This window comes from Zea mays, chromosome 3, assembly GCF_902167145.1.
Source record: "Zea mays cultivar B73 chromosome 3, Zm-B73-REFERENCE-NAM-5.0, whole genome shotgun sequence".
Taxonomy (NCBI): Eukaryota; Viridiplantae; Streptophyta; class Magnoliopsida; order Poales; family Poaceae; genus Zea; species Zea mays.
In genome coordinates this window covers 232,421,811-232,493,899 of record NC_050098.1, presented here as the reverse complement: position 1 = coordinate 232,493,899, position 72,089 = coordinate 232,421,811, and the positions used below count along the sequence as shown (strand labels likewise).

Here is a 72,089-nt window from a genome sequence, read left to right as displayed (position 1 = left end):
TCGGCTAAGCATGTCTAGATGGCCTTTTGGTAAGTCGCTCCAGCGTTCTTGAGGCCGAATGGCATGGAGGTATAGCAGAAGGCTCCAAATGGTGTGATGAATGCAGTGTTCTCCTCGTCCTCCTTTGCCAGACTGATATAATGATACCCGGAGTAGCAGTCTTGGAAGGAGAGCATAGAGCAGCCACCGGTTGAGTCAACTACCTGATCTATCCTAGGGAGTCCGAAGGGATCCTTCGGGCAGTGCTTATTGAGATCGATATAGTCGACGCACATGCGCCAATCAACTTTATTCTTTTTTAGTACAAGAATGGGGTTTGCCAGCCACTCTGGGTGCAGTACTTCTCTAATGATTCCTGCTGACACTAGGTGAGCTAACTCTGCACGAATGGCTTTTCTCATATCAGGCGTGAAACAACGCAGCTTCTGCCAGATCGGTCTAGCATGAGGATATACTTTAAGATTATGCTCGGTCAGTTCTCTCAGGACTCCCGGCATGTCCGCAGGTTGCCATGCGAATACATCCCGGTTGTCTTGCAGGAACTGGACGAGCGTGCTTTCCTATTTGTCGCCGAGGCTGGAGCTGATGATTGCAGTCTTGCGTTCATCATAGAATCCCAGATTGATCCTTTTAGTTTCTTCTGTCGGCCACATAGAGGTCATAGCCTGAGCTTTGTTTGAGGGGATCGTGAGATTTTCATCCTCCAGTCTGCCGTTCGCTTGTGTGGGAAGGGCTACCGGGGGCCTGGTGGTGAGAGCTGTTTAGATGGCACCCGAAAGCATTCTACGGTGCCTTGGAAGTCGACACGCATGGTGATAATCCCCTGTGGTCCTGGCATCTTGAGTACCATGTACGGGTAGTGCGGAATAGCTATGAATTTCGCCAGTCCTGGCCTTCCAATGATGGCGTTGTACCCGTAGTCAAAGCACGCCATCTCAAACCTTAAGAACTCGGTTTTGTAGTTCTCTGGGGTTCCAAAGGTGACGGACAGGTGGATGTGTCCGAGCGGGTACTCCCCTTCGGTCGGCACGATGCCGAAGAAGGGAGTATCCGACTTGGTAAGGTCCTCGATGGCGACCCCCAGGGCCTGAAGCGTCTGGGGGAAGGTGACGTTGATGCTGCTTTGAAAGTCGCCTAGAGGGGGGTGAATAGGGCGAAACTAAAATTCTCAAAAATAACCACAACTACAAGCCGGGTTAGCGTTAGAAATATAATAGAGTCCGCAAGAGAGGGTGCAAAACAAATCGCAAGCGAATAATGAAGTGAGACACGCGGATTTGTTTTACCGACGTTCGGTTCTCTCGAACCTACTCCCCGTTGAGGAGGCCACAAAGGCCGGGTCTCTTTCAACCTTTACCCTCTCTCAAACGGTCCCTCGGACCGAGTGAGCTTTCTCTTCTCAATCACTTGGAACACAAAGTTCCCACAAGGACCACCACAAGTTTGGTGTCTCTTGCCTCAATTACAAGTGAGTTTGATCTCAATGAAAGAATCAAGAAGGAAGAAAGCAATCCAAGCGCAAGAGCTCGAAAGAACACAAGCAAATCTCTCTCTCTAATCACTAGGGCGTTGTGTGGAATTTGGAGAGGATTTGATCTCTTTGGTGTGTCTAGAATTGAATGCTAGAGCTCTTGTAAGTAGTTGGGAAGTGGAAAACTTGGATGCAATGAATGGTGGGTGGTTGGGGGTATTTATAGCCCCAACCACCAAACTAGCCGTTTGGTGAGGCTGTCTGTTCGATGGCGCACCGGACAGTCCGGTGCACACCGGACATGTCTGGTGCGACAGCCACGTCACCAAAAGCCGTTGGGTTCGACCGTTGGAGCTTTGTCTTCTGGGCCCGCCTAAATGTCCGGTGGCGCACCGGACATGTACTGTAGAGTGTCCGGTGCGCCAGCATGGGCGTGCCTGACCTCTGCGCGCGCAGCGCGCGCATTTAATGCGTCGCAGGTAGCCGTTGGCGCTGAAGTAGCCGTTGCCCCGTGGTTACACCGGACAGTCCGGTGTACACCGGACAGTCCGGTGAATTATAGCGGAGCGGCTGAAGTGAAATCCCGAGGCTGGCGAGTTCCGGAGGCTATCCTTCCTTGGAGCACCGGACATGTCCGGTGAACACCGGACAATCCGGTGAATTATAGTGGAGTCGCCTCTGGAATTTCCCGAAGGTTGCGGGTTTGAAGTCGGAGTCCTCTGGTGCACCGGACATGTCCGGTGGCACACCGGACAGTCCGGTGCGCCAGACCAGAGGTGCCTTCGGTTGTCCCTTTGCTCTTTGGTTGAACCCAATACTTTGTCTTTTTATTGGCTAAGTGTGAACCTTTAGCACCTATATAACTTATGCACTAGAGCAAACTAGTTAGTCCAAATATTTGTGTTGGGCAATTCAACCACCAAAATTAATTAGGGACTAGGTGTAAGCCTAATTCCCTTTCAATCTCCCCCTTTTTGGTGATTGATGCCAACACAAACCAAAGCAAATATAAAAGTGCATAATTGAACTAGTTTGCATAATGTAAATGCAAAGGTTGCTTGGAATTGAGCCAATAAATGTTACTTACTAGATGTGCATGGATTGTTTCTTTATTTTTAACATTTTGGACCACGCTTGCACCACATGTTTTGTTTTTGCAAATTATTTTTGTAAATCCTTTTCAAAGTTCTTTTGCAAACAGTCAAAGGTAAATGAATAAGATTTTGTGAAGCATTTTCAAGATTTGAATTTTTCTCCCCTTGTTTCAAATGCTTTTCCTTTGACTAAACAAAACTCCCCCTCAAATAAATTCTCCTCTTAGTGTTCAAGAGGGTTTTGAGGTATCAAGTTTTGAAAATACTACTTGCTCCCCCTTTAGAATAAAAAGAGATACCAATTTGAAATTTACCAATTGAAAATCATTATTTTTTTAAAAAAAATTAGGGTGGTGGTGCGGTCCTTTTGCTTTGGGCCAATACTTTCTCCCCCTTTGGCATGAATCGCCAAAAACGGATACTTGGAATGAAATATAGGCCCTTATTAGCTACTTTCTCCCCTTTGGCAAATAAAACATATAAGTGAAGATTATACCAAAGATGGAGAGTGAAGCGGAGCGACAGCGAAGGATGAGTAGTAGAGTGGAGTGGAAGCCTTTGTCTTCGCCGAAGATTCCAATTCCCTTTCAATATACCTATGACTTGGTTTGAAATATACTTGAAAACACATTAGTCATAGCATATATAAAAAAAATATGATCAAAGGTATACTTATGAGCTATGTGTGCAAATTAGCAAAAGAAATTTCTAGAATCAAGAATATTGAGCTCATGCCTAAGTTTGGTAAAAGATTGTTCATCAAGTGGCTTGGTAAAGTTATCGGCTAATTGATCTTTAGTATTAATGTATGAAATCTCGATATCCCCCTTTTGTTGGTGATGCCTTAGAAAATGATACCGAATGGCTATGTGTTTAGTGCGGCTATGCCAACGGGATTATCCGCCATGTGGATTGCACTCTCATTATCACATAGAAGGGGAACTTTGGTTAGTTTGTAACCGTAGTCCCGCAGGGTTTGCCTCATCCAAAGCAATTGCGCGCAATAGTGGCCTGCGGCAATATACTCGGCTTCGGCGGTAGAAAGAGCGACTGAATTTTGCTTCTTTGAAGCCCAAGACACCAAGGATCTTCCCAAGAACTGGCAAGTCCTCGATGTGCTCTTTCTATTAATCTTACACCCCGCCCAATCGGCATCCGAATAACCAATCAAATCAAATGTGGATCCCCGAGGGTACCAAAGCCCAAACTTAGGTGTATAAGCCAAATATCTCAAGATTCGTTTTACGGCCGTAAGGTGTGATTCCTTAGGGTCGGCTTGGAATCTTGCACACATGCAAACGGAAAGCATGATGTCCGGTCGAGATGCACATAAATAAAGCAATGAACCAATCATCGACCGATATACCTTTTGATCCACGGACTTACCTCCCGTGTCGAGGTCGAGATGCCCATTGGTTCCCATGGGTGTCTTGATGGGCTTGGCATCCTTCATTCCAAACTTGGTTAGAATGTCTTGAGTGTACTTCGTTTGGCTAATGAAGGTGCCCTCTTGGAGTTGCTTGACTTGGAATCCTAGAAAATACTTTAACTCCCCCATCATAGACATCTCGAATTTCTGTGTCATGATCCTACTAAATTCTTCACATGTAGATTCGTTAGTAGACCCAAATATGATATCATCAACATAAATTTGGCATACAAACAAATCATTGTCAAGAGTTTTAGTGAAAAAAGTAGGATCAGCCTTGTCAACTTTGAAGCCATTAGCAATAAGGAAATCTCTAAGGCATTCATACCATGCTCTTGGGGCTTGCTTGAGCCCATAAAGCGCCTTAGAGAGCCTATAGACATGGTTAGGGTACTCACTGTCTTCAAAGCCGGGAGGTTGCTCAACATAGACCTCTTCCTTGATTGGTCCATTGAGGAAGGCACTCTTCACGTCCATTTGGTAAAGCTTGAAGCCATGGTAAGTAGCATAGGCTAATAATATACGAATTGACTCAAGCCTAGCTACGGGTGCATAGGTTTCACCAAAATCCAAACCTTCGACTTGTGAATACCCCTTGGCCACGAGTCGAGCTTTGTTTCTTGTCACCACACCATGCTCGTCTTGCTTGTTGCGGAAGACCCACTTGGTTCCTACAACATTTTGATTAGGACGTGGAACTAAATGCCATACCTCGTTCCTAGTGAAGTTGTTGAGCTCCTCTTGCATTGCCATCACCCAATCCAAATATTGAAGTGCTTCCTCTACCCTGTGTGGCTCAGTAGAGGAAACAAACGAGTAATGTTCACAAAAATGTGCAACACGAGATCTAGTGGTTACCCCCTTATGAATGTCGCCGAGGATGGTGTCGACGGGGTGATCTCGTTGGATTGCTTGGTGGACTCTTGGGTGTGGCGGCCTTGGTTGTTCATCCTCCTTGTCTTGATCATTTGCATCTCCCCCTTGATCATTGTCGTCATCTTGAGGTGGCTCATCATTGTGTTCTTCCTCTTTATCATCTTGAGCCACGTCCTCATTTTGGGTTGGTGGAGATGCTTGCGTGGAGGAGGATGGTTGATCTTGTGCATGTGGAGGCTCTTCGGATTCCTTAGGACACACATCCCCAATGGACATGTTCCTTAGCACGATGCACGGAGCCTGTTCTTCACCTATCTCATCAAGATCAACTTGCTCTACTTGAGAGCCGTTAGTCTCATCAAACACAACGTCACAAGAAACTTCAACTAGTCCTGAGGACTTGTTAAAGACTCTATATTCCCTTGTGTTTGAATCATATCCTAGTAAAAAGCCTTCTACAGTTTTAGGAGCAAATTTAGATTTTCTACCTCTTTTAACAAGAATAAAGCATTTGCTACCAAAAACTCTAAAATATGAAATATTGGGCTTTTTACCGGTGAGGAGTTCGTATGATGTCTTCTTGAGGATTCGGTGTAGATATAACCGGATGATGGCGTAGCAGGCGGTGTTGACTGCTTCGGCCCAAAACCGATCCGGTGTCTTGTACTCATCAAGCATGGTTCTTGCCATGTCCAATAGAGTTCGATTCTTCCTCTCCACTACACCATTTTGTTGTGGGGTGTAGGGAGAAGAGAATTCATGCTTGATGCCCTCCTCCTCAAGAAAGCCTTCTATTTGTGAGTTCTTGAACTCCGTCCCGTTGTCGCTTCTAATTTTCTTGATCCTTAAGCCGAACTCATTTTGAGCCCGTCTTAAGAATCCCTTTAAGGTCTCTTGGGTATGGGATTTTTCCTGCAAAAGAACACCCAAGTGAAGCGAGAATAATCATCCACAATAACTAGACAGTACTTACTCCCGCCGATGCTTATGTAAACGATCGGGCCGAATAGGTCCATGTGTAGGAGCTCCAGTGGCCTGTCACTAGTCATGATGTTCTTGTGTGGATGATGAGACCCAACTTGCTTTCCTGCTTGGCATGCACTACAAATCCTGTCTTTCTCAAAATGAACATTTGTTAGTCCCAAAATGTGCTCTCCCTTTAGAAGCTTATGAAGATTCTTCATCCCAACGTGGGCTAGTCGGCGATGCCAGAGCCAACCCATGTTAGTCTTAGCAATTAAGCATGTGTCGAGTTCAGCTCTATCAAAATCTACCAAGTATAGCTGACCCTCTAACACACCCTTAAATGCTATTGAATCATCAGTTCTTCTAAAGACAGTGACACCTACATCAGTAAAGAGATAGTTGTAGCCCATTTGACATAGTTGAGATACAGAAAGCAAATTGTAATCTAAAGAATCTACAAGAAAAACATTGGAAATAGTATGGTCAGGTGATATAGCAATTTTACCCAATCCTTTGACCAAACCTTGATTTCCATCCCCGAATGTGATAGCTCGTTGGGGATCTTGGTTTTTCTCATATGAGGAGAACATCTTCTTCTCCCCTGTCATGTGGTTTGTGCACCCGCTGTCGAGTATCCAACTTGAGCCCCCGGATGCATAAACCTACAAAACAATTTTAGTTCTTGACTTTAGGTACCCAAACGGTTTTGGGTCCTTTGGCATTAGAAACAAGAACTTTGGGTACCCAAACACAAGTCTTGGAGCCCTTGTGTTTGCCCCCAACAAACTTGGCAACTACCTTGCCGGATTTGTTAGTCAAAACATAAGATGCATCAAAGGTTTTAAATGAAATATCATGATCATTTGATGCATTAGGAGTTTTCTTTCTAGGCAACTTGGCACGGGTTGGTTGCCTAGAGCTAGATGTCTCATCCTTATACATGAAAGCATGGTTAGGGCCAGAGTGAGACTTCCTAGAATGAGTTCTCCTAATTTTGCCCTCGGGATAACCGGCAGGGTACAAAATGTAGCCCTCGTTATCCTGAGGCATGGGAGCCTTGCCCTTAACAAAGTTAGACAAATTTCTAGGAGGGGCATTAAGTTTGACATTGTCTCCCCTTTGGAAGCCAATGCCATCCTTGATGCCAGGGCGTCTCCCATTATAGAGCATACTTCTAGCAAATTTAAACATTTCATTTTCCAAGTTATGCTCGGCAATTTTAGCATCTAATATTGCTATATGATCATTTTGTTGTTTGATTAAAGCCATGTGATCATGAATAGCATTGATATCAACATCTCTACATCTAGTACAAATAGAAGTGTGCTCAACGGTAGATGTAGAGGGTTTGCAAGATTTTAATTCAACAACCTTAGCATGCAACATATCATTCTTAGTTCTAAGGTCGGAAATAGTAGTATTGCAAACATCAAAATCTTTAGCCTTAGCAATCAAATTTTCATTTTCTACTCTAAGGCTAGCAAGAGAATCATTCAATTCCTTAATCTTAGCAAGCAAATCATCATCATCATTTCTAAGATTGGGAATTGAGACATCACAAACATGAGAATCAACCTTAGCAATTAATCTAGCATTTTCATTTCTAAGGTTGTCAATAGTCTCATGGCAAGTGCTTAGCTCACTAGACAATTTTTCACATTTTTCAACTTGTAGAGCATAAGCATTTTTAACCTTAACATGCTTTTTATTTTCCTTGATTAGGAAGTCCTCTTGGGAGTCCAAGAGATCATCCTTCTCATGGATGGCATTAATTAATTCATTTAATTTCTCCTTTTGTTGCATGTTTAGGTCAGCAAAAAGGGTACGCAAATTATTTTCCTCATCACTAGCATTATCATCACTAGAGGACTCATCTAGTGGAGGATTTAGTTTTAACCTTTTCCTTTTGCCGTCCTTTGCCATGAGGCACTTGTGGCCGACGTTGGGGAAGAGGAGTCCCTTGGTGACGGCGATGTTGGCGGCGTCCTCGTCGGAGGAGGACTCGGTGGAGCTCTCGTCGGAGTCCCACTCCCGGCAAACATGGGCATCGCCGCCCTTCTTCTTGTAGTACTTCTTCTTTTCTCTCCTTTTTCCCTTCTTGTCGTCGCCCCTGTCACTGTCACTAGATATAGGACATTTTGCAATGAAATGATCGGGCTTACCACACTTGTAGCAAACCTTCTTGGAACGGGATTTGTAATCCTTCCCCTTCCGTTGCTTGAGGATTTGGCGAAAGCTTTTGATGATTAAAGTCATCTCCTCATTGTCGAGCTTGGAGGCGTCAATTGGTTGTCTACTTGGTGTAGACTCCTTCTTCTTCTCCGTCGCCTTAAATGCCACCGGTTGCGCTTCGGACGTGGAGGGTTCGTCAAGTTCGTTGATCTTCTTTGAGCCTTTAATCATACATTCAAAGCTCACAAAATTCCCGATTACTTCCTCGGGAGTCATTAGTGTGTATCTAGGATTACCATGAATTAATTGAACTTGAGTGGGGTTAAGGAAAATGAGAGATCTTATAATAACCTTAACCACCTCGTGGTCGTCCCACTTCTTGCTCCCGAGGTTGCGCACTTGGTTCACCAAGGTTTTGAGCCGATTGTACATATCTTGTGGCTCCTCCCCTTGGCGAAGACGGAAGCGACCGAGCTCCCCCTCGATCGTTTCCCGCTTGGTGATCTTGGTGAGTTCATCACCCTCGTGCGCGGTCTTGAGAAGGTCCCAAATCTCCTTTGCATTCTTCAACCCTTGCACTTTGTTGTATTCCTCCTTGCTTAGAGAGGCGAGGAGTATGGTTGTAGCTTGAGAGTTGAAGTGCTCGATTTGGGCCACTTCGTCCGTATCATAGTCTTCATCCCCTACGGATGGTACCTGTGCTCCAAACTCAACAACATTCCATATACTTTTGTGGAGAGAGGTTAGATGAAATTTCATTAAATCACTCCACCTAGCATAATCTTCGCCATCAAAGGTTGGCGGTTTGCCTAATGGAACGGAAAGTAATGGAGTAGGTCTAGATGTACGAGGATAGTGTAAGGGGATCTTACTAAACTTCTTGCGCTCTTGGCGCTTAGAAGTTACGGATGGCGCGTCGGAGTTCGATGTTGATGAAGTATCGGTCTCGTAGTAGACCACTTTCCTCATCCTCTTTTTCTTGTCCCCACTCCGATGCGGCTTGTGGGAAGAAGATTTTTCCTTCTTCTCTTTGTGGTGAGAGGAAGAAGATCTTTTCTCCTTCCGTTTGGAGGAGTCCTTCTTCTTCTCCTTCCTCTTGGTGCGGGACTCTTCCAATGAAGTGCTCCCGTGGCTCGTAGTGAGCTTGTCGCCGGTCTCCATCTCCCTCTTGGTGTGATCTCCCGACATCACTTCGAGCGGTTAGGCTCTAATGAAGCACCGGGCTCCGATACCAATTGAAAGTCGCCTATAGGGGGGTGAATAGGGCGAAACTGAAATTCTCAAAAATAACCACAACTACAAGCCGGGTTAGCGTTAGAAATATAATAGAGTCCGCAAGAGAGGGTGCAAAACAAATCGCAAGCGAATAATGAAGTGAGACACGCGGATTTGTTTTACCGAGGTTCGGTTCTCTCAAACCTACTCCCCGTTGAGGAGGCCACTGTCACACCCGGGTTTTGGGGCACCAAGACCCGGGCGCAAACATAATCACCAGGTGTGCTGGGACCAAGTCTCACACATATGATGAATCATGGCACAGGATCGAATGTCACAACTTTACTATATAATAGGATTTCTATACAAAATAAATAAATAATTACATTATACGGAGACAACGGTCCAGCAAACCAAAGTTGTCTGGGAGACGACGACCTAGACCTCTCACGAACTTGCCACAGCATCCTCCATGCGCCTCATCCTGCGGTACCTGCTCTTGACCTGTGGGGGGGGGTGTGAGACAGCAAGAGTGAGCTCACATACGTTCATCGCTCAACAAGTTGTGGGGAATAATGTGAATGAACTCGTCAAAGGTGGGAGCTCACGTGAAGTGTAAGGCTTACCAAAGAGGATGGTTGAAGCTGAGCATTGCTTTTAAAGTTGGTCAAAATTTTATTAGCAATTACTAAGTATAAGTAAATACCAACCCAATTAAATAGTAGAACCGAAGTAACAACATCACCTGCGATGCAATGCATATGACAAATTGAATTTAAGTTCCATAAATTAATCATGTGAGGGTCCGAGCTGCTCATGACCGTGAGCACGGCTAGTATACCAGTTTTACACTCTGCAGAGGTTGCGCATCTTTACCCACAAGTCATGTTACCCATCTGCCAAGGGATCGCGACTTCCCATACACCTCTACCGAGGAGGCGAGGCAGGGTAACACTACGAGGCCTTTACAAAGTTCCACTAGCTTAAGAAAACCCGCTACAGTTTATAGGAAGCTCCAATGCAGGAATCCCTTGCAGGACCGCCATCGCAGCAAAATCCTCCCGAGGGCCTCCCTACACTGACCACTCCCCTACTGCCCTTGCCCCTTTCGGGTAAGGTAGTCCTCCACTAGCTTTCCTAATTAATCAGCCAAGGGCGTCCCATTAAACCCTTGTGGTAGCACTGTTTTCCCGGGTGGTCGCTCCATGTTCCAATTAACATAATGATCTTATCATGAACGATAAATAACAACGGATAACAAAAGTATAATCATGAGTAATGTATCTTCATACCCCAAAACCACATAAAGCACTAGCAAGTACTACCCAAAAAGTTCAGTGGTAACAAGGTATAAAGATAATCAAACTAGGGTAACCTATTGGGTCCCATCAAAATTAACCTATGCAGATCATTATGATTAATCAGAACATGGCTAGGTAAAAAGAAGTGATCAAGGGCACAACTTGCCTGGGACTTGAGATTCCAGGTACCAACTTGCTCTTCAGATGACACGTGTCCTCACGCTAGTCGTAGTAATACAAACAAACATGGTATAGGCAAGATTAACATCACACCAATCATAAGAATAAATTGCGTAATAACAATCTACGCGTCGCTACGAGATCGTGGGATCGAGAACTACTAAGATCGGAGTCATGGTTGAGGAGTTATGATTTCTCGAAGGTTTTATGTATTTAATAAAAGATTAAGTACTAGATAAATTTTAATGAGACTTTCATGTCAAAACAGAGGCACTAATGGTTAGACAATAATATTACAAAAATTTAGGAACTGGAATGGACCAATTTGGAGTTCATATGCATTTTCTATGAATTATACAAATTCTATGATTTATTTTCACATTAAAAACTCATTTTCTATATCTTTTTCCTGATTTCCCAAGTTCCTGGACTACGCCACAAATACCAGAAAGAGCAGGGTTCCCGGCGCAAGAAACCAGAGACCCAGCGCACAGTGGAGTGGGATGGCGGGTTGATTCTGCGAAAACTTGGGGTCTCTTTAGAAAAATGTACCCGCGAAGGGGTACAGGAGGATTCGGACCGTTCAGATCAGATCCAAGGGCCAGGATCGGATCTCGTCCATTATGAACCCGCGAGCGCTCAGGGCCATCCGATCTGGATCAATGGCCCAGATCCAATCCGTCGAAGGGGTATCCCTCTATCTAATCTGAACCGTTCAACGAGGATCGGACGACCAGGGTGTTTTCCCCAATTCTCTGCCAGCGACGGCGGCGCCGCCTGAGGTCATGGCGGATCCTCGCCGGAGCCACGCGATTCGGCCGATCTGGGCCCCTACAACGTCATTCGAAGGCCCCTACGCACAATTCGGACGATGGCGAAACATACTAGGGCTCACCGTAGGTAGGGATGGCGACAAGGGAGTGATCCACGGCGTGATGCGACGCCGCGGCAGAGCACTATCGTCGGTGAGCAATTCTAGGACTCGGCGGCACCCTACACTTTCGAAGCCGGTCGCTACGCAACGCGCGGACAAAGGTGCATTCCAGGGAGTGTCTCATACCGGTGCTATTGGCGCCCGAATCCAAGTCCACCCGCGGCGGAGATCGAAGCTCCAGTGAGCGATTCGTCGGCCACAGCTCGGCAGCACACCCGCGCAAACCACGAGTGCAATCCCCAAGGTGTAGCGGAGCTCCCGGCACGACACAAGGGTCCTGGCGGGTCCGCAGAGCGGTGGCGCAGCCCACCCCGTCGTGCATCCATTCATGGCGGTCACGGATATGCCAGAGGGGAGGGGAACGATTAAATAGGCTTGCACCCGAGGCCAGTTCGCTTCTATCGGCATCCAGGTTGTTATAGGATCCCAGAAATTCCACGGCCGAACCGGTCTCCGAGAATCCCGGGGAAGGGATCAGATATGCATTGAATCAGGTGAAGACTCTCAGCGAAATCCATGGCGGCGTTCACGGCGTTCGTTCCCTGGGTCTGGCGAGGGAGCAGGGCGGTCACGGGCATGATTGGGTGCGGACAACCTCCATCAACCGGTTGGTCAACAACCGCATCGGCCGCGACGAAGTATGCGCGGAGAGCACGGCGCGGAGGAGACCTCGGCGGTAGGTAGGTGGGAGATGGCGCTGAAGGCTTGGGCCCAATCGCCAGCGAGAGCGGAGGGAGAGAGCTCGGTTGCGGTGGCAAGGAGGCTGACACACGGGGCCCACCCGACAGACACGGTTCTGGCAAGGCGGCCCACGAGCCAGCGACTGAATCACGGGTCCACGACGTCAGCGTGTACGCAGGCGCAGGGGGGGGAGGGGAAATTGGGCCGCGCAGAATCGGTTGGCTGGGCCGCGGGAGGGGAGTCGGCCCAATAGCGCTGGTAGGTCTTTTCTGTTTTCTTTTCTATTTCTAATTTGAAATACTTAAACCAAATTCAATTTCCTGTTTTGAATTTCAGATTCCAAACTTCATTAAAAATCCAATATAAAGATAACACCTATTATTTATTTGTTTATAATATATTTTTTTATTCTCTTTTTAGTGTCTTACTCATTTCTTACTTCTAGCTTATTTCCAAATTCAATTATTCAAACTCAAATTTATACTCTTGTCTTAATTTTCAGATTTGCCAAATGTATCAATTGAAATACAAATGTGAATATAAACCACTTCATTTTAAATATTACTATGTTATTCTCCTTCTCATATTTGTTTCTAACAATAGTTGACTCAATTACAAATTAATTTTCTCATTTCCCCAATGTACTATAATAACTATATTTGTTTATTTAAAAAAAATTATACAAATTTTGGGTCTTACAAATCCTACCCCCCTTAACAGAAATCTCGTCCTCGAGATTTGTAAGAAAAGGGATACAATAGGTTTGGTCTAGAATTTTAGTTTCTCATTTGGTTTTGGGAATCAAAGTTTCGTTCAAGTTTTTTTTTACATAACAATTAGTAGATGATTTGGAAAATATGAATATTATATGTCTAGCCATTTATTAGGTCAGATGAGGTAAGGTTATGGCAAGTAGAGGTTGTGGCAAGGGTATATTAAGGAAAGACTTCATCCTGAACTCTGGATCTTGATTCTTCTAGCGATCTAACTTGATTTTTGAAGACTTGAGTTGATGCTTATCCTCCTTTGACATGGTTGGTATTCTTTGGCCTTTATTCTTGGAGTTGTCATCCGAGTTAAGGACATATGGCTAAGGATATATAGTTAGGATAGCCGAGGTACATGAGGTAGGTAGGTTTGAACAGAGTTTTACTTTGCTTTTGGAATAGATGAACTAGGCAACCTGTGATGTAGGTTAGGTTGTTGATCACTGACGAGTTGGTGTAAGGCACCAACTTAGGTTCATTTTTTATCGGATCAGGGTCTAATCTATTTCACCAATATCACTAATATGTTTTAGTAGACCACATTAGGTTAGATCACATTAGATTAAATCTAGGTTAGATTGTTATGACTAGATAGACTAGATAAGATCTCATTGACTTGGATTAGATCATGGTGGTTACTTTGGGATGAGATAAGTAGGATGGTTAGGATAAGGCGATTCTTTCAAGATAAGATGAATTCAAAAGGATAAGTTAGAACCATTAGAAGTCGGTTTGATCTATTCAGAGAAGATAAAATCTTTTCAAAATAAGATGAGTCTACTAAGGTAATAGAGTATCTTTTAAGATAAGATGGATCTATTAAGATGAGATATATTTCAATTAGGATAAGTTGGGATCTTTTGAGATGAGATGGATCTATGAGTGTAGGATAGAATCTTTTAAGATGAGATGGATATTGTTAGGTTAGATACTTTAATGAGGGATAATCTAGTGTCTAGTTAGTTTTATAAGTATTATGTATATGCAGATGTAATCGTGGACATTACTCCACAACCCATCACACTCAATCAAAGATCCAAATCAGACAAGTATCATAAGAACAAGCACTCAAGCATATAGATACTAAAAAAAATAGTTTTGTTTTTATTCCTACGAGTAGGTCTCCTATTTCTAAAGTCACTTTAGGCACATGATTTCAAAGTGTGAAATCCACTTTTGTCTTTAGAATAAAAAAGGTAAGAGTAATCAGAGTAAAGCGGAAATAGATGAGAAAAGATTAAGAAAAGTTTAGAAAGGATTAGAGTAGCAAAGGTAAGTAGATATTGATTGTCCAGTTCTATCTAGGTTTTGTCCTACAGTCAACATTCCTCTGATACCACTTCTGTCACACCCGGGTTTTGGGGCACCAAGACCCGGGCGCAAACATAATCACCAGGTGTGCTGGGACCAAGTCTCACACATATGATGAATCATGGCACATGATCGAATGTCACAACTTTACTATATAATAGGATTTCTATACAAAATAAATAAATAATTACATTATACGGAGACAACGGTCCAGCAAACCAAAGTTGACTGGGAGACGACGACCTAGACCTCTCACGAACTTGCCACAGCATCCTCCATGCGCCTCATCCTGCGGTACCTGCTCTTGACCTGTGGGGGGTGTGAGACGGCAAGAGTGAGCTCACATACGTTCATCGCTCAACAAGTTGTGGGGAATAATGTGAATGAACTCGCCAAAGGTGGGAGCTCACGTGAAGTGTAAGGCTTACCAAAGAGGATGGTTGAAGCTGAGCATTGCTTTTAAAGTTGGTCAAAATTTTATTAGCAATTACTAAGTATAAGTAAATACCAACCCAATTAAATAGTAGAACCGAAGTAACAACATCACCTGCGATGCAATGCATATGACAAATTGAATTTAAGTTCCATAAATTAATCATGTGAGGGTCCGAGCTGCTCATGACCGTGAGCACGGCTAGTATACCAGTTTTACACTCTGCAGAGGTTGCGCATCTTTACCCACAAGTCATGTTACCCATCTGCCAAGGGATCGCGACTTCCCATACACCTCTACCGAGGAGGCGAGGCAGGGTAACACTACAAGGCCTTTACAAAGTTCCACTAGCTTAAGAAAACCCGCTACAGTTTATAGGAAGCTCCAATGCAGGAATCCCTTGCAGGACCGCCATCGCAGCAAAATCCTCCCGAGGGCCTCCCTACACTGACCACTCCCCTACTGCCCTTGCCCCTTTCGGGTAAGGTAGTCCTCCACTAGCTTTCCTAATTAATCAGCCAAGGGCGTCCCATTAAACCCTTGTGGTAGCACTGTTTTCCCGGGTGGTCGCTCCATGTTCCAATTAACATAATGATCTTATCATGAACGATAAATAACAACGGATAACAAAAGTATAATCATGAGTAATGTATCTTCATACCCCAAAACCACATAAAGCACTAGCAAGTACTACCCAAAAAGTTCAGTGGTAACAAGGTATAAAGATAATCAAACTAGGGTAACCTATTGGGTCCCATCAAAATTAACCTATGCAGATCATTATGATTAATCAGAACATGGCTAGGTAAAAAGAAGTGATCAAGGGCACAACTTGCCTGGGACTTGAGATTCCAGGTACCAACTTGCTCTTCAGATGACACGTGTCCTCACGCTAGTCGTAGTAATACAAACAAACATGGTATAGGCAAGATTAACATCACACCAATCATAAGAATAAATTGCGTAATAACAATCTACGCGTCGCTACGAGATCGTGGGATCGAGAACTACTAAGATCGGAGTCATGGTTGAGGAGTTATGATTTCTCGAAGGTTTTATGTATTTAATAAAAGATTAAGTACTAGATAAATTTTAATGAGACTTTCATGTCAAAACAGAGGCACTAATGGTTAGACAATAATATTACAAAAATTTAGGAACTGGAATGGACCAATTTGGAGTTCATATGCATTTTCTATGAATTATACAAATTCTATGATTTGTTTTCACATTAAAAACTCATTTTCTATATCTTTTTCCTGATTTCCCAAGTTCCTGGACTACGCCACAAATACCAGAAAGAGCAGGGTTCCCGGCGCAAGAAACCAGAGACCCAGCGCACAGTGGAGTGGGATGGCGGGTTGATTCTGCGAAAACTTGGGGTCTCTTTAGAAAAATGTACCCGCGAAGGGGTACAGGAGGATTCGGACCGTTCAGATCAGATCCAAGGGCCAGGATCGGATCTCGTCCATTATGAACCCGCGAGCGCTCAGGGCCATCCGATCTGGATCAATGGCCCAGATCCAATCCGTCGAAGGGGTATCCCTCTATCTAATCTGAACCGTTCAACGAGGATCGGACGACCAGGGTGTTTTCCCCAATTCTCTGCCAGCGACGGCGGCGCCGCCCGAGGTCACGGCGGATCCTCGCCGGAGCCACGCGATTCGGCCGATCTGGGCCCCTACAACGTCATTCGAAGGCCCCTACGCACAATTCGGACAATGGCGAAACATACTAGGGCTCACCGTAGGTAGGGATGGCGACAAGGGAGTGATCCACGGTGTGATGCGACGCCGCGGCAGAGCACTATCGTCGGTGAGCAATTCTAGGACTCGGCGGCACCCTACACTTTCGAAGCCGGTCGCTACGCAACGCGCGGACAAAGGTGCATTCCAGGGAGTGTCTCATACCGGTGCTATTGGCGCCCGAATCCAAGTCCACCCGCGGCGGAGATCGAAGCTCCAGTGAGCGATTCGTCGGCCACAGCTCGGCAGCACACCCGCGCAAACCACGAGTGCAATCCCCAAGGTGTAGCGGAGCTCCCGGCACGACACAAGGGTCCTGGCGGGTCCGCAGAGCGGTGGCGCAGCCCACCCCGTCGTGCATCCATTCATGGCGGTCACGGATATGCCAGAGGGGAGGGGAACGATTAAATAGGCTTGCACCCGAGGCCAGTTCGCTTCTATCGGCATCCAGGTTGTTATAGGATCCCAGAAATTCCACGGCCGAACCGGTCTCCGAGAATCCCGGGGAAGGGATCAGATATGCATTGAATCAGGTGAAGACTCTCAGCGGAATCCATGGCGGCGTTCACGGCGTTCGTTCCCTGGGTCTGGCGAGGGAGCAGGGCGGTCACGGGCATGATTGGGTGCGGACAACCTCCATCAACCGGTTGGTCAACAACCGCATCGGCCGCGACGAAGTATGCGCGGAGAGCACGGCGCGGAGGAGACCTCGGCGGTAGGTAGGTGGGAGATGGCGCTGAAGGCTTGGGCCCAATCGCCAGCGAGAGCGGAGGGAGAGAGCTCGGTTGCGGTGGCAAGGAGGCTGACACACGGGGCCCACCCGACAGACACGGTTCCGGCAAGGCGGCCCACGAGCCAGCGACTGAATCACGGGTCCACGGCGTCAGCGTGTACGCAGGCGCGGGGGGGGAGGGGAAATTGGGCCACGCAGAATCGGTTGGCTGGGCCGCGGGAGGGGAGTCGGCCCAATAGCGCTGGTAGGTCTTTTCTATTTTCTTTTCTATTTCTAATTTGAAATACTTAAACCAAATTCAATTTCCTGTTTTGAATTTCAGATTCCAAACTTCATTAAAAATCCAATATAAAGATAACACCTATTATTTATTTGTTTATAATATATTTTTTTATTCTCTTTTTAGTGTCTTACTCATTTCTTACTTCTAGCTTATTTCCAAATTCAATTATTCAAACTCAAATTTATACTCTTGTCTTAATTTTCAGATTTGCCAAATGTATCAATTGAAATACAAATGTGAATATAAACCACTTCATTTTAAATATTACTATGTTATTCTCCTTCTCATATTTGTTTCTAACAATAGTTGACTCAATTACAAATTAATTTTCTCATTTCCCCAATGTACTATAATAACTATATTTGTTTATTTAAAAAAATTATACAAATTTTGGGTCTTACAGCCACAAAGGCCGGGTCTCTTTCAACCCTTACCCTCTCTCAAACGGTCCCTCGGACCGAGTGAGCTTTCTCTTCTCAATCACTTGGAACACAAAGTTCCCACAAGGACCACCACAAGTTTGGTGTCTCTTGCCTCAATTACAAGTGAGTTTGATCGCAATGAAAGAATCAAGAAGGAAGAAAGCAATCCAAGCGCAAGAGCTCGAAAGAACACAAGCAAATCTCTCTCTCTAATCACTAGGACATTGTGTGGAATTTGGAGAGGATTTGATCTCTTTGGTGTGTCTAGAATTGAATGCTAGAGCTCTTGTAAGTAGTTGGGAAGTGGAAAACTTGGATGCAATGAATGGTGGGTGGTTGGGGGTATTTATAGCCCCAACCACCAAACTAGCCGTTTGATGAGGCTGTCTGTTCGATGGCGCACCGGACAGTCCGGTGCACACCGGACATGTCCGGTGCGACAGCCACGTCACCAAAAGCCGTTGGGTTCGACCGTTGGAGCTCTGTCTTCTGGGCCCGCCTGGATGTCCGGTGGCGCACCGGACATGTACTGTAGAGTGTCCGGTGCGCCAGCATGGGCGTGCCTGACCTCTGCGCGCGCAGCGCGTGCATTTAATGCGTCGCAGGTAGCCGTTGGCGCCGAAGTAGCCGTTGCCCCGTGGTTACACCGGACAGTCCGGTGAATTATAGCGGAGTGGCTGAAGTGAAATCCCGAGGCTGGCGAGTTCCGGAGGCTATCCTTCCTTGGAGCACCGGACATGTCCGGTGAACACCGGACAGTCCGGTGAATTATAGTGGAGTCGCCTCTGGAATTTCCCGAAGGTTGCGGGTTTGAAGTCGGAGTCCTCTGGTGCACCGGACATGTCCGGTGGCACACCGGACAGTCCGGTGCGCCAGACCAGAGGTGCCTTCGGTTGTCCCTTTGCTCTTTGGTTGAACCCAATACTTTGTCTTTTTATTGGCTAAGTGTGAACCTTTAGCACCTGTATAACTTATGCACTAGAGCAAACTAGTTAGTCCAAATATTTGTGTTGGGCAATTCAACCACCAAAATTAATTAGGGACTAGGTGTAAGCCTAATTCCCTTTCAACCCCCGTCCACCAACACTTTCTTTACCCGGCTTTCTCGGATCACTGGATCAATGAGTAGCGGATATTTGCCGGGGTGATCAAAGTTAAGCCATTGATCAGCTCAGCTGAATGTTATCGCGTGTTTCGACCATCGGTAAGGGGCCGGAGCACTGGTCGTGGCCACTAGGACCTACCGATCGTTGAGCTTTTATTGCCTCTTATTTTCTTGTGCCCCATGGCCTCCGAAGATAACGTTGACCTCCATGTCAACGCACGGGAAAGCTCCACCTCTCCCCTCTTCCTACTGATGAGGCTGCCTGGGCTCGCTAGGCTCTCCTCGTGGCGGGTAGGTGGATGTGGCTGGAACGGTCGGCCATGCCTGACGGAATGTTTGAAGTCTCTATAGTTTCGTAGGGTGTGGCGCATGTCCTTGTGGTATGGACACTTGGAGTCGAGGATTTCATCCAGTGTACGCACTCCTCCGCGGGGTGCACCGCAGGCTCGAGCGGCAGGCGGCCTGGCGGTGTGCACCTCCTCGCAAGGCCCTTTTTCCCAGCGCTTGTCTGGTTGCTGGTTCGTATCTCACTGTGGCGCGGGTAGCGCAGATTTTGTGCCTCCAATGAGGTCCTAGGCCCGCTCATCCGCGGTGATGTAGATGTCCGTCTCCCGGAACAATTGTTCGGAGGTGGCTAGCGCCTTTTGGAGTATGGCTCGGACGAAGGCCGAGTCGTTGGATCCCCGATAGAAGTCTTCAATTACGGCTGCCTCATCGACTTCAGGGATGCGGTTCCTCATTGTTTAAAATCTTTTGAGGAACGATCAGAGGGTCTCATCATTCTGGCGCCAAATGGATTTGAGGTCCCATGGCTGCGCGGCTTATCGTAGATAGACTAAAAATTCACGATAAACCGGTGACTGAAGTCACCCCAATCGTCGATGCAGTGCCGAGGTAGGTGTCGAAGCCACTGCAGTGCGTCTTGCCCTAGGACAATGGGCAAGTATGCCATCATGACGTCGTCCGTTGCCCCAGCAGTCACGGTGGCGGTCGTATAGACGACCAACTAGCCTCCTGGGTCCTGCTTAGGCTCGTACTTGTCGATGTTGGAGACCTTGAAGTTGGAAGGCCATTGGATGGCCCGGAGACGTGGAGTTAGTGCGGAAACTCCGCACGTATCCTCCTGCCGTTGTTCGTGTCATCGATCCCAGGGAGGGGAGTGGGTAGTAGGTCGTCTCGACCGTCCCCAGAATGGGACACTGGTTGAAGCTATCGCCAACTCAACTCGGGTGGCATGACTTCGTGCTGGTACTCCGTGATCTCGGTCGTACTCCTCCCAGTGCCTTATCTCATTTTCTTATCGTCGGTTGTGTGAAGCGCTGATGGTGCTCCATGCATCTCGTCGGCTGTTGATGGTGTGACGCAGGTCATTCACAGGATGAGCGAGGGGTAGAAGATGATTGGCCGCCTGAGTAAGCAGCCGTCGGTAACCTTCCACGCCTGGGGTTCGCGGGAGGCCATCGGCTATCTGTGTCAGTACTGCTCTGACTTCACTCAGGGTTTTAGTGCTCGATCGAAATCAAGGTATAGGTTTCGAGCGAGGATAGGGTTCTCTCGTTGGAGCCTAACGTCTTGTTCAGCTAGCTCTCGCTCCCGATCTTGAGCCTGTCAGCAATCACGACAGTGGGAGTTATGTCTTTCTCGATGTACTCGTTTGTCGGGAGTTTCTCCCACTTCTGAGGCATCATCCTAGGACACGGGCTATGCCAGATCATGTTCCCCAGCTTCATGGTGTCGCCGCATGTTCCGACATCTGTTTCTTCGTCGCTGGGCATCACACTGGGGAGGATCCTCCCCTTGCATGGTAGGCTCATCGTCGGAGATGGCACGCTGACTCCAATCTCCCTTGAATGAAGAGGATGTCAGGGTAGAAAGGAGCCGGCCCGACGGTGTCCTTCTTCCTATCCTCCTTTGAGGGCAGAGGTATTAGAAAGGTGGCTTGACGTGCTCTCCTTCCCTGACTTGGGATGTTTACTTTCTTCTTCTGAGCGATCCGTGTCCACTCCTTAGTGGGCGAGGTGTACAACGAAGTTTTTCGGGTTAATGAAGCCTCGACTGATCGATCTCCCTTCTCCCGAGAGCTCCCGAGTCCCAGTCTGCAAGGGACCATATTCCCCCAAGCTGTGAGCGGGGGTCCTGTGAAAGGGAAATAGGGTCAAACCTTTTTCCTAAATGATTTTGGTGGTTGAATTGCCTAACGCAAATAATTGGACTAACTAGTTTGTTTTAGATTATATGTTCCACAGGTGCCAAAGGTTCACATCAAACCAATACAAAGTTAAAAGAAAGGGTTCAAAACAAAGGAGCAAAGAAAACCGAAGGCTGCCTGGTCTGGCGCACCGGACTGTCCGGTGTGCCACCGGACAGTGTCCGGTGCACCAGGGAGAATCACTCTGAACTTGCCACCTTCGGGTTTCTGGAAATTGCTCTCCGCTATAATTCACCAGACTGTCCGGTGTGCTAGTGGGAGCAACGGCTAGCGCACCAACAGTCGTCTGCAAAAGGTGAACAGTGAGCTACAGTGCGTGGACAGCCGCAGAAGTCAGAGCAGGCACAGAAGGCACACCGGACAGTGAACAGTGACTGTCCGGTGCACCACCGGACTGTTCGGTGGCCCAGCTGTCAGAAGCTCCAACGGTCGAACCCTAATGGTTGGGTGACGTGGCTGCGCACCGGACAGTGTCCGGTGGCGCACCGGACTGTCCGGTGTGCCCGTCGACAGCAGAGTTCCCCAACAGCCACTTTGGTGGTTGGGGCTATAAATACCCCCCAACCACCACACTTCAAGGCATCTAAGTTTTCGGCCATTGCATTCAATACAAGAGCTCTAGACTTCACTCCAAGACACAAACAAGAGATCAAATCCTCTCCCAAGTCCAAAGTTCACTCTAATCAAATAGTGACTAGTGAGAGAGAGACATTTGTGTTCATTTGAGTTCTTGCGCTTGGATTGCTTTTCTTCTTCCTTCTTTCTTGTTCCTAAGTCATTTGTAATCAAAGCAAGAGACACCAAGTTGTGGTGGTCCTTGTGGGGACTAAGTGTCCCGATTGATTGAGAAGAGAAGCTCACTCGGTCTAGGTGACCGTTTGAGAGAGGGAAAGGGTTGAAAGAGACCCGGTCTTTATGACCACCTCAACGGGGAGTAGGTTTGCAAGAACTGAACCTCGATAAAACAAATCACCGTGTCACACTCGTCATTTGCTTGTGATTTGTTTTTGCCCTCTCTCTCGGACTCAATTTTATTTCTAACGCTAACCCCGACTTGTAGTGTGTGCTTAAGTTTATAATTTTCAGATTCCGCCTATTCACCCCCCTCTAGGCGACTTTCAATTGGTATCAGAGCCGGTACTTCATTAGAGCCTAACCGCTCAAATGATGTCGGGAGATCACGCCAAGAAGGAGGTGATGACCGGTGAGAAGCCCGCCACAAGCCACGGGAAGACTCCATCGGGAGAGTCCGGCAACAAGGGGAAGGGATCCCCTTCACACACCAAGTCGCATCGGAGCGGCGACAAGAAGAAGATGAAGAAGGTGGTCTACTACGAGACCGACTCTTCATCACCATCCACCTCCGGCTCCGATGCGCCGTCCGTCACTTCTAAGCGCCATGAGCGCAAGAAGTTTAGTAAGATCCCCATACGCTATCCTCGCATTTCAAAACACACTCCTTTACTTTTCGTCTCATTAGGCAAACCACCCATTTTTGAGGGTGAATATTATAACATGTGGAGTGATAAAATGAGGCATCACCTAACCTCACTCCACGCTAGTATTTGGGACGTTGTTGAGTTTGGAGTGCAGGTACCATCACTGGGGGATGAAGATTATGATTCGGACGAGGTTGCCCAAATCCGGCACTTCAACTCCCAAGCCACTATTATACTCCTCGCCTCTCTAAGTCGAGAGGATTATAATAAGGTGCAAGGGTTGAAGAGCGCCAAGGAGATTTGGGACATGCTCAAGACCGCGCACGAAGGAGACGAGGTGACCAAGATCACCAAGAGGGAAATGATCGAGGGGGAGCTCGGTCGTTTCATGCTCAATCAAGGGGAGGAGCCACAAGCAATGTACAACCGGCTCAAAACCTTAGTGAACCAAGTGCGCAACCTCGGGAGCACCAAATGGGATGACCATGAAATGGTCAAGGTTATTCTTAGATCACTCGTTTTTCTTAATCCTACTCAAGTTCAATTAATTTGTGGTGATCCTAGATATAAGCTAATGTCTCCCGAGGAGGTTATAGGAAAATTTGTGAGCTTTGAATTGATGATCAAAGGCTCCAAGAAAATCATCGAGCAAGGCGCCACCTCAACACCCGAGATGCAACCCGTCGCATTCAAGGTGACGGAAGAAGAAAAGAAATACTCTACACCAAGTAGGGTCCCCATCGACGCCTCCAAGCTCGACAACGAGGAAATGGCGCTCATCATCAAGAGCTTCCGCCAAATCCTCAAGCAAAGGAGGGGGAAAGACTACAAGCCCCGCTCCAAGAAAGTTTGCTACAAGTGTGGTAAGCCCGGTCACTTTATAGCAAAATGTCCTATTTCTAGTGACAGTGACAGGGGCGACGACAAGAGGGGGAAGAAGAAGGAGAAGAAGAGATACTACAAGAAGAAGGGCGGTGATGCCCATGTTTGCCGAGAGTGGGACTCCAACGAGAGCTCCACCGACTCCTCCTCCGACGAGGACGCCGCAAACATCGCCGTCAACAAGGGTCTTCTCTTCCCCAACGTCGGCCACAAGTGCCTCATGGCAAAGGACGGCAAGAAGAAGAAGGTAAAATCTAGATCCTCCACTAAGTATGCAACTTCTAGTGATGAGAATAATTCTAGTGATGATGAGAATAACTTGCTCACTCTTTTTGCCAACCTAAACATGCAACAAAAAGAAAAATTGAATGAATTGATTAGTGCTATTCATGAGAAGGATGAACTCTTGGATAGCCAAAAGGACTTCCTTATTAAGGAAAACAAAAAGCATGTTAAGGTTAAAAATGCTTATGCTCAGGAGGTAGAGAAAAATGAAAAATTGACTAGTGAGCTTAGCACTTGCCATGATATTATATCCAACCTTAGAAATGAAAATGCCAAATTAATTGCTAAGGTTGAGAAGCTTGATGCTTGTGATGATTCAATTGTTAGTCTTAGAAATGATAATGCCAATTTGATTGCTAAGATTGACAAGTTGAATGAATCTCTTGCTAGCCTTAAGATTGAGAATGAAAAATTAATTGCTAAGGCTAAAGAATTAGATGTTTGAAATGTTTCTATTTCCAATGTTAGAAATGAAAATGCCATATTACATGCTAAGATTGATGAATTACATGCCTTCAAACCCTCTACATCTAGTGTTGATCATGTTACTATTTGTACTAGATGTAGAGATATTAATGTTGATGTTATTCATGATCACCTTGCTATGATTAAACAACAAAATGATCATATAGCTAAACTAGATGCTAAAATTGCCGAGCATGAACTAGAAAATGAGACATTTAAATTTGCTCGTAGTATGCTTTATAGTGGGAGACGCCCTGGCATTAAGGATGGCATTGGCTTCCAATAGGGAGGCAATGTCAAGCTCAATGTCCCTAAGAGATTGTCTAACTTTGTTAAGGGCAAGGCTCCCATGCCTCACGATAACGAGGGCTATATTTTATATCCTGCTGGTTATCCTGAGGATAAGATTAGGAGAATTCATGCTAAGAAGACTCATTATGTTTCTCACCATGCTTTTATTTATAAGAATGAGGCTTCTAGCTCTAGGCGTTCTAACCATGTTAAAATGCCTAAAAAGAAATCTCCTATTGCATCAAATGATCATAACATTTCATTTAAAACCTTTGATGCTTCATATATGCTCACTAACAAATCAAGCAAAGTAGTTACCAAATATGTTGAGGGCAAACATAAGGGCTCTAAGACTTGTGTTGGGTACCCAAGGTGCTTGTTTCTAATGTGAAAGGACCCAAGACCGTTTGGGTACCTAAGAACAAGGTCTAAACTTGTTTTGTAGGTTTATGCATCCGGGGGCTCAAGTTGGATCATTGATAGCGGGTGCACAAAACACATGACTGGGGAGAAAAGGATGTTCTCCTCCTATGAGAAAAACCAAGATCCCCAAAGAGCTATCACATTCGGGGATAGAAATCAAGGTTTGGTCAAAGGACTTGGTAAAATTGCTATATCACCTGACCATTCTATTTCCAATGTTTTTCTTGTAGATTCTTTAGATTACAATTTGCTTTCAGTTTCTCAATTATGCAAAATGGGCTACAATTGTCTTTTTACGGATATATGTGTTACTGTCTTTAGGAGAAGTGATGATTCAGTAGCATTTAAGGGAGTATTAGAGGGTCAGCTATACTTAGTTGATTTTAATAGAGCTGAACTCGATACTTGCTTAATTGCTAAGACTAATATGGGTTGGCTCTGGCATCGCCGACTAGCTCACGTTGGGATGAAGAATCTTCATAAGCTTCTAAAAGGAGAGCATATTTTGGGACTAACCAATGTTCATTTTGAGAAAGACAGGATTTGTAGCGCATGCTGAAAGGGAATTAGGCTTACACCTAGTTCCTAATTAATTTTGGTGGTTGAATTGCCCAATACAAATAATTAGACTAATTAGTTTGCTCTAGATTATATGTTCTACAGGTGTCAAAGGTTCATCTACAACTATACTAAATCGACTGTCCGGAATACCGTAGATTATTCCGGACAGGAGAAGCTTTTTGGAAAAACAGGCCAAGCGCGGACCGTCCGGGCCCTTGCGGCGGACCGTCCGCAACACCAGGATAACACTCGGACAGAACCAATGCAAAAATCCAAGTATGCACTATGGACTGTCCGAAGGAAAAGCAAGGACCGTCCGAGCCCGTGCGCGGACCGTCCGGGCTCAGGCACGAACCGTCCGGTAGGTGAGAAACCGAAAACCCCGAAGGTAACGGGTTCGGAAAAATGAATTATAGCGGCCTCGCGGACCGTCCGGGGTGCACGACCGGACCGTCCGCGACTGGCTTTATCTGACATCTGACGACGCATTAAATGCAATATAGCCGTTGATATAGCCGTTACTGCTGACCGTTGCGTTTTCAGCCGTTGATCTACAGGCGCGGACCGTCCGGACCAGGCGGGCGGACCGTCCGCGGTCGGCAGAATGGAGCAACGGCTAGGAAGTGGTTGGTGGGTATAAATACAACCCCAACCACCTCCATTCACTTCACCCAAGCATTCCAACCTTCAACATTCAATACAAGAGCTAGCAATCCATTCCAAGACACATTCAAAGCCTCTATCTCTCCAAGTTTCACAATTGAGAAAAGAGATCATTAGTGATTAGTGACTTGAGAGAGAAAGTGGGCCGTGTGTTATTTATCGCTCTTGTCGCTTGGCTTTTGCAATCGTGCTTTCTTTCAATCTTTCTTGCGATCAACTCAATTGTAACCAAGGCAAGAGACACCAATTGTGTGGTGGTCCTTGCTGGGAAGTTTGTTCCCGTTTGATTGACAAGAAGAAGCTCACTCGGTCCGAGGGACCGTTTGAGAGAGGGAAGGGGTTGAAAAAGACCCGGCCTTTGTGGCCTCCTCAACGGGGAGTAGGTTTGCGAGAACCGAACCTCGGTAAAACAAATCCTTGTGTCTCACTTCCATATTCGCTTGCGATTTGTTTTGCACCCTCTCTCGCGGACTCAATTATATTTCTAACGCTAACCCGGCTTGTAGTTGTGATTAATTTTGTAAATTTCAGTTTCGCCCTATTCACCCCCCTCTAGGCGACTTACAATTGGTATCAGAGCCCGGTGCTTCATTAGAGCCTAACCGCTCGAAGTGATGTCGGGAGATCACGCTAAGAAGGAGATGGAGACCGGCGAAAAGCCCACTACAAGCCAAGGGAGCACTTCATCGGAAGCGTCCCGCACCAAGAGGAAGGAGAAGAAGAAGGACTCCTCCAAAGGGAAGGAGAAGAGATCTTCTTCACACCACAAAGAGAAGAAGGAGAAATCCTCTTCCCACAAGCCGCATCGGAGTGGGGACAAGAAAAAGAGGATGAGGAAGGTGGTCTACTACGAGACCGATTCTTCATCGGCATCCACCTCCGGCTCCGACGCGGCGTCCGTCACTTCTAAGCGCCAAGAGCGTAAGAAGTATAGTAAGATTCCCCTACGCTACCCTCGCATTTCTAAACATACACCTTTACTTTCCGTCCCATTAGACAAACCACCCACATTTGATGGTGAAGATTATGCTAGGTGGAGTGATTTAATGCGATTTCATCTAACCTCACTCCACAAAAGTATATGGGATGTTGTTGAGTTTGGTGCACAGGTACCATCCGTAGGGGATGAAAACTATGATGAGGATGAAGTAGCCCAAATCGAGCACTTCAACTCCCAAGCCACAACGATACTCCTCGCCTCTCTAAGTAGAGAGAAATATAACAAGGTGCAAGGGTTGAAGAATGCGAAGGAGATTTGGGATCTACTCAAGACCGCGCATGAGGGTGATGAACTCACCAAGATCACCAAGCGGGAAACGATCGAAGGGGAGCTTGGTCGCTTCCGTCTTCGCCAAGGGGAGGAGCCACAAGATATGTACAACCGGCTCAAAACCTTGGTGAACCAAGTGCGCAACCTCGGGAGCAAGAAATGGGATGACCACGAGGTGGTTAAGGTTATTCTTAGATCACTCATCTTCCTTAACCCCACTCAAGTTCAATTAATTCGTGGTAATCCTAGATACACACTAATGACTCCCGAGGAAGTTATCGGGAATTTTGTGAGCTTTGAATGTATGATCAAGGGCTCAAAGAAGATCAACGAGCTTGATGATCCCTCCACATCTGAAGCACAACCGGTGGCATTCAAGGCGACGGAGGAAAAGAAGGAGGAGTCTACACCAAGTAGACAACCAATCGACGCTTCAAAGCTCGACAACGAGGAGATGGCTTTAATCATCAAAAGCTTTTGCCAAATCCTCAAGCAACGGAAGGGGAAGGATTACAAATCCCATTCCAAGAAGGTTTGCTACAAGTGTGGTAAGCCCGGTCACTTTATTGCTAAATGTCCATTATCAAGTGACAGTGACAGGGATAACGACAAGAAGGGCAAGAGGAGAGAAAAGAAGAGGTACCACAAGAAGAGGGGTGGCGATGCCCACGTGTGCCGCGAGTGGGACTCCGACGAGAGCTCCACCGACTCCTCCGACGACGAGGACGCCGCCAACATCGCCGTCACCAAGGGACTCCTCTTCCCCAACGTCGGCCACAAGTGCCTCATGGCAAAGGACGGCAAGAGGAAGAAGGTTAAATCCAAATCATCCACTAAATATGAGTCTTCTAGTGATGATAATGCTAGTGATGAGGAGGATAACCTGCGTACCCTTTTTGCCAATCTTAACATGGAACAAAAGGAAAAATTAAATGAATTAATTAGTGCTATTCATGAAAAGGATGACCTTTTGGATTCCCAAGAGGACTTACTAATTAAGGAAAATAAGAAACATGTTAAGGTTAAAAATGCTTATGCTCTAGAAATAGAAAAATGTGAGAAATTATCTAGTGAGCTAAGCACATGCCATGACACTATTACCAACCTTAGAAATGAAAATGCCAAATTAATTGCTAAGGTTGATTCTCATATTTGTAATGTTTCAACTTCCAATCCTAGAGATGATAATGTTGATTTACTTGCTAGGATTGATGAGTTGAATGTTTCTCTTACTAGCCTTAGAATTGAGAATGAAAAATTGCTTGCTAAGGCTAAAGATTTTGATGTTTGCAATGCTACTATTTCCGACCTTAGAACTAAGAATGATATATTGCATGCTAAAGTTGTAGAATTAAAATCTTGCAAAACCTCTACATCTACCGTTGAGCACACTTCCATTTGTACTAGATGTAGAGATATTGATGTTAATGCTATTCATGATCACATGGCTTTAATTAAACAACAAAATGATCATATAGCAAAATTAGATGCTAAAATTGCCGAGCATAACTTAGAGAATGAAAAAATTAAATTTGCTTGTAGTATGCTTTATAATGGGAGACGCCCTGGCATCAAGGATGGCATTGGCTTCCAAAGGGGAGACAATGTCAAACTTAATGCCCCTACTAAAAGATTGTCTAATTTTGTTAAGGGCAAGGCTCCCATGCCTCAGGATAACGAGGGTTACATTTTGTACCCTGCCGGTTATCCCGAGAGCAAGATTAGGAGAATTCACTCTAGGAAGTCTCACTCTGGCCCAAATCATGCTTTTATGTATAAGGGTGAGACGTCTAGTTCTAGGCAACCAACCCGTGCTAAGTTGCCTAAGAAGAGAACTCCTAATGCATCAAATGATCATAACATTTCATTCAAAACTTTTGATGCATCATATGTTTTAACTAACAAATCCGGCAAGGTAGTGGCCAAGTTTGTTGGGGGTAAACACAAGGGCTCCAAGACTTGTGTTTGGGTACCCAAAGTTCTTGTTTCTAATGCCAAAGGACCCAAAACCGTTTGGGTACCTAAAATTAAGAACTAAACTTGTTTTGTAGGTTTATGCATCCAGGGGATCAAGTTGGATCATCGATAGCGGGTGCACAAACCACATGACTGGGGAGAAGAAAATGTTCTCCTCCTACGAGAAAAACAAAGATCCCCAACGAGCGATCACATTCGGGGATGGAAACCAAGGTTTGGTCAAAGGATTGGGTAAAATTGCTATATCTCCTGACCATTCTATTTCCAATGTTTTTCTTGTAGATTCATTAGATTACAATTTGCTTTCCGTATCTCAATTATGCAAAATGGGCTACAACTGTCTCTTTACTGATGTAGGTGTCACTGTCTTTAGAAGAAGTGATGATTCAATAGCATTTAAGGGTGTGTTAGAGGGTCAGCTATACTTAGTAGATTTTGATAGAGCTGAACTCGACACATGCTTAATTGCTAAGACTAACATGGGTTGGCTCTGGCACCGCCGACTAGCCCATGTTGGGATGAAGAATCTTCATAAGCTTCTAAAGAGAGAACACATTTTAGGACTAACAAATGTTCATTTTGAGAAAGACAGGGTTTGTAGAGCATGCCAGGTAGGAAAGCAAGTTGGAGCCCATCATCCACACAAGAACATCATGACGACCGACAGGCCGCTTGAGCTACTCCACATGGATCTATTCGGCCCGATTGCTTACATAAGCATCGGCGGGAGTAAGTATTGTCTTGTAATAGTGGATGATTATTCTCGCTTCACTTGGGTGTTCTTTTCGCAGGAAAAATCTCAAACCCAAGAAACCTTAAAGGGATTCTTGAGACGAGCTCAAAACGAGTTCGGCTTAAGGATCAAGAAAATTAGAAGCGACAACGGGACGGAGTTCAAGAATTCTCAAATCGAAGGCTTCCTTGAGGAAGAGGGCATCAAGCATGAGTTCTCTTCTCCCTACACGCCACAACAAAATGGTGTAGTGGAGAGGAAGAATCGAACTCTATTGGACATGGCAAGGACCATGCTTGATGAGTACAAGACTTCGGATCGGTTTTGGGCCGAGGCGGTCAACACCGCCTGTTACGCCATCAACCGGTTATATCTTCACTGAATCCTCAAGAAGACATCGTATGAACTCCTAACCGGTAAAAAGCCAAATATTTCATATTTTAGAGTCTTTGGTAGCAAATGCTTTATTCTTGTTAAAAGAGGTAGAAAATCTAAATTTGCTCCTAAGACTGTAGAAGGCTTTTTACTAGGATATGATTCAAACACAAGGGCATATAGAGTCTTTAACAAGTCCTCTGGACAAGTTGAAGTTTCTTGTGACGTTGTGTTTGATGAGACTAACGGCTCTCAAGTAGAGCAAGTTGATCTTGATGAGATAGGTAATGAAGAGGCTCCATGCATAGCGCTAAGGAACATGTCCCTTGGGGATGTGTGTCCTAAGGAATCCGAAGAGCCTCCAAATGAACAAGATCAACCATCCTCCTCCACGCAAGCATCTCCACCGACTCAAAATGAGGATGAAGCTCAAGTTGATGAAATAGAAGATCAAGCAAATGAGCCACCTCAAGATGACGGCAATGATCAAGGGGGAGATGCAAATGATCAAGACAAGGAGGATGAAAAACAAAGGCCGCCACACCCAAGAGTCCACCAAGCAATTCAACGAGATCACCCCATCGACACCATCCTCGGCGACATTCATAAGGGGGTAACCACTAGATCTCGGGTTGCACATTTTTGTGAGCATTACTCTTTTGTTTCCTCTATTGAGCCACACAGGGTAGAGGAAGCACTTCAAGATTCGGATTGGGTGGTGGCGATGCAATAGGAGCTCAACAACTTCACTAGGAATGAGGTATGGCATTTGGTTCCACGTCCTAATCAAAATGTTGTAGGAACCAAGTGGGTCTTCCGCAACAAGCAAGACGAGCATGGTGTGGTGACAAGGAACAAAGCTCGACTTGTGGCTAAGGGATACTCCCAAGTCGAAGGTTTGGATTTCGGTGAAACCTATGCACCCGTAGCTCGGCTTGAGTCAATTCGTATATTATTGGCCTATGCTACTTACCATGGCTTCAAGCTTTATCAAATGGACGTGAAAAGTGCCTTCCTCAACGGACCAATCAAGGAAGAGGTCTATGTTGAGCAACCTCCCGGCTTTGAAGATAGTGAGTACCCTAACCATGTGTATAAACTCTCTAAGGCGCTTTATGGGCTCAAGCAAGCCCCAAGAGCATGGTATGAATGCCTTAGAGATTTCCTTATTGCAAATGGATTCAAAGTCGGAAAAGCCGATCCTACACTCTTTACCAAAACACTTGAAAATGATTTGTTTGTATGCCAAATTTATGTTGATGATATCATATTTGGGTCTACTAACGAATCTACATGTGAAGAGTTTAGTAGGACCATGACACAGAAATTCGAGATGTCTATGATGGGGGAGTTGAAGTACTTCTTAGGATTTCAAGTGAAGCAACTCCAAGAGGGCACCTTCATTAGCCAAACGAAGTATACTCAAGACATTCTAAACAAGTTTGGGATGAAGGACGCCAAACCCATCAAGACACCCATGGGAACCAATGGGCATCTCGACCTCGACACGGGAGGTAAATCTGTCGATCAAAAGGTATACCGGTCGATGATAGGCTCATTACTCTATTTATGTGCATCTCGACCGGACATTATGCTTTCCGTATGCATGTGTGCAAGATTCCAAGACGACCCTAAGGAAGCTCACCTTACGGCCGTAAAACGAATCTTGAGATATTTGGCTTACACTCCTAAGTTTGGGCTTTGGTATCCTAAGGGATCCACATTTGATTTGATTGGTTATTCGGATGCCGATTGGGCGGGGTGTAAGATTAATAGAAAGAGCACAATGGGGACTTGCCAGTTCTTGGGGAGATCCTTGGTGTCTTGGGCTTCAAAAAAGCAAAATTCGGTAGCTCTTTCTACCGCCGAAGCCGAGTATATTGCCGCAGGCCACTGTTGCGCGCAATTACTTTGGATGAGGCAAACCCTGCGGGACTACGGTTACAAATTAACCAAAGTTCCTTTGCTATGTGATAATGAGAGTGCAATCAAAATGGCGGATAATCCCGTCGAGCATAGCCGCACTAAACACATAGCCATTCGGTATCATTTTCTTAGGGATCACCAACAAAAGGGAGATATCGAGATTTCATACATTAATACTAAAGATCAATTAGCCGATATCTTTACCAAGCCACTAGATGAACAAACTTAGGCATGAGCTAAATATTCTTGATTCTAGGAACTTCTTTTGTTGATTTGCACACATAGCTCTTTTATATACCTTTGATCATGTATCCTTCATATGCTATGACTAATGCGTTTTCAAGTCTATTTCAAACCAAGTCATAGGTGTATTGAAAGGAAATTGGAGTCTTCGGCGAAGACAAAGGCTTCCACTCCGCAACTCATCCTTCGTCGTCACTCCGAGCATCACTGCGTCTTTGGTATAATCTTCACCCCCTTATTTATGACCAAAGGGGGAAAGAGTAATTCTAAGGGCTCTAATGACTCCGTTTTTGGCGATTCATGCCAAAGGGGGAGAAAGTATTAGCCCAAAGCAAAAGGACCGCACCACCACCTAATTTTTTTTAAAAAAAAAGTTTCTCAATTGGTATGGTTCTCAATTGATAAATTTCAAATTGGTATCTTATTGTGTTCAAAAGGGGGAGAAAAGTAGTGTTTCAAAATTGATTTATCAAAACCCTCTTGAACACTAAGAGGAGGATTTCATTTAGGGGGAGTTTTGTTTAGTCAAGGGAAAAGCATTTGAAACAGGGGGAGAATTTCAAATCTTGAAAATGCTTCTCGAAATCTTATTCATTTACCTTTGACTATTTGCAAAAGGACTTTGAAAAGGATTTACAAAAGAATTTGCAAAAACAAAACAAGTGGTGCAAGCGTGGTCCAAAATGTTAAAGAAACAATCCATGCATACTTTATGGGTATTTATATTGACTCAATTCCAAGCAACCTTTACACTGACATTATGCAAACTAGTTCAATTATGCACTTCTATACTTGCTTTGGTTTGTGTTGGCATCAATCACCAAAAAGGGGGAGATTGAAAGGGAATTAGGCTTACACCTAGTTCCTAATTAATTTTGGTGGTTGAATTGCCCAACACAAATAATTGGACTAACTAGTTTGCTCTAGATTATATGTTCTACAGGTGTCAAAGGTTCATCTACAACTATACTAAATCGACTGTCCGGAATACCGTAGATTATTCCGGACAGGAGAAGCTTTTTGGAAAAACAGGCCAAGAGCGGACCGTCCGGGCCCTTGCGGCGGACCGTCCGCAACACCAGGATAACACTCGGACAGAACCAATGCAAAAATCCAAGTATGCACTACGGACCGTCCGAAGGAAAAGCAAGGACCGTCCGAGCCCGTGCGCGGACCGTCCGGGCTCAAGCGCGGACCGTCCGGTAGGTGAGAAACCGAAAAACCCGAAGGTAACGGGTTCGGAAAAATGAATTATAGCGGCCTCGTGGACCGTCCGGGGTGCACGACCGGACCGTCCGCGACTGGCTTTATCTGACATCTGACGACGCATTAAATGCAATATAGCCGTTGATATAGCCGTTACTGCTGACCGTTGCGTTTTCAGCCGTTGATCTACAGGCGCGGACCGTCCGGACCAGGCGGGCGGACCGTCCGCGGTCGGCAGAATGGAGCAACGGCTAGGAAGTGGTTGGTGGGTATAAATACAACCCCAACCACCTCCATTCACTTCACCCAAGAATTCCAACCTTCAACATTCAATACAAGAGCTAGCAATCCATTCCAAGACACATTCAAAGCCACTATCTCTCCAAGTTTCACAATTGAGAAAAGAGATCATTAGTGATTAGTGACTTGAGAGAGAAAGTGGTCCGTGTGTTATTTGTCGCTCTTGTCGCTTGGCTTTTGCAATCGTGCTTTCTTTCAATCTTTCTTGCGATCAACTCAATTGTAACCAAGGCAAGAGACACCAATTGTGTGGTGGTCCTTGCTGGGAAGTTTGTTCCCGTTTGATTGAGAAGAAGAAGCTCACTCGGTCCGAGGGACCGTTTGAGAGAGGGAAGGGGTTGAAAAAGACCCGGCCTTTGTGGCCTCCTCAACGGGGAGTAGGTTTGCGAGAACCGAACCTCGGTAAAACAAATCCTTGTGTCTCACTTCCATATTCGCTTGCGATTTGTTTTGCACCCTCTCTCGCGGACTCAATTATATTTCTAACGCTAACCCGGCTTGTAGTTGTGATTAATTTTGTAAATTTCAGTTTCGCCCTATTCACCCCCCCTCTAGGCGACTTACACATGCCAAGCAGGAAAGCAAGTTGGTGTTCATCATCCACAAAAGAACATCATGACGACCGACAGGCCGCTTGAGCTACTCCACATGGATCTATTCGGCCCGATCGCTTACATAAGCATCGGCGGGAGTAAGTATTGTCTTGTAATTGTGGATGACTATTCTCGCTTCACTTGGGTGTTCTTTTTGCAGGAAAAATGTCAAACCCAAGAGACCTTGAAAGGATTCTTGAGATGGACTCAAAATGAGTTCGGCTTAAGGATCAAAAAGATTAGAAGCGACAATGGAACGGAGTTCAAGAACTCTCAAATTGAAGGCTTCCTTGAGGAGGAGGGCATCAAGCATGAGTTCTCTTCTCCCTACACGCCACAACAAAATGGTGTAGTGGAGAGGAAGAATAGAACTCTACTTGACATGGCGAGGACCATGCTTGATGAGTACAAGACACCGGATCGGTTTTGGGCTGAGGCGATTAACACCGCCTGCTACTCCATCAACTGGTTATATCTACACCGAATCCTCAAGAAGACATCATATGAACTCCTCACCGGTAAAAAGCCCAATGTTTCATATTTTAGAGTCTTTGGTAGCAAATGTTTTATTCTTGTTAAAAGAGGTAGAGAATCTAAATTTGCTCCTAAGGCTGTAGAAGGCTTTTTACTTGGTTATGACTCAAACACAAGGGCATATAGAGTCTTTAACAAGTCCACTGGACTAGTTGAAGTTTCTTGTGACATTGTGTTTGATGAGACTAACGGCTCTCAAGTAGAGCAAGTTGATCTTGATGAGCTAGATGATGAAGAGGCTCCATGCGTCACGCTAAGGAACATGTCTATTGGGGATGTGTGTCCTAAGGAATCCGAAGAGCCTCCACAAGCACAAGATCAACAACCTTCATCTTCCATACAAGCATCTCCATCAACCCAAGATGAGGATCAAGCTCAAGGTGATGAAAATGAAGATCAAGAAGATGAGCCACCTCAAGAGGAGGACAATGATCAAGGGGGAGATGCCAATGATCAAGACAAGGAAGATGATCAGGGTCCTAGACCGCCTCACCCAAGAGTCCACCAGGCGATTCAAAGAGATCACCCCGTGAACACCATCTACGGCGATATTCATAAGGGGGTAACCACTCGATCTCGAGTCGCTCATTTTTGTGAACATTACTCTTTTGTTTCCTCTATTGAGCCACACAGGGTAGAGGATGCACTTAAAGATTCGGATTGGGTGCTGGCGATGCAAGAGGAGCTCAACAACTTCACGAGGAATGAGGTATGACATTTAGTTCCACGTCCTAACCAAAATGTTGTAGGAACCAAGTGGGTATTCCGCAACAAGCAAGATGAGCATGGTGTGGTGACAAGGAACAAAGCACGACTTGTGGCCAAGGGATATTCACAAGTCGAAGGTTTGGATTTTGGTGAAACCTATGCACTCGTAGCTAGGCTTGAGTCAATTCGTATATTACTTGCCTATGCTACTTACCATGGCTTTAAGTTATATCAAATGGACGTGAAGAGTGCCTTCCTCAATGGACCAATCAAGGAAGAGGTCTATGTTGAGCAACCTCCTGGCTTTGAAGATAGTGAGTATCCTAACCATGTATATAAACTCTCTAAGGCGCTTTATGGGCTCAAACAAGCCCCAAGAGCACGGTATGAATGCCTAAGATATTTTCTTATCACTAATGGCTTCAAAGTCGGCAAGGCCTATCCTACTCTCTTTACTAAAACTATTGCAAAAGATTTGTTTGTATGCCAAATTTATGTTGATGATATTATATTAAGGTCTACTAACAAGTCTACATGTGAAGAGTTTAGTAGGATCATGGTTCAAAAATTTGAGATGTCTATGATGGGGGATTTGAAGTATTTTCTAGGATTTCAAGTGAAGCAACTCCAAGAGGGCACCTTCATCAGCCAAACGAAGTACATTCAAGACATACTCACCAAGTTTGGAATGAAGGATGCCAAGCCCATCAAGACACCCATGGGAACCAATGGGCATCTCGACCTTGACATTGGAGGTAAATCCGTAGATCAAAAGGTATACCGGTCGATGATAGGATCTTTACTTTACTTATGTGCATCTCGACCGGATATTATGCTTTCTGTATGCATGTGTGCAAGGTTCCAAGCCGATCCTAAGGATGTTCACCTTAGGGCCATGAAAAGAATCTTGAGATATTTAGTTCATACTCCTAAGTTTGGCCTTTGGTACCCCAAGGGATCCTCTTTTGATTTATTAGGATATTCAGATGCTGATTGGGCAGGGTGTAAAATTGATAGGAAGAGCACATCAGGGACTTGTCAGTTTCTGGGGAGATCACTGGTGTCTTGGGCTTCAAAGAAACAAAACTCAGTATCTCTTTCTACCGCCGAAGCTGAGTATATTGCCACAGGTCATTGTTGCGCGCAATTGCTTTGGATGAGGCAAACCCTCAAGGACTATGGCTACAAATTTAGTGAAGTCCCTCTCCTATGTGATAATGAGAGTGCAATCCGCATGGCGGATAATCCCGTTGAACACAGCCGCACTAAGCACATAGCCATTCGGTATCACTTTTTGAGAGATCACCAACAAAGGGGGATATCGAGATAGCCTATATTAACACCAAAGATCAATTAGCCGATATCTTTACCAAGCCACTAGATGAGAAAATCTTTACCAAACTTAGGAATGAGCTAAACATTCTTGATTCTCAGAATTTTGATTGATACTTTGCACACATAGCTCATTTATATACCTTTGATCATATCTCTTTTATGTCTATGACTAATGTATTTTCAAGTGTAATCTTATGCTTAGTCATAGATTTGAAAGGGAAATGGAGTATTCAGCAAAGACGACGCTTCCACTCATCTCCATCGATATTATCTACTCTTTGCCGGTATTCCGCCATCTCTCCACATTGGTATAATCTTCACTCATATTTATTTGTTTGCCAAAGTGGGAGAAAATGTTAAAAGGGCTTATATTTCACTCACAAGTATCCGTTTTTGGCGATTCATGCCAAAGGGGGAGAAAGTATTAGCCCAAAGCAAAAGGACCGCACCACCACCAACGAATTTTAAAAATGAAGTTTTCAAATTAGTATCTTAATGTGTTTTCAAAAGGGGGAGAAAGTTCTAGTATCTTCAAAATTTTGTAAAACCTTCTTGAACACTAAGAGGAGAATTTCATTAAGGGGGAGTTTTGTTTAAGTCAAAGGAAAAGCATTTGAAACAGGGGGAGAAAATTTCAAAATCTTGAAAATGCTTCTTTCAATCTTATCCATATACCTTTGACTATTTGCAAAAAGTTTTTGAAAAGAATTTTACAAAGAATTTGCAAAAACAAAACTAGTGGTGCAAGCGTGGTCCAAAATTTTAATTAAGAAGAAAACAATCCATGCATATCTATTGAAATAATTATATTGGTTTCAATTCCAAGTAACCTTTGCACTTACCTTATGCAAACTAGTTCAATTCTGCACTTTTATATTTTCTTTGGTTTGTGTTGGCATCAATCACCAAAAAAGGGGAGATTGAAAGGGAAATAGGGTCAAACCTTTTTCCTAAATGATTTTGGTGGTTGAATTGCCCAATACAAATAATTGGACTAACTAGTTTGCTCTAGATTATATGTTCCACAGGTGCCAAAGGTTCACATCAAACCAATACAAAGTTAAAAGAAAGGGTTCAAAACAAAGGAGCAAAGAAAATCGAAGGCTGCCCTGGTCTGGCGCATCAGACTGTCCGGTGCACCACCGGACAGTGTCCGGTGCACCAAGGAGAATCACTCTGAACTTGCCACCTTCGGGTTTCTGGAAATTGCTCTCCGCTATAATTCACCGGACTGTCCGGTGTGCCAGCAGGAGCAACGGCTAGCGCGCCAACGGTCGTCTGCAAAAGGTGAACAGTGAGCTACAGTGCACGGACATCGCGCGCAGGAGTCAGAGTAGGCACAGAAGGCGCACCGGACAGTGAACAGTGACTGTCCGGTGCACCACCGGACTGTCTGGTGGCCCAGCTGTCAGAAGCTCCAACGGTCGAACCCTAACGGTTGGGTGACGTGGCTGGCACACTAGACTGCCGGTGCGCCCGTCGACAGCAGAGTTCCCCAACGACCACTTTGGTGGTTGGGGCTATAAATACCCCCCAACCACCACACTTCAAGGCATCCAAGTTTTCAGCCATTGCATTCAATACAAGAGCTCTAGACTTCACTCCAAGACACAAATAAGAGATCAAATCCTCTCCCAAGTCCAAAGTTCACTCCAATCAAATAGTGACTAGTGAGAGAGAGACATTTGTGTTCATTTGAGTTCTTGCGCTTGGATCACTTTTCTTCTTCCTTCTTTCTTGTTCCTAAGTCATTTGTAATCAAAGCAAGAGACACCTAGTTGTGGTGGTCCTTCTGGGGACTTAGTGTCCCGATTGATTGAGAAGAGAAGCTCACTCGGTCTAGGTGACCGTTTGAAAGAGGGAAAGGGTTGAAAGAGACCCGGTCTTTGTGACCACCTCAACGGGGAGTAGGTTTGCAAGAACCAAACCTCGATAAAACAAATCACCATGTCACACTCGTCATTTGCTTGTGATTTGTTTTCGCCCTCTCTTTCGGACTCGATTTTATTTCTAACGCTAACCCCGGCTTGTAGTGTGTGCTTAAGTTTATAATTTTCAGATTCCGCCTATTCACCCCCCTCTAGGTGACTTTCATCCTTTCTGTAGTCTTGTTTTGGCTTCTCTCAGGACTCCCATGGAAGGCTTCTTCTCGGGTGGATCCACTATGTTGTGTAGAGTCCCTTCTTCGTCTGATATGCATGAGATGGTTTCGAAGCAGAACATAGCCCCTAGGCTGAGAGTGATCTTGTTCTTGAAGTTGATGGCCATTGAGCTAACTTTGATCAACGACACACCCCTACCTGGCGTGCTAGCTATCGGCGTCTAGTGTCCGACCGCACACCCGGGGATACCCTCGTGGTGCTTTTGGGTAGGACGGTGTTGCTGATCGTAGCTCGATAGTTCATGCTAGGAGCACGAGAGAGAGAGAGAAAGAGAGAGATGGGCGATTTTTTGCAGGTTCGGGCCACTTTGAGAGGCGTAATACCCTACTTCCTGGGGTGGCTTTATATACGTGGTGTGTTACAAGTGGTGTCTCCCGAACGGAGAGGTGCTAATGAGATGAAAATGATTGGGTTCCCCCTAAGCCTTATATACACGACCATGGGACACTCCCTACGCACACGCTGATCACACTCTTCCGGCTTATCTCCTAGCAAATAGCGAACTAACTTAGCTTATCTTAAGGAAAACCTGACATCTGCGTCCTGATCTATCTCTGGCGATTGAGGGCGTCGGACGCGGGAAAAACGGGCGGCTCCCTTAAGATTACGCATAATCTACGGACGATCCGAGCACGAGCTCATTGCCTTCTTGGGTCGGCCCATTTTAATTGTAGTCTTTGTCCGGCCCACTATGAGACGACCTTGTGGGGTGACTTGGTCTGTGGCCCCACGCAAGTGTTTTTGCCCTCTAGTGGACCCGGGGGATATCTGTCCCCCACAGAGCTGTAATGGCTGTTAGCTAGTAACAAACGTCACTGATGGCGTCAATTTCTGGCTGGTTATAACAGTAGCTCTGATGGCGACCATTATTGTTCGTTGGTCTCTCTCCGTGCGTGCATATATGCGGAGGAGGTGAGGCTGCTCCTGGTGACGACAGCATGTACGAGCACCAAACAGTCTCAGATGCGTTGTACACAGCCATTCACGTCACACCTTCTGCGAGCACAGAGAGTGTGGGAGAGCAGGCCGCCGAAATCGCCGTCCGTAGAGCTACACTTGCACGGGTGGGCGGGTGATCAGTTTTTTGGGGAGCATACTCATGACTGCTCGCTTCGTCCGCTCGACCAACGTTGATCAGGTTCCTCATTGCCGACGCCATTCAAGGGACTGCACTGCGTACATCTGCCTGCATCGACTGCGTATGACTATATCGAACATACACACGAGATGTCTCGTGTGAATGGAGCCACTGATGCATTGAGCATTGGTCCCTCCGTAGGGTACACTCTGTTCTTAGTATTTATACATATTTTACTGTTGTTTACTGCTTATGTGAGTAGTGATACACATATGCACGTACATGTCATCACATGCATCACTATGGTTTTTTGGATTAAATTAAAATTGAAAATACCTATTTCTCCAACAATCCAAAAACCTGATATTAGGCATTTTTTAGTGGTTTTGCTGATGCGTTAAAACCAAGTGAACCTTTTGATGGGACATTTTACAAATGATGGCGTAGTAAGATGATACTGTGGTTGACTGCAATGAACTGCTATTACGCCGCACAGGGGAAACCCGAACAGTTCACCCCTGAAGAGAAGAGAATGTTCAACGTTGTTGATAACCTGTTTCGAGGCGCCGTGATTGGCGCTCTTGCCAACAAGTATGTTGATTCTTATCTAATGTGTACATCTGCAAAAGAGTTATGGGATGCATTGGATGAGAATTTCGTTGTTTCTGATGCTAGTAGCGAGTTGTACATCATGGAGCAGTTGTTTGACTACAAGATGGTTGAGAATCATCCTTTAGTCGAACAGGCTCATGAAATACAGGCACTGGCTAAGGAACTCGAACAGTTCTCATGTGTCTTGCCTGACAAGTTCGTGGCTGGCGGTATTATCGCTAAGCTGCCACCTTCTTGGATGGATTTTGCTTCCACTCTAAAACATAAGAGACAAGAGTTTAGCGTGGCTGAGCTTATTGGTTCTCTTGATGTTGAGGAGAGGGCGAGAGCAAAGGACACTCGAAGAAAAGGAGTTGAGACTTCTAGTGTCAATATGGTGCAAAAGAAGAACTCCAGTGTGTCACATAATAATAAAAAGAAGAACAATCAACAGAATGCCATGAAGCCCAAGCAGGCAACCTCGTTTAAAAGGAAGAACAAAGGAGCTGGTTGCTTTGTTTGTGGGAGTACTGATCACTGGGCAAGCTCTTGTCCAGACCGCAAATTTAAGCAAGAGAGAAAACCAGCTCAAGAGAAGAAAACAAGAAACATGATTGTTAGCGAGAATGCAGAAGGAACATCGGGGTATGGTAATCTTTTACCCGTTGTTATTTCAGTGTGTCAATCCCCCTTAGTGGTGGGCTGACGTTGGTGCTAACATTCATGTGTGTGCTAATATTTATTTGTTTTCTTCTTATCAGTGAAAAGGGGCTGGAGCCTTGCTGATGGGAAACGGATTACATGCGTGTGTTCTTGGCGTTGGTACAGTCATTCTGAAGTTTACTTCGGGAAAGGTAGTGCTATTGAAGAACATGTAGCATGTCCCCTCCATAAAAAAGAATCTTGTTAGTGGTTCACTTTTATGTCGAGATGGCTATAAACTTGTAGTCGAGTCTAATAAATGCATATTGTCAAAGTATGTGACATTTGTTGGAAAAGGTTATGACAGTGGAGGCTTGTTCCGCTTATCCTTGCATGATGTGTGTATTAAGTTTCATAACAATGTGATTTCGAATGAGTCGTATATTTGGCATGCACGACTTTGTCACATCAATTTTGGTTGTCTCGCGGTTAGCAAATTTAAATTTAATCCCAAAATTTGATTTAGTCAAAGGTTCTAAGTGCTAGGTGTGCGTGCAATCTAAGCAACCTCGCAAGCCTCATAAGGCTGTGGAGGCGAGGAACTTGGCACCACTAGACTTAATACATTCTGATCTATGTGAGATGAATGGAATATTGACTAAAAGAGGCAAGCAATATTTTATCACTTTTATCTATGATTCTACTAGATTTTGTTATGTGTATCTCTTAAAATCAAAAGACGAAGCTTTACATTATTTTAAGACCTACAAAGCTGAAGTTGAAAATCAACTCAAGAGGAAAATTAAACGGTTAAGGTCTGATCGTGGTGGAGAATATTTTCAGGTGATTTTTCTAGTTTTTGTGTGGAACATGATATTATTCATGAGAGGACACCGCCATACTCACCACAATCCAATGAGGTTGCTGAGAGAAAGAATCATACTCTAACTGATTTGATTAATGTCATGTTAGAGACTTCGGGACTATCTAAGGAATGGTGGGGTAAGGCGATCTTGATAGCGTGTCATGTCTTGAATAAAGTTTCCACAAAGAACAAAGAAATCACACCATACAAGGAATGGGAAAAGAGGAAATTAAATTTCTCCTATTTGCGCACCTGGGGTTGTTTGGCTAAAGTGAATGTGCCAATTAACAAGAAATGCAAATTAGGACCGAAAATTGTTGATTGTGTTTTCCTTGGATATGCTTTCCATAGCATTGGATATAGGTTATTAATTATAATCTCTAGAGTAGCGGACATGTAGGTTGGTACTATTATGGAGTCCAGAGATGCTACGTTTTTTAGGACGAATTTTCCATGAAAGCTACACATGACATGTCTAATGGTGAAGCAACGATACCCCATGAGCATTTTATTCTGGTAGAACACACTAAGGAATCCCATATACATAATCCTGTGGAAGATGACAATGTATCAACTCGAAAGAGTAAGAGACCAAGGATTGCAAAGTCCTTTGGTGATGATTACATTGTATATCTTGTGGATGACACCCCAAGTACCATTGAAGAGGCATATTCCTCTCCTGATGCTGACTTTTGGAAGGAAGCAATAAGGAGTGAGGAATCTATTATGTCTAATGCAACTTGGGAGGTCGTTGAGCGTCCTTATGGGTGTAAGCCCATTGGGAGTAAATGGGTGTTCAAGAAAAATCTTAGGCCTGATGGTACTATTGAAAGGTATAAGGCGAGGCTTGTAATTAAAGGCTATTCATAGAAGGAAGGCGAGGATTTATTTGATACTTATTCACCTATGGCTCGATTGACCACAATTCGTGTGCTACTTTCTCTGGCTGCCTCTCATGGTCTTCTCGTCCATCAAATGGATGTTAAGACAGCATTCCTAAATAGAGAGCTAGATGAGAAAATCTACATGGAGCGGCCAGCTGGGTTTGTAGCAAACGGTCAAGAAGGCATGGTGTGTAAGTTATTGAAATCTTTATATGCCCTAAAACAAGCACCTAAGCAATGGCATGAAAAGTTGAAAGGGAAATGTGCCTTTGGGCAATTTCCATTATGTTTTGGTGATTAAGTGCCCAACACATTTAAATGAGCCCTCTTGTGGTAAATCAAGAGAAAAGTGATAATCAAAGCAAAGGTATGATTCTAGACTTAGTATATTGGTTTTTGTGTACTAATATATTTGTCTAAGTGCTGGAATCAGAGAAAAGAGAAGAAGAAAAGAACTTGGCTCGAAGCAGCTAAGACTCAGCGCAGTCTGGCACACCGGACTGTCCGGTGGTGCACTGGACAGTGTCCGGTGCGCCAGGCCAGCCTCCGGTGAACAGGCCACTCTCGAGAACTGACGACGGTGTACGGCTATAATTCACCGGACTGTCCGGTGGTGCACCAGACTGTCCGGTGAGCCGTCTGCGGCGAAGTCGTCGCTCTCGGGAATCGTTCAACGGCGTATGGCTAAAATTCACCGGACTGTCCGATGAGCCAACGGTCGACTGCGCCAACGGTCGGTCGCGCAATCCGCGCGTGACGCGTGGGCACGCCAACGGTCGACAGGGGGCACCGGACTGTCCGGTGTGCACCGGACTGTGTCCGGTGCGCCAATGGCTACAATTCTGCAACGGTCGGTTGTGCCATTTTAGGAAGGACATCTGCACCGGACCATGAACAGTGCATGTCCGGTGGTGCACCGGACTGTCCGGTGCGCCACACAACAGAAGGCAAGAATTGCCTTCCCAGATTGCCTCCAACGGCTCCTAGCTGCCTTGGGGCTATAAAAGGGACCCCTAGGCGCATGGAGGAGTCAACCAAGCATTCCTTGATCATCTCTAAGCACCAAGACTCCATTCTCGCGCATTTGATTCTTTGTGATAAGTGACTTGAGCTCTAGTTGAGTAGAGAACTCCCCGCATTGTGTTGTGAGCTCAAGTTGTGGCTTGTGTGCGTGTTTGTGTTCGTGCTTTGAGTCTTGTGTGTGTTGCTCTCCCCTCCCTTACTTCCGTGCATCTTTGTGATCATCAATTGTAAGAGCGAGAGGCTCCAAGTTGTGGAGATTCCTCGCGAACGGGAGATAGTAAAAGAAAGGAAAACACCGTGGTATTCAAGTTGATCATTGGATCACTTGAAAGCGGTTGAGTGCAACCCTCGTCCATTGGGACGCCACAACGTGGAGTAGGCAAGTGCTACTTGGCCGAACCACGGGATAAATCATCATGTCTCTTGTGCCTGTTTTCTTCGTGACCATTGTGTTCCACAAGAGCTCGGTCCTTAGCCACTTGTTTCTATTGAGCTAACACTTAACCAAGTTTTTGTGGCTACAAGTGTTTGATTTTTACAGGATCACCTATTCACCCCCCTCTAGGTGCTCTCAAAAGTTCGATAGAACTTTGACACCTGTCGGCTTTGTTGTGAACGAAGCAGATAAATGTATATACTATCGGTATGGTGGGGCGAGGGAGTAATTTTATGCCTGTATGTTGATGACATTATAATCTTGGGGACGAGTCTTGATGTGATTAAAGAGACAAAAGACTTTCTGTCTAATAATTCTGAAATGAAAGATTTGGGAGAAGCTGATGTTATTCTTAATATTAAGCTACTGATAGAAGGCAATGGTGGGATCACACTAGTGCAATCCCATTATGTGGAAAAGGTTTTGAGTCGCTTTGGTTATAGCGAATGTGAACCTGCACCAACACCTTATGATCCTAGTAAGCTTTTGAAGAAAAATCGAAGGATGTCTAGGGATCAATTTAGATATTCCCAAATAATTAGTTCACTCATGTACTTAGCTAGCACTACGAGGCCTGACATCTCGTTTGCTGTGAGTAAACTTAGCCGGTTTGTTTCAAATCCGGGAGATGATCACCAGCATGCTCTTGAGAGAGTTCTACGCTATCTAAAAGGTACTATGAGTTTAGGCATCCATTATACCGGTACCCAACAGTACTAGAGGGTTATTGTGATGCAAATTGGATATCTGATGCTGATGAGATATATGCCACAAGTGGATATGTGTTTTCACTTGGAGGTGGCGTTGTTTTATGGAAGTCTTACAAGCAGACTATCTTAACGAGGTCGATTATGAAAGCAGAACTCACAACATTAGATACCGCTTCAGTTGAGGATGAGTGGCTTCGTGAACTCCTTATGGATTTACCGGTGGTTAAAAAACCTGTGCCGCCTATTTCTATGAACTGTGATAATCAGACTATGATAATCAAGATAAACAGTTCTAAAGAGGCGTTTAAAATATGTCAGGAAATTGGGAAACTTTAGAGTAATAGCGTTGGACTATGTCCATACGTCTAAAAATCTGACATATCAATTTACTAAGTGGCTATCACGTAGTGTGATAGATAGTGCATCGAGTGAGATGGGCCTGAGACCCACCTAAGGGCTTGTTCGGTTAGCTCTCAATCCATGTGGATTGAGTGGGATTGGATGGGTTTAAATCCCAAGCAAGTCAAAGTTCTTTTAAATTTTTTCTAATCCCATCCAATCCATATATAATGGGAATAACCGAACAAGGCCTAAAGTTTATCATAGTGGTAACCTGTTCTATGTGATCGGAGATCCCGTGAATTAGAATGGTGAAACAAGCTAGTGGTAGATTGAGAGGAAAGACCCTTAATAAGGTTTATTTCATATGCACATCTTTCTTTACTTACTGTAAGGTAGGTTGGTGTTTACACCTTAATATGTTCTAAGTGGCTTTGTGAAGCAAAGATGTTGTCCTACAGAACATCTTTAGAGGGTGTTCATAAACAGTCACAATTTATGAGATATGTGTGGTCTTTAGATACCCATGAAAGGCTATGGAGTTTGACTTATATGCTCCAACCAGAGAGGATGCGCTCGACAATCTAGTACTAGTAAAGAGTTTAGATGAAACTTATTCCACGCAAAACTGCCAATTCAAGGCCTAGTTCATTGTGTAGTTGTGGTCAAGCGTAGTCTAGATTTTAGGTGGATGTTTAACTTAACAGTCTCCATCGAAACACCAGTATATCAAACGTTTGAGATGATGAGAGCATTTTAGTGTGACTTAACATTTGGTGGAGATTGTTGAATTAATGTGGGTCTGGCCTAAATTAATATTCAATAATAGTCAATGTTAAAGGTCCACTTTAATGCTATGGTGTACTAGTACTTTAGTACCATACCGGAAGTTCAAGTGATAATTCAACCAACTTAAATAGATGGACCATTGCTGCATCTATTGAGAAGATGAGAAAGGGATGAAGGACTGCCACACGAGCGCGCGTCGCCGACCGGGTCGAGCCAAGGCCGTGGTAGATCAGACCATGGTCCGAATATTCCTTACTCTGGTGGCGACCGTTAGTATCCGTTGGCCTCCCTCTGTGCGTGTATATATACGAAGGAGGTGGGGCTGCTTCCGGTGACGACAGCACGTACGAACACCAAACAGTCTCAGATGCGTTGCACACAGCCATTCTCGTCCCACCTTCTGCGAGCATAGAGAGTGTGAGAGCGTAGGCCTCCGAAATCGTCGTCCGCAGAGCTACACTTGCACGGGTGTGCGGGCGATCAGGTTTTTGGGGAGCGTACTCTCGACCGCTCGCTTCGTACGCTCGACTAACGCTGATCAGGTTCCTCGTCGCCGGCGCCGTTCGAGGGACTACACTGCATACATCTGCTTGCATCGACTGCGTACGACTACATCAAACATACATACGAGATGTCTCGTGTGAATGGAGCCACTAATGCATTGAGCATCGGTCCCTTAGACGAAGAGCGGTTTGGGGACATAGAAATAGATACACTGCTTGTATATGTTGATACAAACATTATAATAACCTACTAGGAAAGAAAATAGACTGCTTGTACACACGTACTAGTAAAATGCATGTGCGCTGCGATATCAAATAATCATATTTTATACCTATAAAAAATAAATTTAATATTAAAGTAAAGATAATGTCCGCATATCTAATATTAAACTGATAAGAATAAATATTGCACTTTATCTTAGTCAAAAAGTTAAGAAAAGTATAAGTTAAAAGGAGCTCGACCCCCTTTTTTTAATAGCTTGCTTGGTCGCTCGTTATGCTTCAGCTAGCTCTGAGTTGCATATGGCTTCATGTTGAGCTTCAATAGTTTCTCATAGTCTATCTATGGTGTAACGTACCATAAAATCAATTGCATCATAAAATTAATAGGACCAAGGAACCAACCACTGAGCTGACCATGAGTTGAAATGGGCTCGCGCACGCTTAACAGAGTTGATCGGGACCATGAGTTAAAATGGGCTCACGCACGCTTAACGGAGTTCATCGCCAGCAGTCTATAGCGCGTATCAACAAATATCCAGTCATTCAATATTATTAGGTTTACTTCAGCCATTTAAAGTTGAAGAGTTTACTTCAACGTACAACAAAAACAAATATTCAATTATTTAATATTTACTAAATAATTCATCGTATTAAAAAATTTATAAAGAATAAATATTCACCAATTTAAAGTTTACTTCAACCATTTAGAAATAAACATTCAATAATTCAAACTGATGATGGTGCTGCTGCGATGGATGAGTGGAGACTCGATAACAAGAAATTGCGGACATTGGGTTAGCGCGGGTCAACGTGGCGGTGGATTGGGCTAGATGCCTATATCGGAGCAAAGTTGGCTAATTGCACATGGGTAATAATGGTTCCAACAAAAGCTTAGCAGGACGCGCGAGCGACGCAGAGGAAACAGTTGGATGTGCTGACATGCAGGTGTGATTCAGTGGGATTTTAATTAGGCGGACTCCGCACACACGCCACTAATGCAAGCGTATGCTTATCTGATTCCAAAAGGAGTATGTAGCCTGATAACACATTGGATTTGGGAGGTCGGCTATGCCCTAAGTCTAAGTCTACTATGTAAATTATCTGAACTCAAGCATACCTATAGTTAAATTGAATTGAGTAATTGATAGAAATCAGAAAGTAAAGCTTGTGGTATAAACTTTTGTTTGTTACATAGGCTCTAGTTTTGATTTTTTTTTTTTAAATACACTATTATTAGGAAGACACGGATGAAACCACTTGGCGCAAATCAATCAGATTCACTGTCAAGGCAGAAGCTTTCCTCTGAATTTCTTTGTTCTATATTTTGACAACACAAAATGTACTAGATTTGAAATCCTAAAAATACATATCCCAGTGAATAATGGCCAACCGCATTGAAGCAAATTCGACAGTAACCACTTTACGAACTGGAAAAAATAATTACCATGATCACTCATGGGCAGAAAAACTAATGTTGCGTTCGCGGCACAGAAATGTAGAACCACTCCGGCCTAACTCTTCAACTCCGCCATGCGGGCTTTGTATAGGCAGATATAAGCCATGTGCCAGTCACCTGTATAGACAAACACTGGTCTGCGTTAAAATCGTTCATGACATAATATTTCATTTGACGTGTAAGACGGTTGCTCACCTCCACCAGATAGTTTCAAAATGTCTTCCTCCTTGCGGATGTTTGGGTTGTCATCATCAAACTCGATCCATTTTCCTGGTGGTCGATATGAAATTTCAGTGACTAATAATAAAGTGAAACAGTTGATTACCGTAACTAAGCTGTAATACTGATTGACTGACCGTCATCTTGCTTTACCCAGCCAACATAGTGGCCAGAGTCTGCACTTCTTCCCTTGTGTGTCAAGACAGCAACCAAATCATAGACGCCAGTTAATTGTTTCTTTGGTAGAGAAGACTCAGCTGCATTTAACACATGAGCAAACTAAGTTTAGAAGCTAGTAAGATAACACTAGCAGTGTCCTCGATCATTACAGCCTTACAGGTAGAGGGTCAAACTTTCTGGATCTTAAAAATATAATCCCAAGAAATAAAGTTTGACAACAAGGCAAGGCAATCGCACACTTCTATCATTACAAAATGAGGGCAGAAACAAACAACTTGCCTTTGTCAATGTCCATACTGGATGATTCCCCAGCGCTACTGGATGATCCCTGAAATGAAATGCCCTAATTGCATGACAATGGATTGAAGACCCAAACAGAAAGCTTAATGTGACAGTTGATCCATTTATTTCTTCACAGCTATTACTGATGATTCAATGATACCCTGAGTACAACACAACCATTACCTCATTTTCTTTAAAGCCGCTAGCTTTCCCTTGTGCTTTCAATCCAAACTTTGCATTTTCTGCATCTCTCAGCATCTTTACGTGCAAATTGAGCATCCAAAATCAATACTGGAACAATAATGTTGACAACTCAAAACTGAATAGTGAAAAGAGAAAGCTACCTGCCGAGGTGCTTGGAGTTTCTGTTTCAGTTCATCAGAGCAAAATTCATAAACATCCAATTCCAGTGGGTAATCAACTTTCTGTAAATTAAAAAAATCACAAAAGAGAAATACTTTAGCAAATAAGGTAAAACATGTCCAACTCCATACTAGTACAGACGAAAATGACAAGATTCCATACAAAACCCAGTTGCTATAATCATCAAATCATTGTTCAAGAGGAAGGGAATAGAACAAACTAACGTACTCGTAAAATCTTTGCCTTTTGGTTTGATTCCCTTTTCCAAAAGAAGCGAACGAACTGCACAGTCAAGTACCTAAAGGAAGGAATATTACTTTTTTTGCTGTATTAACGAGGACAAGTGAAATGCAAAGATTTAATGTACTTGCCTAGGCAGCTCATTTATTCTTGATTCTCTAGTATAAACTGCAGTTCGACCCAGTGTAGGTGAAGCTTTCTCAAGTTCTGTCTTCAAGCCCTGTACAAAGAAAATGTGAATGATTAAAATATTTCATCTTATGAAAATTCAGAAGGAAGTCTGTAGAAACTAATGTGACTGGACATGACAAGCAATATTCTATTTTACTCTCCCTTTCCCCTCAATACCCACATGGAAGAAACAAGAACAGCACAAAATGCAACAGCACCCAACTCCTTCAATGCATCAATAACAAAAAAAAGGTTCTTGGAGGTGATTGATCGTGTCACTTTCATTTTAGGAAAGAACGGAGGAGGCTGGTTATATTTGCAGGTTATTAACTAGATTGTCTAACTTCACTTTTACAAATTTGAAGTTTCAGATATATATACCTGAAAAAACATGCTATAAAACTTGGGATACAACATAGCATGGGAGCGGCACAACATTACTTACATGCTTAATTCCCTCATGAAGATGGTTCACATCTTGAGATATATGACACTTAAGGGAATATACTGATTCTGTCTCCATGCTCTCCTCACCACTTTCTGCACAGTGGACCCTGGAAAAAAAGCATTCATCAACAAATATCACAAGTTCACGGCGATCATTTCATATTTGTTACATACTTACATGAACACCCAATCTACCAGTTGTTATGACAAATACCAAATGGAAACAGAAGGACTGTTTGGTTTGTTGCCTAACTTGCCACACTTTAACTAACTTTTTCTGCCTAAGGTTAGTTCTTCAATACGAGCGACTAACCTTAGCCAAAGTGTGGCACAGTTAGCCGCGAACAAAACAGGCACAGAATACGGAACACCTACACAACAATTACTCGATGACAGCACTAAAACAATCATAAGTTCATAACAGGCTTTACAGGCACAGACGCCCATGTATTTGATATGCAGACATCAAAAGTATAGGAGGTGCAGTTTGTATCATTTACCGTTCTGGACATGCATTGGGAAATAATGTTTATTGTATTCAGCTAACAATTAGGTAAAGGCCAATTATAAACATAAAATAAGATACTGTTGTATGTTGGAACTGTCTGTGTACTGTTTAAGATATATAAAACAGGATAACTAGCCTTATGTCAGTATAGCAGGGTTCTTTTTGGTGTGTGTCTAATTAGCACATGGCACATCTCACATAATCTTTTGCTGGTTTGAACTGGACCTGTACCATATTTTTCTTCTATAATTATATGCTATTCTATGCACCTCTCCTGCCTGTTTGAGTAAAAAATAAACGGTCGCACCAAACTACAATTGTAGAACAAAAAGTAACATATACATATATAGGGCATATAATACAAGGGAGGGGGGGACAGAACCTGCTCACGAGATCTATCCCAAATAGTTGCTTCATCGGAAGAGCTGCAGATTCACTATAGAAAAAAAAAGTAGGCAAATAATTTTAGGCAAAGTAGCCAAACATTGCCATAAAAATTACAGGGAAGACAAAGATAATACGATAAATATAAATGGTTACAAGGTGAAGAGCCATTAGTTGACATTTTGACAACAAACAGGTTACCTTGAATCTGAGGTAAGAGTTTGAGAAAGCGTATACACCAACTGTGTCCAGCATTCTTCTGCATCCTGTATTTTTTAAAAAAGAAAAAAGATGAACAACATTACAGAAATTCAAGAGTAGATACAAACTCTTAATTGTAGGTGATTAGAAGGAACCTGTTGCATGTAGACATTATTATGCTGCTGTGCAAATTGCGGGTATTTTTTACGCAGTGTCTGCTCAAAACCAGACAAAAAAGAACTGTCAGTATTATACATTTGTTTATCCTCATGACCCCTCAAAATCTTCCAACCCACCAAACTAGATCACATAGTTAAGGTAAGGCAGGACTTCATAAAGCATACTGTTCCATAATCATGACAATATATACTGAGGAAATTAAGGTCCATATTTTCGTCAACTATCAAAACAGCAAAAGATTACTTGAAACACTAATCTATGTTCCCTCTATTTTTCAGATATTAGTGGTTGTTAGAATTTTTATAATAACCAATAACTATAAGGATATCCATGATCTTCAATGATGAGGTCTATCTATATTTTATTAGTAATAAAATGTAATATCTATCATGAGTCTATTTAAGCACAAATCTAATGATGTGGCACTAGTTTGCATAAACTAATAGTCAAATTCAAATGCCTGAATGAACAAACGCCATGGCCATTCACATTTTCAAGACCTTCATCTGACTCATAAAATTTCAAGGACAACAGTAACGAAATGAGCTCTTCTGCTCCAGAACTAAGAGAAAATATACTTTATTAGCCTAGATATAATAGCTTAATGATGGTGACCTCACCTGCAAGAATTGTAGAGGTGCAACAGGGCGAACACTTTGATCAAGATCACCAAAGGTATTACGAGTAGCAACAGTCAAATTATGAGAAGCTTGGTCAATGCCATTACCTCTTACAGTATCTGAATAGCTAGACAAGTAGAAAAGAATGATATCAAACACCAAACCGAAAGCCGCTTCAAAATTAATACATAGGAAATATTATGTTAAACCTTAGCAGCGCTGACTTCAGCTCTGGAACAGAATGCAGACATTGCAATGTGGAATTCATATAGCATGTATTCCCAAGGTTATAAAGACCAGCACTGTGACCCTAAATATTAGGACAACTCATTTCAGTAAAGATGATAAATACTAGCACCAAAAGGATAAAAAAAGGTAACATCATTGATATTGATCATAGAAACGACAAGATATGATTTCAATATTGCCAGCTAATCATGCGAGAAGAGACAATATATATCACAATCCACAAATTTAATAAAATTGGCTTGTGCATCGGGATGATATTACCTGTGCAAAGTTCCTACTCGATGCCCATTTAGACAGTTCTATGATAAATACATGAAAATCCCAAATTACTAGTTAAAGAATATGTTTAAGTTACCATCAGTCCAACACCCAATGCCATTGGAACATACAAAACATATGTTCCCATTTCATGTATGTCTCCAAAAAATGATAGTTTACTGAATTCAGGGATGGGGATCCCACCTATCGCCCAAAGTTGTAATGACAGATGTGCACAGGAAGCATACTGTCATGACGTGACACACGATCAGCTATGATTAACAAACTAACCATTCATTTGTTAGCAGATATGGTAATAAAGAACAAACTAAGAACAGGCAGCACATGCACAGAGTGGCATCTGGTATGTACCAGTGCAATCACTTGCTCTTCTTCTGGTAGATCCTCAACAAACACTGGACCTTTCTCCGGAGCTTTCACAATCTCATCAGCCGTGCCTATCATCATCAACTTTTGGCCCTGCAGAGCGCATTTCAAATTCAGTTCTATTTGAGGCAACTTAATACAGCATTTGAGCACTTGATACAACAAAATATGAGCACAGAAAATAAGCCAAGCATCTCACATCTTTCACTCCCAAAGTAGACCAATCTGCATCGTCCTGTATTATTGCACAGCAAACACGTCATCCAGTTATTACAATGTATGCATGCCCAATGGACAAATGAATCTATAAGCACTAACAAAATAGTTTACCTTCAATATTCCTCCCTTCACCATAATTTTTTGGCGTTCAGGTGGCACACCAGTTAGTGTGTACAACTGAGTCTTGAAAACAATCGGAGGCTGGCTAGTGTCAATCTCTATGCCTGGAAAGAGCTCCTTCTGCCATTTCACGCTTACTGGAAATCATTCAATAAACATTAAAATATGTCTGTACACACATGGAACTAATATTATGACATAACACAAAATTCTGGTGTTAAAACAGAAGCATATCTCCATTTATTAGAGATGGATAAAATTATCTTGCTTCTATGATTTGTAAATATATTAAGACAACTTGTAAAAAAATCAACAAGAAATTTCATAAAAAATGATTTATTGAGCACTGTAGCAAAACAAGTAGCTTATAGAGAATGCCAACTATTGCACCAGGACTATTCATATAGCATGATCCAGATAACAATATACCAAAAAAAAGCAAAAGAAAAAGAGCAAGGAACTCTTGAGAACAGATGCAATACTACAATAACAGAATTCTATACACAACTGCACTCAAGTGAATAAAGAACTTCAGCTTCCAAAAATGAATGTAAAACTTGCTGGTTTTCAAATTTTTAATAAATATAATAATAATGGAACACATAATTGTGTGGACAGGTGGAGCAATGAGCATTATACACTCAAAACATAAAAAATATACACTGGAAAACAAAGACATCAGGTTTGCAATTCAGACTATGTTTGCTATAGATGTCTTATATTTTTCAAGAATTTATCACATTCAGTGAGCCCTAGCAACAAGCCTAAGCACAAGTGGCATGGTTCCACTGAAGGACAGCGTACAAGGCCCAGTTGGCTGCTTTTGGTGTGTAGGGAAAAAATCATGGCATCAAAGAGAATACATTTAACACAATGCCTAAAATAGGAATTCAACCATTGACACCTACAACTTTGAGGCTAGAACTGAGCGCCACCCTCACCTACAACCACCACCTCTGTGCTTCAAAGCCTGAACACCATGATGCCACAGGGTTCCACATTGCAATTCCACCTAAATATCTTAGTCACGGTCACAGAGAATTGAGGTTCAGGACCTGATGCTAGTGCGGCCTTGTGCAGGTGACAAAAGGCAAATGCAGCATTCACCTCCACGAGAGATAGCAATGGGTACCCGAAACCCGGTGGATTTTTGCTCTATTAGGACATGGGTTTGGGCTAATTTCTCTACCCATGGGTTTATTAATGGGTTCAAATGAAAACCCATCAGGTATGTGGGCATGGGTTTGTTCTTCCACTACCCATACCGCAAACCTGGGTTTTTAAAACCCGCCTTAGAATCAACATAACTTACAAATATGTCTCATAATATTATTAATTGAATATGTTCTAGTTGAAATAAACTCCATGTAACAAAGTTTAAGCTAAAATTAGTTATCACATGTTTCTTTTATCCTGGCTTATTAATATACTAGCCAGTTGTCCGTGCTTTGCTACAGTTTTTATATATCATATAAATAGGTATTGAGATATTTATTAAATATAATTATTGCTTATTTCTAAACACTAAGGTTTGTGTGGTCTGGTGGTTAGCCCCAAATTTCTGGAGCAGTGGGCGTGGGTTTGAGTGCTTGCTCTACACTATTTTTATATAATTATTATTTATTTCTAAACAAACACTAAGGTACGTGTGGTCTGGTGGTAGCTACGTGGGCGGGATCGGGTGCTGGACAGGTGCAGTAGCTGGCTGCGCGGGCGCTGCAGTGAGCAGTCCACAAGGCAGTAGCTGAGAGAGCGTTGTGCGGGCGCTAAGCGTGGGATCCACAAGGCACGGCGCTGAGGCGGCGCGTATGGGGCGGGCCCAGAATGTCAGCGCCGAGGGTGAAGCCATGGTCGCACCAGGTGCCCACATTAGGTTCTTAATAGAGTAGTATAGATTGACTGTCATTTACATGATGAATTATTTTTTCATGTTGATGTTAGTGGGTATGGAAAACCCGTTAGGTACCCGAAACCCGCATGGACATGGGTTTGGGCAAAATTTTATACCCGTCATGGGTATAGGTTTTTTTGGCGAGCGTATTTTTCTTGTTGGGTATGGGTTTGGGCAAGTGATACCCAATGGGTTTTTACCCATTGTCATCTCTACATGAGCTAAATGTAGCCATACAACAATAAGTCACAGCATGCCTGCAAAAACAGAAACCCAAACAATGAAAACAAGGGATATTTTGTTGATTTGCTGGTATTATACAATATCAAAGCAAGTCGGAGTAGCTCAGGCTTATGTCGTCCATATCACCATTTTGGATGTGAGCCATAAACCATTGGTATAAGTGGTGGTGTGTTTAACACTTAGATTAAGCCACAAGCATCCAGAAATATGGGCAATAGGCACACAACTTTGCATGGCCACAGACAAAATTAGGTCCCTCCAAGCACTATGAATCAAAAAACACTTTGCAAGAGGGGACACACAACACATACAATTATTCTAGCCTAGTACCTATAGTCCCTCACTCCCTCTGTCCTTAAGTGATTAGGCTGCCTCCAACAGCACATGCTAAAAACCAGCCAAATCGCTAAATATAGAATAGATTCCCTCCCCTATACCCTCCAGCAAAATCCTTTACAGCGTCCCTTAAATATAAAGGATGTTCATCCTCTATATAGAGATTCTGTACCCTCTCCACTATCCATTTTAATGTTTTAAACAATAGATTAAGCAAAACTACAATATATATTAAACATTTGAGAGTATGACAAATATGTACGTTCAAAAAAAACTAGAGCAAAATATGTCTCTAATATAGTTATTCACGTATAGATTATGCTGCTGGAGAAAAATGAGATATAGAGGAGAAAATCTTTTATTGGAGGCTATAAAGGAGGGATATAGAGGAGTGATATAGAAAACGCTGAGAAGTGATATAGAGAAAGCTGAAGACACCCCATGGACCCAAAAGACACCAGAGCACACATTCGCATGCAGCAAAGGCAAATGCAGCAAGGGAGCCTAGGGCGCCATGTAGCGCCTCCGTGAGCGTGGAGTCTGCCATCCAGAACCAAACCCTATTTTCCCAAGCGAACTTCCGGAACCACCAAAACAATACCGAAGCAACCCGCGACGTTACGGCGCCACAACCGCAACCCATCCCCGCAATCCGATCCCTGAACTTCCCTCGACTAAGAGACAAATCGATTAATCGAACCGAGCAGGGGCCTTCTCCTCTCTCCACGGGCGCACACGGAGCACATATTCGTACAAAATAATAATAACCTACCGCCGATTCGAACCAGAACCGGAGGATGCGGGGGCGACGAGATCGATAGAGGGGGGGGGGGAGGATGGGGACGGAGGCGGAGGAGCGGAGAGAGGAGCTCACCGGTCGGCATGACGGCGGTGCGGTGACGTTGTGGAAACGGGGTTTACTTGCTGGAGGAGAAAGGAATGGGGGCAGCACAGGCACAGGCACAGGCACAGGCACAGGCAATTAAAGAGCCAACAGCGGACGGGCAGCCGATCTTTGATGAGTCTTTCCTACCCCGAGACCACGAGTCATTAATGTTTAATAATATAAGTTAGAGCATCTCCAAGAGACTGGCTAAATACATTGTCAAACTAAATTTTAGCTATTTAATAACAAAATGACTCTCTAACAGACTAGTCATTTAACTTGACAAGCTATCCGCCTCTCTAAATTAACTCCCTCACTAGCAACTCTCACTAGCCAAGCTAAATTCCATGTTAGAGAGTCTGTTGGAATGAGATGTTATATATAGAGTTTAATCTTTATGGAGAGACAAATAAAGAGTCAAATAGAGAGTTAAAAATAAAGAGTCTCTTGAAGTTGCTCTTAGGCTAATCACAGTAGTCATTTCATAACACTCTTTACAACACTGCTACATCATTAAGAGTGTTATAAAACTAAGAATAAAACAATGTCTCTCAATACTAAGAAATCTCATCATGTTGCTCATCATACTTATACTGTATGATTAGTTGCCCGTATCATTTTATTCTGTACCATCGTGTGCGTTGACTTTATGTAAGCTACTGTTTGGTTACATGTACGCGGGAGACGTGGCCTGCGCGAACAGATGCAACATAAGTCATTTCACTTGCATCCGCAGGAACGCCCAAAACTGGCGTACCCACACAGCCACCCTCGCCGGAGCCTGCGCGGTCGTACGCAGGTATCCAATCAAACTGATATTTACAGAAATGAGGCTTCTAGTTTTAGGCATACAATTCATGTAAAGATGTCTAAGAAAAAAGATAGTTGGTGCTTCGAATGAACCTAGTATTTCATTTAAGACCTTTAATGCATATTTGTTCTTACTAACAAATCAGGTAAACTAGTTGTCAAATATGTTGGGGCAAGCAAATGAATCCAAAGACTTGTGTTTGGGTATCCAATGTGCTTGTTTCTAATGTGAAAGGACCCAAAACTGTTTGGGTACCTAAGGACACGGCCTAAATCTGTGTTGTAGGTTTATGCATCCGGTGGAACAAGTTGGATAATCGACAGCGGGTGCACAAACCACATGACAGGGGAGAAAAGAATGTTCACCTCATATGAGAAAAATGATGATCTCCAAAGAGCAATCACATTTGGGTATGGGAATCAAAGTTTGGTCAAAGAATTGGGTAAAATTGCTATATCACCTGACTATTCCATTTCTAATGTATTTCTTGTAGATCTCTAGGTTACAATTTGCTTCATGAGTCTCAATTATGCAAAATGGGCGACAACCGTTTATTTACTGATGTTGATGTTATCGTCTTTAGAAGAAATGATGATTCATTAGCCTTTAGGGGTGTTAGACGGTCAGCTATATTTAGTTGATTTCACTGATGATAATGTTGAACTAAACACTTGCCTAATTGCTAAGACTAATATGGGTTGGTTCTGGCATCGTCGACTTGCTCATATTGAGATAAAGAATCTTTACAAGCTTTTAAACGAGAACACATTTTAGGACTAACCAACGTTCATTTTGAGAAAGACGAGATTTGTAGTGCATGTTAAGCAGGGAAGCAGATTGGAGCTCATCATCCACACAAGAACATCATGACAACCGAGAGGTCACTTGAGCTACTGCACATAGATCTATTCAACCCGATTGCTTACATAAGCATCGGCAGGAGTAAGTATTGTCTTGTAATTGTGAATGACTATTCTCGCTTCACTTGGGTGTTCTTTTTGCAGGAAAAATCACAAACCCAAGAAACCTTAAAGAAATTCTTGAGACGAGCTCAAAATGAGTTCGGATTGATAATAAAAAAGATTAGAAGCCACAATAGAATGGAGTTCAAGAACTCTCAAATTGAAGGGTTTCTTGAGGAGGAAGGCATCAAGCATGAGTTCTCTTCTCCATACACACCTCAACAAAACGGTGTTGTGGAAAGAAAGAATAGAACTCTTATGAATATGGCGAGGACCATGCTTGAGGAATACACGACATCAGATCGGTTTTGGGTGGAGGCGATTAACACCGCCTGCTACTCCATCAGTCGGTTATACCTTCACTGAATCCTCAAGAAAACATCATATTAACTCCTCACTAGTAAAAACCCCGATGTTTCTTATTTTAGAGTTTTTGGGAGCAAGTGGTTTGTTCTTGTTAAAAGAGGTAGAAATTCAAATTTTGCTCCTAAAGCAGTAGAAGGTTTTTTATACTTGGTTATGACTCAAACATAAGGGCATATAAAGTCTTCAATAAGTCCACTGTATTAGTTGAAGTTTCTTGTGACATTGTGTTTGATGAGACTAATAGCTCTCAAATAGAGCAAGTTGATATTGATGAGTTAGATGATGAAGAGGCTTCGTGCATCGCGCTAAGGAATATGTTCATTGGAGATGTGTGTCCACAAGAATCCGAAGAGCCTTCACAAATACAAGATCAACCATCATCTTACATACAAGCATCTCCACCAACTCAAGATGAGGAAATAGCTCAAGAAGAAGAAGATCAAGTTCAAGACAATGAGCCACCTCAAGAAGAAGGCATCGATCAAGGGGATATGGAGTTGATCAAGAAAAGGAGGATGAATAAGAGATTCAAGATCAAAGACCACCTCACCCAAGAGTCCACCAAGCAATTCAACAATACCACCCCATCAACTTCATCCTTGGTGACATTCAAAAGGGGGCAACCACTCGCTCTTGAGTTGCTCATTTTTATGAACATTACTCTTTTGTGTCTTCTATTGAGCCATACAGGATAGAGGATGCACTTAGAGATCCAGACTGGGTGGTGGTAATGCAAGAAGAGCTCAACAACTTCACGAGGAATGAGGTTTGACATTTAGTTCCACGTCCTAACTAAAATATTGTAGGTACTAAGTGGGTATTTCACAACAAACAAGATGAGCATGGTGTGGTGACTAGGAACAAAGTCCGACTTGTTGCCAAGGGGTATTCACAAGTTGAAGGTTTTGGATTTTGATGAAACCTATGCACCCGTAGCTAGGCTTGAGTTAATTCGAATATTATTTGTCTATGCTACTTACCATGGCTTTAAGTTGTATCAAATGGATGTGAAAAGTGCTTTCCTCAATGGTCATATCAAGTAAGAGACGTATGTTGAGCAACCTCTCGGCTTTAAAGATAGTGAGTATCCTTCACATGTCTATAAGCTCTCAAAGGCACTTTATGGGCTCAAACAAGCCCCCAAGAGCATAGTATGAATGCCTGAGAGACTTTCTTATTACTAATGTGGTTTTAAAGTCGGGAAAGCTGACCCTACTCTCTTCACTAAAACAGTTGTCAAAGACTTGTTTATATGCCAAATTTATGTTGATGATATTATCTTTCGGTCTACTAACAAGTCATCTTGTGAAGAGTTTAGTAGAATTATGATACAGAAATTTGATATGTCCATGATGGGCGAGTTGAAGTACTTTCATGGATTCCAAATCAAGCAACTCCAAGAGGGCACCTTCATCAGCCAAACAAAGTACACTCAAGACATCCTCAAAAAGTTTGGAATGAAGAATGCCAAGTCCATCAAGGCTTCTATGGGAACAAATGGGCATATCGACCTCGACACTGGAGGTAAATCTATAGATCAGAAGATATACCGGTCGATGATAGGATCTTTACTCTATTTATGTGCTTCACGACCGGATATTATGCTTTCAGTATGCATGTGTGCACGATTCCAAGCCAACCCTAAGGAAATCCACCTAAGGGCCTTGAAAAGAATGATGAGATATTTAGTTTACACTCCTAAGTTTGGGCTATGGACCCTAAGGGATCTACCTTTGATCTAATCGAGTATTCTGATGCTATTATGTCGTATGTATGATTGATAGAAAGAGTACATCAGGGACTTGTCAGTTTCTGGGGAGATCCCTGGTGTCTTGGGCTTCAAAGAAACAAAATTCAATAGCTCTATCCACCACCGAAGCCGAGTATATTGTTGTAGGACATTGTTGTGCACAATTAGTCTAGATAAGGCAAACACTTAGGAACTATGGCTACAAATTGAGCAAAGTCTCCCTCCTATGTGACAATGAGTGTAATCCGCATGGCAGACAATCCTGTTGAACACAACCACACAAAGCACATCGACATCTGGTATCACTTCCTGAGAGATCACCAACAACAGGGAGATATCGCAATTCAATACGTTAGCACGCACAACCAGTTAGCCGATATCTTCACCAACCCCTAGATGAAAAGACTTTTAGCAAGCTTAGGAATGAACTAAATGTCTTAGATTCTTGGAACTTTGATTGAAATCTTGCACACATTGCTCATTTTTATATCTTTGATCATGGCATGTATTTCATTTGGTACAAATGCATATTTCTTATTTTCTTCTTGTGCCAAAGCTAAGACTAATGTGCTTCCAAGTGTATTTCTATATTTAGTCTTAGATTGAAAGGGAAATGGAGTTGTAGGCAAAGGCAAGACTTCCAATAATTTTTTGTCAGTATCATATACTCTTTGACCTACTCATGTATTTACATTCATATCTTTCTTGTTAAAGGCCTCTAGATTTCTGTGTTTTTTGCGCTTAATGCCAAAGGGGGAGAAATTAATAGGACAAAGCAAAAGGACCACACCACCACCCTGTTTCTGAAAACTTTTTTCTTCCAGATTAGAACTATTACGTTTGCAAAAACCCTCTTGGCAGCTAAGGGGATAACTTTTTCAGGGGGAGCTCTTATTTAGTCAAAGGAAAAGTATTTGGAAAGGGGGAGAATCTTTGAAAACTTGAAAATACCTTTGGAAATTATATTCTTATATCGTTGGCTAATTGCAAAATAATTTGAAAAGACTTTTCCAAAAGATTTGCAAAAACAATCTAAGTGGTGCAAATGTGGTCCAAAATTTTAACTATATCAAAACATTCATATATACTTAGAACTGATTTCATTTCAAAGTAACTTATGCACATATGTCAAAATGCAAACTAGCTACAATTCTACACTTCATATTTGCTTTGATTTATGTTGGCATCAATCACCAAAAGGGGGAGATTGGAAGGGAAATGACCTTAACTATTTTCTATAATCAATTTTGATGCTTGACGACCATCATAAATCTTATGGACTAACTAGTTTGCCTAGTTGATTATTTCTCAGGTGCATAAGTTCATCTATATCAATTCTAAGTCGACTATCTGCAATACCGTAGATTATTCCGGACAGGAGAAGATTTTTGGAAAATTCACCTATGCGCGGACCATCCGGGCCCTTCCGGTGGACCGTCTGCGACACCAAGGTGTGCCTCGAACAGAAACTATGCAAAACTCGTATTCACACCACAAACTGTCCGAATAAGAGAGCACCGTCTGGGACCAAGCTTGGACCGTCCGGCCTCAGGCGCGGACTGTCCGCTCGTTGAAAAACGAGAAAAAACTCGAAGGTGACGGGTTCGGTAAAATACATTTTTAGTGTCCTCGTGGGCTGTCCGGTGTGCATGGTCGGACTGTCCACGACCGCTTTATCTGATATCTGACGACACATTTAATGCACTTGTAGCCGTTGATATAGCCGTTACTGCGGACCGTTGCGGTTTCAGTCGTTAATGTGCTGGGGCGGACTATCGGGACCATGGGCATGGACCGTCCACGGTTGGCAGAAAGGAGGCAACGACTAGGAAGTGGTTGGTGGCTATAAATACAACCCCAACCACCTCCATTCAATCCATCCAAGCATCACATTCACTCACATTCAATACAAGAGCAAGTACTCCATCTCAAGACACATTCAAAGCTTCCAAGTCTCTCCAAGTGCCATAATTGTGACTAGTGATCATTAGTGTTTAGTGCCTTGAAAAGTCTAGAGGGTGTGACCCTGTGTTTCATTTTGTTGCTTGGTGAAAGGGAATTAGGCTTACACCTAGTTCCTAAATAATTTTGGTGGTTGAATTGCCCAACACAAATAATTGGACTAACTAGTTTGCTCTAGTGTACAAGTTATACAGGTGCCAAAGGTTCACACTTAGCCAATAAAAAGACCAAGTATTGGGTTCAACAAAAGAGCAAAGTGACAACCGAAGGCACCTCTAGTCTGGCGCACCGGACTGTCCGGTGTGCCACCGGACAGTGTCCGGTGCACCAGAGGACTCCAACTCAAACTCGTCACCTTCGGGAAAATCCAGAGGTGCTCCGCTATAATTCACCGGACTGTCCGGTGTACACCGGACAGTGTCCGGTGCTCCAAGGAACTGCGCCTCAGGAACTCGCCAGCTTCGGGAATTCGCAACGGCTAGTCCGCTATAATTCACCGGACTGTCCGGTGTGACATCGAAGCAACGGATATTTCGGCGCCAACGGCTACCTGCAGCGCATTAAATGCGCGCCAGCGCGCGCAGAAGTCAGGCACGCCCATACTGGCGCACCGGACACTCTACAGTACATGTCCGGTGCGCCACCGGACATCCAGGCGGGCCCAGAAGACAGAGCTCCAACGGTCGGAACCCAACGCTTTGGTGACGTGGCTGGCGCACCGGACATGTCCGGTGTGCACCGGACTGTCCGGTGCACCATACGACAGTCAGCCCCACCAAACGGCTAGTCTGGTGGTTGGGGCTATAAATACCCCCAACCACCCACCATTCATGGCATCCAAGTTTTCACACTTCCAACCACTTACAAGAGCTAGGCATTCAATTCTAGACACACTCAAGAGATCAAATCCTCTCCCAAATTTCACACAAAGTTTTAGTGACTAGTGAGAGAGATTTGCTTGTGTTCTTTCGAGCTCTTGCGCTTGGATTGCTTTCTTCTTTCTTGATTCTTTCTTGCAATCAAACTCACTTGTAATTGAGGCAAGAGACACCAATCTTGTGGTGGTCCTTGTAGGAACTTTGTGTTCCAAGTGATTGAGAAGAGAAAGCTCACTCGGTCCGAGGGACCGTTTGAGAGAGGGAAAGGGTTGAAAGAGACCCGGTCTTTGTGACCACCTCAACGGGGAGTAGGTTTGCAAAAACCGAACCTCGGTAAAACAAATCCGTGTGTCACACTCTTTATTCGCTTGCGATTTGTTTTTGCACCCTCTCTCGCGGACTTGATTATATCTCTAACGCTAACCCAGCTTGTAGTTGTGATTATTTTGAGAATTTCAGTTTCGCCCTATTCACCCCCCTCTAGGCGACTATCAAATTGGTATCAGAGCTCGGTGCTTCATTAGAGCCTAACCGCTCGAAGTGATGTCGGGAGAACTCGCCAAGAGGGAGATGGAGACCGGCGACAAGCCCGCTACAAGCCACGGGTCGACTTCATCGGAAGAGTCCCGCAACAAGAGGAAGGAGAAGAAAAACTCCTCCAACAAAGGAAAGGGGAAGAAATCCTCTTCCCACAAGTCGGATCGGAGAGGCGACAAACACAAGAGGATGAGGAAAGTGGTCTACTACGAGACCGACTCCTCATCACCATCGACCTCCGACTCCGACGCACCGTCCGTTACTTCCAAGCGCCAAGAGCGCAAGAAGTATAGTAAGATTCCTCTACGCTATCCCCATATTTCAAAACGTACTCCTTGAGTATGACGGATGGGAAAAACTCGCATGGAAAGCGTCTCCTAGACAAAGAACAATCCCGAGACCAGTCAGGATCTAGGGGACCTAAAACCCATACACGTTGCAAAAACGGTCGAGCCATGGGATGAAGCTACGAAATACCATGGATTATTTCCTCCACCGAAACTACCACGAGTATAGCGTTCGTAGTGACATCAAAGTCACCTGTTAGAAGGTCTAAGTCCACCGTCATCAATCCAGCAGGTAGGCCAATGACATCACGGAGGTTGCCACAAAAGTGTAGCTACACAATGGCAAGAGCCACTGCTGCGCCTCGGTGAATCCCAAACTCCACGACCTCGCAAACATGATCCGGGAGGTCAAGGAGGTGCAGTTCATGATTCCTGCCCCATACATGAACAAATTGTGTGGCCTGATTTGCACATAGGTAAAGGCTAAGTGTTTTGAGCCCCAGCTTTGTAAAGAGTTTGTAGACAGTTGGAGTCTATGAGATCAAGATCCCAGAGGCTGGACCATGAAAGACTACCGACCCCTGAATCATTAAGAGTTGCTAGCCACGCCCAAATCCCTTAGGAGGTTGTCCGCCGCCCACCCAGTGGTCGACAAGGTGGACGGCTAAGACATGGGGTCGTGACGCCTTCACGCCTCGGAAGAGGCGATCACTACCCTAAAAAGCGAACCAAGGATTAACCAGAAGAGGGATAAGAAGAAACCCCGAGATAAGGGCAGGTTGGTCGTACCATTTCCTCGAACAATCCCCCCTAGGAGGTCTGCCTCGATCCATGGGCGAAGGGAGACATCGACTAATAAGGAAGTTTGCGAACAAGGTCGCTCGCACTACCCCCTCTTGCTTTTAAAGAGGGATGCACACGAAAAAGCTCACGAAGAAAAGACCCAAGGGCCCTACGACATGAAAAACCGAGAAGAAAATATTATTTTATTACTACCTAGAAGCGGCACCGAGGCGCGATACATCGCGATCAATACACGCCATGCACGACGTCATGAGCCGACACCCTAACATGACACGAATAGCCACCTAGTCCAAACCCTCAAGCAGGTCTTCTAGCCCTTCATCCGAAAGGGACGACGATATCCTGGAGGCTACAGTCGAAGCATATCTTCCCCATAAGCAGCGCCACTGCTGCTCCCCGGTGGACATCGAAGTCAGCAATATCCCAAATGCGGCACGGGGCATTGTCTAGGTGCTCCACCAGGGAAGTGCCATGGGCCCCAACATAGTCTAGAAGCTGGCCCAGGCGGTAGCACAACTTCTCTAGCTCGACCCCAAGGCTACCAGAAGAAACAAACAAGGTGAGAAAAGAGGCAGGGAAGCCAAGGGATGAACGAAGGACAACTGCCTTATCAACGACACGACCATCGGCTTTAGAGAGCTACGTGCGAAGCAGCTCAACTTCGGCCTCGGCATCCTCTTGCGTTGTGCGAAAGACGTCGAAACTATCTTGAGACAACTAAGGGAGAGGGGACAAGGAGCCTGACTATAGAGACCCGACAAGAGGTGATGCGACCTCTTGATTGACGGTGACCATCCTGCAATGGAAGGAGAAGGGAGAAAAACATTATGCCTAGGGTCAGGAAAACTCAGAGAAAGAAACCTACCTCAGCTCGAGACCCATGTAGCACGACATCCTAGCAACCCACGATCTGTCGACCGACCCGATTTCGAGGTCTGTTTGAGGAAGAGACTGTCGGCGTTTAGAGTCCGACCGCACACCTAGGGTTACCCCTTGCGGTGCTTTTGGGTAGGACGGTGTTGTTGACTGTAACTCAATGGCTCGTGTTGGACGCACGTGAGAGGGACAGACGATTTTCTGTAGATTCGAGCCACTCTGAGAGGCGTAATACCCTACTTCCTGGGGTGGATCTATATGTAGTGGATTACAAGTGAGGTCTCCTAAATGGAGAAAAGCTAATGAGATAGGTAGATGGTCGACGAAAATGATGGGGTATCCCCTAGACCTTATATACTCGACCATGGGGTGCTCCATACGTACATGAGGATCACTTCTCCAAAATAATAGTGAACCGACTGAACTAATCTCCCTACAATCTTGCCGACTTATCCATAACCCGCCTCGATATTTAAGGACGCCATGCGCGGGAAAGTTGGGTGGTTGCTGTGGATAGTGCACGAGCTGGCGGATCACTTGGGCTTGAGTCTGTTGCCTTCTCAGGTCGACCCATTCCGCTAGTAGCTTTAGCCCGACCCACGAAGGGATGGCCTTGCGGGGTAACTAGCCTGAGGCCCCACGTGAGGCCTTCTCGCCTTCTAGTGGACCGGGGGATATCTGTCCCCCATAAGCCCCTAATCTTTGAGTTGATTTTGAAATAATCAGCCCAAAGATTCTTGGTCCGGCCTATGGGTTTATTATATGGCACGATTTCTGCTTCTGCCGATGGGTGCACCTTTGGTGCACCCATTGGGTGTAGCCCCCGAGCTTTGAGTGGATTTTGGAAATAATCCATTCAAAGGTCTTCATCTTATGCTTTAGAAATAAGCATTTTGTCTTCATGGGACTAAAAATCTATTGGGTTCACTGAAGGTGCACCCAATGGGTGTAGCCCCCGAGCTTCGAGTGGATTTTGGAAATAATCTGTTCAAAGGTCTTCATCTTATGTTTTAGAAATCAACATTTTGTCTTCATGGGACTAAAAATCTATTGGGTGCACCGAGGTGTAGCCCCCGAGCTTTGAACGGATTTTAGAAATAATCCATTCAAAGGTCTTCATCTTATGCTTTAGAAATCAGCATTTTGTCTTCATGGGACTAAAAATCTATTAAATGCACCGAAGGTGCACCCAATGGGTGTAGTCCCCGAGCTTTGAGCAGATTTTGGAAATAATCCGTTCAAAGGTCTTCATCTTATGCTTTAGAAATTAGCATTTTGTCCTCACGAGACAAAATGTATTGGGTGCACGAAGGTGCACCCAATGGGTGTAGCCCCCGAGCTTTGTACGGATTTTAGAAATAATCCATTCAAAGGTCTTCAGCTTATGCTTTTTAAATCCAAACGATACCATCTGTCCATGCCTTGTTAGGTATGAAATCAATTTGCTCGGTGATAGATTGGACGTCTGACTGGTTGAGACAGATGGTTCTCAGCTAGACATCACCCTGCTCTATGCTTTAATGCTTCTGTTGATTAGACTTACGCTTTAGTAGCCACATTTGAACTTCCCTCCATCTCAGCCGATCTCCTTCTTTTGTCGTGGTACATTGATTGTGTATATTTTGTGGATATGACTCCTTCAGAAAATCTTTCAAAATTCTGGGCGACACACCCAATGGGTGTGCCCAAGGGGTGCCTTGGTACACGGAGTGTTTACCACACTATCCTAGAGTAGTAACTTGATGTGACCGAGAGGTGTAATCATTTGTCTGAGTAGTTGACTTAGGTCCAATCGGTGTCATGTTACGCGAAGCGGCGCTTGTTGCCTGACTCATTTTCAGGTGGCTTGAATTGCTTATTGAATTCTTACGACTGTTCGGCGAGCGGGGTAGGAAGTGGACAGTCACCCCCGGCCTCTATAAATAGCATGCTTGCCCCGACTGTTCTCTTCACTCGTTCGTTGATCACTTGCTTTCTTCTTTGTTTTCTTCTTCACTCCCTCCCTTTCCAACTAACGATGGATATGGGTAGGAGGGGTAGAGGTTTGCCTCGCCATGCTGGCAGCAAGCGTAAGCGCGCTCTGAGTCCTCCCTCGGAGGACTTCGATGATTCAGAGTACTCGGAGGAGGCCTCCTCCAAGTTCGAGCGATCGCCGGCTCCGGCTTCTCCCCTGGCGTCATTCGGGGACTCGGATGACTCCATGGGGCTATCCACCATGGTCTGGGTGTACTGGCGTTCCATCGAGCGCGCCGAGCTCGGTGGGTCGGATGAGTCGGGGTCTCCTCGGATGAGGTGGACTCCTCCGAGGAGTGGAGCGGTGGCGACAGTGACGACAAGGACGACGGCAGCAGCAGCGGTGACGACGGCGGAAGTGATGGCAGCAAAGGCGACGACGACAAGGGCGACGGTGATGGTAGTAGTAGCAATGGCAAGGGCAACGGTGATGGTGGCGACGACAGCGGTAATGGCAGCGGTGACGGCGGCAGGGGCAACAGCGGTAACAGCGGCAAGGGCAACGGTGGCGGCGGCCAGGCCAGTGGCGCAGCGCAATGCCACTGGTTTAAATACTAGTATAGATAGTAGTAGTAGTAAGTAGTAGTAGAATAAGGTAGTGTTAGTAGCGTAGTGTAGTGTAAGTAGTAAAGTAATGTAAAGTAATGTAATGTAGTGACTAGGGGAGGGGAGGCTGACTCATAATGAGTCGACTTCGAGTTTGTATTACTCCCCTTATTACGAATCAAGGATGAAGTTGCTCTAGATAATCACTGTCGTTTGCTTTTCATTTGTACGCTTGAAAGTTTGTCTGCGTGCTTGACAACGATGACATTTTAGAGGTAATGCCCGAGTGACGGTTGCGGTCTTTACTTTTTCGAGTGGTGATCTGGTACTTTAGAGGTAGTGCTCAACCTAAGGAGTCTGCTTATACACATGCCGACGTGCCATCTTGAGTTTCGAACCCTAACTCTCGCTTTTACCTCTGCCACTTCACTTTCTGAATTCTTGAGCTCGCTCGCTCCGCCCGAGGGATTGCAATGGCCCCCCAAGCGGAAGAGACAAGGCATCGTTGCTCTGATCATTCCACCCATCGATCCCAACAGCCAGCTTCCGTTCGCTGGTAATCACATGTCCATCATTTCTGAATCGAATCTTTTTCATCTTGTGGAGACTGGGGTTTTGCCGCTGCAAGAACTGTGTTCCTAGCGGATCTGGCGCGGGATCACTGTTCCAACAGAGGACACCCATGAGTCCGTTGTTTACGTTCCATTCCTCATCCGTGGACTTGATCTTCCTGTTTCTCCCTTTTTTCGCGGTCTCCTTGACTTCTACGATTTAAATCTTACACACTTGAATCCTAACTCCATTCTGCAAGTTGCCATTTTCGTACACCTGTGCGAGGCCTATCTTGGAATTCTCCCCCATTTTGGACTCTGGAGGTACCTTTACCACTGTCGTCCTAGCATGGCTGGAGGGCAGCATCAGCTCATTGGCGGCGCTAGTTTGGAACTTCGCCGGGGGAGGAAAGTGGAATATCTTGGCATTCCCCTCAAGGACAACATCAAGGGACGACACCTCGAGTGGTTCACCATGGAGAATCACAACAAATCCCTCCCCCCTCGGTCAGGAAGGCAGCCCGACGTTCGCACGCCCAGCTGGGTGGAGTACCCTACTTACTCAGAGGCAGCTGAAGCTAAGGTGCTGCTTACTGAGATTTGCTCACTAAAGGACAGAGGTCTGACTGCTGAGATCGTGGTTGCCGACTTTGTCTTCAAGAACATTCAACCTTTGAAGGACAGAATTTACCTTGCTTACTTGTATACTGGCATCAACGACTCCACCAGGGTCTCTAATAGGCAAATTCCTAATGAGGACCCATTAAGCCGACTGGATATGATAGTGAGGGGGAGGGTCTCAAATTCTAGTGCTCCCTTAGCTTACTCTGCATGGAACCTACCTCCGAATAATCCCTTCTCTGATTTTGTCTCCAATCCTTCTGCTCGAGATGGTAGCCTAGGCCATAGAGTGCGGCCCTCCCCAGAGGACATTGAGGCCTTGATTGCCCAACTTTGGAATCTTCCCGAAGCTAAGAAACAAACTCATTTCGAGATGTCATCCAGTACCGATGATGCTGAAATGGATGCCGTACTTAGCCTGCTGGCCGGGGAATCATCTGACTCTACCCGCGCTGAGCCAATGGCAATTGCGACTGGGCAGGAGTTTGATGAAGACGAGGAAATTCAGAGACCAGAGGTTGCTCGTCGGAAACTGTCGGCGTTTCAAGACTAGGGGGTCCCTAGGCCGACGAGTGAATGTCGCCGCGTGCCCCAGCCCAGATGGGTCGAGCGCGAGGCCGAGCGCGAAGGGGGAAGCGAGGTGGCCGGAGACCGGCGTGAGAGAGGTGGGAATCCCGCGGCCTTCGTGTTCGTCCCGCGCCCAGGTCGGGTGCGCTTGCAGTAGGGGGTTACAAGCGTCCACGCGGGAGAGGGAGCGAGCGGCTTCAAGCGAGCGCGTGTCTCGTCCTCGTCCCCGCGCGGCCAACCCTCTCTAAGAGGGCCCTGGTCCTTCCTTTTATAGGCGTAAGGAGAGGATCCAGGTGTACAATGGGGGGTGTAGCAGAGTGCTACGTGTCTAGCGGGGGAGAGCTAGCGCCCTAAGTACATGCCTTTGTGGCAGCCGGAGAGATTTTGGCACCCAGCTGGTGTGATGTCGTGGCCGTCGGAGGAGCGATGGAGCCTGGCGGAGGGACAGCTGTCGGAGCTGTTGAGTCCTTGCTGACGTCCTCTTGCTTCCGTAAGGGGGCTGAGAGCCGCCGTCGTCACAGAGTATGCGGGGCGCCATCATCGCCTATCTGGCGGAGCGAGCCAGATGGGACGCCGATCTTGTCCCCGTGGCCCAAGTCAGCTCGGGGTAGGGTGATGATGGTGCCTCCTGTTGACGTGGCTGGTCTGCGCCCTAGGTTGGGCGACGTGGAAGCTCCTCCGAAGCCGAGGTTGAGTCTGTCTTCCGTGGGCGAGGTCGAGTCCGAGCCCCCGGGTCGGGCGAGGCGGAGACCGTCGGCTGAGGTCAGGGCGTAGTCCGAGCCCTGGGGTCGGGCGGAGCGGAGTTCGTCGTCTTCTGGGGCTGAGCCCAAGTCCGAGCCCTGGGTCGGGCGGAGCGGAGTTCGCCGTCTTTCGGGGCTTAGCCCAAGTCCGAGCCTTGGGTCGGGCGGAGCGGAGTTCGCCGTCTTCCGGGGCCTAGC

The 72,089-nt window shown here is 44.6% G+C and overlaps 1 protein-coding gene across 1 annotated transcript; it reads right to left on the bottom strand.

Annotated features, from left to right (window-relative positions):
* Positions 1-49,058: 49,058 nt before the first annotated feature.
* On the bottom strand, positions 49,059-57,697 carry LOC100282385 (ubiquitin carboxyl-terminal hydrolase 6). The gene is made up of 18 exons (NM_001368950.1): positions 57,609-57,697; positions 54,256-54,401; positions 54,125-54,160; positions 53,911-54,018; positions 53,241-53,341; positions 53,032-53,158; positions 52,387-52,446; positions 52,232-52,296; positions 52,029-52,082; positions 51,137-51,245; positions 50,652-50,740; positions 50,509-50,578; positions 50,262-50,342; positions 50,101-50,175; positions 49,915-49,963; positions 49,593-49,712; positions 49,432-49,506; positions 49,059-49,353 (listed from the first exon to the last, which is right to left on the bottom strand). Exons 1-18 carry the CDS (start codon positions 57,616-57,618, stop codon positions 49,292-49,294), a joined length of 1,437 nt encoding a protein of 478 aa, NP_001355879.1. The 5' UTR covers positions 57,619-57,697; the 3' UTR covers positions 49,059-49,291.
* Between the last annotated feature and the right edge of the window lie 14,392 nt (positions 57,698-72,089).

Excerpts from the sequence above, each read along its gene's own strand:
- LOC100282385 (NM_001368950.1), bottom strand. Across the intron at positions 53,159-53,240 it reads CTGAAGTCAGCGCTGCTAAG|CTATTCAGATACTGTAAGAG; the intron begins GTTTAACATAAT and ends CTACTTGTCTAG. Across the intron at positions 50,741-51,136 it reads TTCATGAGGGAATTAAGCAT|GGCTTGAAGACAGAACTTGA; the intron begins GTAAGTAATGTT and ends TTCTTTGTACAG.